This window comes from Poecile atricapillus, chromosome 1, assembly GCF_030490865.1.
Source record: "Poecile atricapillus isolate bPoeAtr1 chromosome 1, bPoeAtr1.hap1, whole genome shotgun sequence".
Classification (NCBI taxonomy): domain Eukaryota; kingdom Metazoa; phylum Chordata; class Aves; order Passeriformes; family Paridae; genus Poecile; species Poecile atricapillus.
This window is the reverse complement of record NC_081249.1, coordinates 66104613-66176701: the sequence shown is the minus strand read 5'-3', so window position 1 is coordinate 66176701 and position 72089 is coordinate 66104613. Positions and strand designations below refer to the sequence as shown.

Sequence of the window (72089 nt, the reverse complement as noted above, 5' to 3'; positions counted from 1 at the left end):
AAGTACGTATGAGGAGCACAGAAAGGTGTGAGCTGGGTGCTAGGAGATCAGCCCTTGACTTAATCCAAAGCTGTAGGAGACCCAAGAAGAATGGTCATAAGGAGCTGAAATTTAAAGAAGTTGTTTGCGCTTTAGGCATCTGAGCCCTTTCACATGGGCCTGTGTTTCCCATAAAGTACACATGGGGAATGAGGAATATCAAAACAGGCTGCAAAGCTGGGTGAAATGAATGTTGTCCCAAGTTTCTAGATCTCAGTAGGTTTTAGGGGTGAGTGCTGCTGAGTGTTTCACCTGTGCAGACTGATGCTCCTGGACATGCAATGACACAGGGTACTATGAATATGCACAGAAAGCACTGCGTGCCAAAAAGAAAGGATATCAGTCAACTTCAGGTGCCTCAGTCTTTAGTAGACAGCTGTATAGGGAGTTGCTGGCATAAGACTTTCTTGCTGTCCTCCGTCTAATCAATGAGAGGAGAAAATTGACTAAAAAAATCATTGCTGTCTGTGAGAAAACGAGCAGCAGATTGCAGTAGAATACAGCAGATTTCAATCTACCAGGCACACTACAAAATAAAATGTATTAAGATGCCTTTAACTGCATAACACAGGAGCAGGAACACTGTATTCTTTAATACTCTATTTCACCATTATGTAAAAAAATTAAATTAAACAAGTCTTCAGGCTCAGGAGAATTTAAATATTAATATTTCCTGTAGAACTGTGATCTTATTAAAAGTACATCTTTTACAAATTAGGTTTTGTGAATGAAGAGCAAATTCAATTCATATATTTCAAAGTTACTTTAAATTTATTTCCTAATGGAAGCTCTTATTATAAAATTGACATTTTTAGCAGAACAAGACCTCATCAGAGAGTAAAAGTCATTTGTTTTATAAAGGCAAGTTCTACTATAGTTACTCCAGAAATCACCAAAAACTAGTAGAGCACTATATAAAATCATTGTACTTAGAAACTAAAATGTTTTGTCTTAGAAAACTAGATGATACTAAAGGTTTCAAGAGGTAATTGATTTTTTTCAGTAGAGCTCTAAAATAAGTTCCTTTAACTCAAGCAATATTTACAGAAGACAACATCAACAGAAATTAGTTTCACATCAAAAATCATTACATATTACACAGCGCCTTGGGAACCTCCATCCTGTTGAGCACTGTTTGAAAATCGTGTTTTCCATCAATTAAATCTCAGATAAATGAAGCTGTTCTTGAACAACTTAGAAAATAATTTAAAGAGTTGGCAGTTCATGTCAGATCACCATAGAAACCTTTACTGGGTTATGCAAAATATCTGGGGGCTTTTGCAGTCCCAAAATCAAGAATGGGGCAGGAGCAAAACGGGGTAATAAGGAGTTACATGGTACATGATTGTGTTCAACCTCCAACCTTGTGGCCAGGTGTGACATCAGCAAAATACCTGTATTCCAGATTAATTCAGAATTGCAAAGGCAGAGTAAACTAGATGGCTCAAGTCCCTGCTTCTCAGGTGACTGATGAGAGGCTTGGATAACAGATAAGACTGTACTTTAGATTAGCAGAACCCCTACACTTCTCATGTTCCTTCACTGCAGTGCTCCTTAGCAAGAGATCAGCTTTGTTCTCAGTATCTCTGAGCTGTGATGATGTGAGCCTCATAGAGGAAAGAGCAATATCAACTTTGTGAAAGAAGATCTGTAAACAACGAGTAGCATTGCATTGTTGCATGATTTATTTTAAGCATCGCACAGTAAAAGCTTACTGAATCATACACAACAATCTGGCTGAGCTTCACCAGTCTGAATTTGGCCCATTGCTTTCATCTAATACCCTGTACATGTTGGGCTCTGCACATTCATGTTCATGGTGTAACAGGCACAGAAAAATATCTGGGTAACTAATTAATATTTGGTAAGCATTTGTGCATTCCAAATTCTTTGGTTGTATAAAACAATTTAATTTTCATGTTTAGTGCAACAGCTTAATTGTCTGAACTGGCCATAAATTACAAAAATCTTAATAATTATGTCACCACAAGAGTGATCGTATGTCTCATTTTCTTCAGAAAAATCTTTTAAAAAGTATGAGAAGTGCCTTATTTATATAATGAAAAGAAAAAAAAAAAAGTGTCCATTCAACTGGATTAATGAATTTAATTAAACTCATTTTAAAACACAGATAATGCTCAGATTAGCCTTCCATCCTGTGTTCCAGACAGAATCTAGATGCTCTTCTGATGTACATGCTGATTCCCACAGGATTCCATAGTGACAACACTGTGTGTATTTGTAGACTATCTTCAGTTTCCATTTTGGTGGCTTCTAGAAGAATCTGTCTCTAGCTGTGCATGAATCTGCCAATTCCTCACATCAGCTCTGACAGTCCACAGGCAATCTAGTGAGCTGAATTAATTAGGAAATGTTGGGGTTTTTTTTTAAATTCTACATTTGTATACTAAGTCATTCTGGATGCTCTTAGGCATCATGCCCGATTGCTCTTAGGCATGTCACAATATTCTCAGACAAAACAGACAAGGTTTCCAGCACTGTGAGATGAAATCTGACCTTGCATTTATCAGTCAGTTAAAACTTCTATGTGATTATTTGCTTCACTCAATACACTTTTATAAATTAATTTTGCTAGTGTCTTTATTGCATTCACTTCCCATTTTGACAATGCCCAAGAAATACATGAAATTGTTTCAAATTAATATTGGGCTTGGCGCATCAAACTGATTAGTAGCTGTTACTACAATTTTATATTCCAGCACTGTGAGCTCAATTGTTTTCCAGTACATTGCATGTATTATTTTACAGCAAAGCTTAAAAGACTTTTTTGCTGCTGAAAGCCTCTTGCAAATTCATTCTGTTTTGACTGGACGACAGGATATCAGCAGGGGATGACTAAAAACCATCAATAAGAGAAAAAAGTTTTCCCCTAGGAGACTCAGACTCAGCTGGAATGCAGACTTCCCTTTGGATGGGGAAGAATTTTTAATTATGTAGAAAGAATAACTGAAAAAAAAAGAAGAAAATGCAGATAATTAACGAGTGGCTTCACTTAACAAGAGCAAGCATTCATCTGACTATTTTCAAACAGAAGGTAACTATAACAATATTCAGAGTATGAGCAATAAACTACTTCTTCAGGTACTCTTTTCTGTCTTCTAGAATAAAACACCCCAAAGTGACTGTGCCACTTAAACTTTTGTAAAGGGAAGAAAATCCTCTGAGTCTTCTTATGCATATTCTGATAAGCTCATGGAAATGTCAGAATCTTCACACAAGTAACTGGTGTGTGAAAGTCTTCAGCATTCAAAGGAAAAGGGAAGAAAAAAGCCTGGATAGTCTGCCTTCACTGTAATCACGTGGGTTTGTAATCAAATGGTATTATCCCAATTTAAACAAGTTGAAGAGCAAGCCCAGAACAGAAGTTAAGCAAAGAAATGGGACAGCAGCTATTAGAACTTGCATTCTTTGACACAGGGGTGTACTGTTGGCTTTTGTTCATCTTGTCCCACTAAAGCCACCATGTCCTTCTCTGGAAAGCTGTTTTTCAGTTGTTGGTCCCCAGCCTGTGTTGGTGGCTGGAGGTTTTCTATTCCAGAATTTCAAATTTGAATGTTTTATTTGGTTTTGTTTGTTTGTTTTGGGGTTTTGGTTTGGTTTGGTTTGTTGTTTTTTGGTTGGTTGATTGGTTTTTTGGTTGTTTTTTTTTCATTTTTGAGTTTTCTGAGGTTCTTAAAAATCCATAAGTCAACCTATATTCAACCCTAAACTAACTGATTTTTTATTAGATTAAATAATAAGTTAAAAATTAGAAGATATTTTTCTTCAGATTGAAAAATTTCTTCCTGAAAGGCTTGTCAAGCATAGGGACAGGCTTCCCATGGAAGTGGTTGAGCCACCATCCCTGCAGGTATTAAAAAGGTGGGATAAGGTGGATATTAAGATATGTGGATGTGGCACTGAGGGATGTAGTTTAGTGGTGGTCTCGGCAGTGCTGTGTTAACAAAGATCTTATCCAGCCTAAAAAGTTGCATCATTCTCTGATTCTACAGTTCTAGAAAGCATTGCAAAGCTGCAAGGCTGCATTCTGCTAACCACTGAGTAATGTCTGAATGCAAGTGGTGATGCTAACAAATAACCCTTGGTTAGAGAACTGTTTTCAAGAAACAGGAGGGCAGTGACTCAGACACAACACTTGGTTCATCTTCAGAGGCACCATTTTGCTTTGACCGAGCAGCAGTGTAAGGATTTCATTTTAGGAGGAAGTGTAGGGCTGAGTGAACCTTCTCAATTTTTTTTTTTATTTTTTTTTTCAAGCTTCAGGCTACTTAGGTCAAACATTTTCATACTGAAAGCAGACATTCTTACTCATGAGCCTGATATCTCTCCTTTGTGAGACCTAGCTTTATTCACAGCCTGTAGATATGGGCAGCTACAGCCATTTCAGGGAAAGGAGTTACTGGTATCTTTATCATGATTATGCAGGTATTGCTGCTAAAATATTTTGCTTTTAGGTTCTCCATGGACCTAAATGGACATGGAAAAATGATGGATAAATGATGGTAGTCTAAACAGCCTTTAATCTTCTTATTGGCAAGAATTATACTTCTCTGGGAACTGATGGGATTTTTTTATTCTGCCTGGAATAAAAAAAAAAAGTAAATTATCTAATTATTGCTATTATCACTTGCAGCACAGTTTCTCCTGCTGATGGCAAGGGTAATCAAGGTGATGGAAACCCACACACTTGCTTCTCACTCAGTGATATTAAAAGATGTGAAGAGGCAAGTCCTGGGCTCCTTAAATTAGATAAACTTCTACTGAAAAAAAAGGCACCTGAAGAGTAATTTACACTTAAGATTAAATTAGGCACATAATAGCCATTTTTTAGTCTGGCTCTCAGCTTATATTTGTGTCAGTTATAATTATGTATGCTATATATAAACTAACTTTTAAAAAAAAATCACATTTTACCCTGCCCAGATTACCAGACATTTAACATAACATATTTATATGACATGTTAGGAATTTATTGTCACAAATTTCAAAATTTGCTTTACCCTGATAAACTCTCTCTACATACAGATGCATATTCAAACTATTCTGCAGTGCTTCCAAACGCTAACTGGGAAAAAAAAAGACTTTAAAGATAGTGATAGATAAATTCCCTGAGATGAACAAAGGGATGAGGAAGGTACTTAAAAGACACTGCTGATGCATTTTCAAATGACAAGAACTGTTGGCAGCACCAGAACAAGCAGAAATAAGTGATCTTGTAAGCTTTTATTGATGCTTACATTTTTGTACCTATATCAAACCTCAGGACAGAGACTGCATCCTTTGGTTAGGTTTCGTTTGTCATTTCACTTTTACTGATTTCCTATTTTTAGTAATCTAGAGCAAACTATATACACTATGCTAGAAATAATGTCTCTGGTCCCTCCTGTGGACACCACAGCAAGGAAGGAACTCTGGTGGAGATGGGCTAACCCACAGAGAACACCATCCCACCTTCTCCTAAGAACCCCTGCATTGTATGAGTCCATTCCTTTGGCTGTCCTGATGTGGACATCTGGGCTGTGATTGATAGATGGAAGCTGAATATAATGGGCAATTGTCTTTCCATTCCAGTTAGCTACATGGCCTTGACTTTCCCTGAGTCATTTACCTTCCATATAGTTTTTCATTACACACATCCTTACACACATTCATGACTGTTAATTTCAGGCACTCAGCTGAGTTTTCTCAAAGGTGAGAGGGAAATGTCAGTGAAAATGCACTTGCCTCAAAAATGGAATCATTCTCTAGAAGCAATTCTCTCACTTTCTTGGTCTTGAGAGGGAACCTTAAGAACATTTTTCCAGCTTAAGGAGGGGTCATAACTCCTCTAGGCTTATAGTTGGATAAGTTCCTGAACATGAGGAAAAAAGAAACTCACATCAAATCCCCCTGACAACAGATTGTCCAAGTCTTTCTAAGATTGCTGGAGCTCACTGAAGTAATACTAAAAACATTAATTCAAGTAACAGCATTAACAAAAAAGACAAAAAATAGAGTCCTGACCAGTCAGATTTTGTCATCCCTGACAACTGTATCTCCTGCATTCATAAAGTGCTTTCACTCATGAAAACCTCTCTTAGCAAACCTCAACTTGCAAATATGGAGAAATGACAAGGTTCTGCTTGGTATTTCTGCATGCTTTAAGAACTGGCTTGAAGACAGTGGTGAAGGCTGAAGTTAAAACAGTCATTAAGGAAAGTGGGATGCTGGCATGAAAAACTAGAGCAACCTACACTCACCCACCATCAGAGAAAGGAGTAACTTACGGTCTTTTTAACTGCAACTGCTTTACTCCTTTTTCTGTATCTCCATGGAGCTCAGCTGCAGACTGGCTGGCTGACCTGACAGGAAAGGGAAGATGGGTACTTGTGTAAAAAAAAAAAATTACAGTCACACACTGCCTGTAAACCAGCCTAGCCAAGGTCTTCAGCAAGATCCTCAGGACAGCTGAAAGCCAAACCCATGCTCAAAGCATCTTTATTCCTTTTTGATTGTGAATGGAAACCTAAAGTCAAACCTGGTCTAAAGTCACTTAAGTCAAATCTGGTTTGAGACCCATGAAGTAGCAGTGCAAGCTACATTTCTTTGACAAGGGTATTGCTAGTGGCTTGCTGCAGTCTTGCCTTGTGTCTCTTGTTGGCACAAAGCCCCTTTGGCAGCTGCGAGGAGTGAAAATTCTCCCTCTAGGCTGCTGTGTGGTCATTTCTATGGAGTTTCTGAGCCCTGTATTCTGGTGTGTTTTCCATCTCATTAGAGAAAGTGATACATAATCCCGGGACAGAAGTCTGGCCCTGGATTCTGGAGACCAAAGCACTGCACAACATAAATATAAAACTGTCAGAGCTGCTTGTGGGATTGCTTCCAGGTAACTCACAGCAGGACGCCAAGGGACTTGGTCTCGGGCAGCAGCTATGACAGATCTACATAAACTTGGTGCCATTGAGATGACACCTACAGCCACACAAACAGCACTCAGAAAAACAATGATCCAGGCTATTTTAACATTAAGAAAAACTACTCCTGATGAGGGACACGTTATACACTTGCCAAGATCATGGAATCATAGAATCTTAGAATGGCTTGGGTTGGAAGGGACCTTAAAGACCATCTTGTTCCAATGCCCCTGCCATGGGCAGGGACAGCTTCTCTAGACCAGGCTGATCAAAGCCCCATCCAGCCTGGGCTTGAAGACATCCAAGGATGGGGCACACACAGCTTCTATATGCAACCAGTGCCAGTGTCTCACCTCCCTCACAGGAAATTTCCTCCTAATATCTAAATCTACCCTCTGACAGTTTAAACCATCACCTCTTCTATCACTACATCCACTTGTGAAAAGTCTCTCTCCTGCTCTCTTGCTGGTGTCCTTTATATTCTGGAAGGTGCTACAAGCTCTCCCCAGAGCCTTCTCTTCCCCAGGCTGAATAATCCCAACTCTCTTTCTTAAACTGTCTTGTGCATGATGAGTAGACCTGGTGTATTGACACTCAGCAGTGAAGAAGCATAATTGAGATACAGATCCTGAAGGACCCACATCTGTCAGAAATACCTCTGTGACATGACACAGGCTGGTGGTGATGGAAGCCTAGGCATCAGATGCCTCTTATGAGTCCTTTCATTGCTTTGAAGTGTTTTTGTGCTGTAATGAGACCAGTTAAGCACAGGGAAATATTTTTAGGCAGAGTGTACAATACTTTAAAATATCTAGAATGAGTTCTGAGTGCCTGAAAAATCTTATTTTGGATATACTTTGCATAGCCAGATAGGACTTTAAGAATTACTAAAACATCCTTTTCACCACCTTTATTTGCTTTAGGAGATCAAAGTAATAACTTCATAGTAATACCTTCATTTGATCATAGTTGAATACTAATAACTTCACTTATTTTCTAGTTAAAATAATCAGAAGAGTTTATATTCTCCTTGAAAGCAAGCTGTGTTGTAGTAGCTGCTTAATGAATTAGCAACACTCACCATCTTGGCTTCTCCTGGTAGGGAGAAAGCAGCTCAAGTTCTTTCCAAGGAAAATAATCCCATTTCACTACATGTGTCCTTATTTTGTACCACAGTGGAGGAGCTCAGAGGAAAATTGTTGCATTCCTTGAAAATCAATGTTCATAGAAGTTGTGCATTATGACATCTCAGCATGATCCAGTTAAATTTTTCCAGTTAAGTCAACTTAAATATATTGCTTAGTCTTCTGTGTCCTTTACAGACACTCACATGTAGTATTTGCTCTTTTTTCGTTATTAAATTATGATATTGTAAAACCAGCATTCAGAATTTTCTTTCAAAAATTCAGAAACTTGGTAAAAAGAGAAGCCAAATAAATTATGATTTTGAAAATTCTTTAACCTCCACTTTAAGTGCTCCATATTGTAGTGACAAATCATAATCTGATAGTAGGAGACCTTTCACTGGGTTGTTTTGGGTATTTTTTTCCTAGAAATCTTGCATATTGGAAGTGATTTAAGTGTGTTGCATCTTTTTCCTGCCAACACGTGGTAGCTTCAAACCAGCCAGGCTGATGTGTATGGCAGTTCTGCAGGGAACTCTGCAGTGGCAGTCATGGTGTTTTGTTTCCAACAATAAATTCCTGCTAACTCATTAACTGGAAGTTTGAAAATGCCTTGAAAGAAGACAGGCCTGTGCTTTCATCCTTCTAAAAGCTGGGGGAGAAAGAGTGTGTGCTATCATTGCAGTCATGCGGTATTTATTTCCCATCTAGCTAAATGTCAGCCTTTTAAAAATCCAGCTTAAAGACTCATTTCAACAGGACACATCAAAGTCAGATTCTCAGGTGAGCTGGATGGTGTGGAAAAGTAGAAAACAAATAGTGATTTGCAGGCATGGAGAGTATCCAGCTGTGAAACCACATTTCTGTGTTAATCTTAAAGGGAGTTCAAGAAAAGTTGAGAGTTTAATCTGTTCTTTATTCTTCTGGTCTATTTTTGCTTTGGAATGGGCAGAAAGTTGGTTTCACCTTTCAGTTCTTATGCAACAGAACAAATTTATAAAAATGTTTACATTTTTTTCCTGAAGGTTTTTGCTCTGACTGTGCCTATTATAAAAGTGTTGTAACAACAAGAGCTTAAAAAAAAATGTTTCTTGCCCTTAGGTTGTGCAAATAGCAGCACTGTGTGCCCTCTGCCAACACGACTCAGTGACTTTTAAAATGAATAAGAGGGCCTTTACAATTCAGTTGGTTCTCCTTCCTTAATAGCTACATTTTCCTAAACCTACCAATTTTTTTTTCTGATGAAAAAAATTCAAAGGGAAAGAAAAAAAAAGAGAAGCAAAGAATTGGAGGAAAGCATGGACCACAGGCAAGGCTAGTTCAGTTTCCAGCTCTTTGAAGAAGGAATCAGAAGGCAGAAAGCAGAACTTTGTAATATAATTTTTTGTTATTTCCTCTGCTTTTCACACCACCTTGGCTATTTGATCTCTAGCAAAGAGGCACTGTAGCCATTTTTATACCAGAGGCTTGTCTTCATATACCCCTTTTTTTTATATCCCCCTTTTTTTTTCACACTGAATGGCAAGAGAAACTACTGAGTGATCTTCAAAACCTCTTGCAAGCAAAATGGCAAGCTATCACACCATTGTTCTCGTAATTTTTCTTTCTGAGGCTCACTTTAATTTTTTTCTTTTTTTTTTGAATTATGCTCTCCCTATGAATGCAGTGCTACTTGACCTTTAAATATCAAAATCCCTTTGAATGGCATTACTGTGAACTCTGGAGCCATACACCACATGTGAATGGCTAATATACATAGGAGTCAATAGATATATTTCATCATGCACAGTCAGGCTTATGAATTCATTTTATTATTCCTATCACCTCCCTGCCCCCATGAAAACAAATTTTCAACTAGCTACTGCTATTTTAAGAAGAGAGTAGGGAGAGAATATACTGGCAAGCTGATTGACATAAGTCAGCCAGTTCTTCCAGCTACAGGTCTGAGTCTGCAAGCTGTTTCTTGTGGGTGGATCTCTGTGCTTAGATTGAGAAGCCTGAAGAATTCAAACTGAAATCAGCTACCGCTAAGTTACAAGCCATAAACTCACACTTTAAAAGTTATTCAAGTAAAGAAACACTTACAGAGTGCACTCACTTTACTTATTATTATTATTATTATTATTATTATTATTATTATTACTACTACTACTACTATTACTATTACTATTTTCCATTTGCTCCCAATCAGTTTTAGCATACGAGTGTTTGTATTTTTTGTGTGCGTTTCTCTCACTTTGGGCAGTAAGAGGAGGAGTATATCTACCTGGACAAAATCCAAAATCTGAGCCAAATATCCTAGCTCTTTCCTTGGAAAGGTATGGAGAAAGTCAGAGCAGGGAAGCCAGAGATGAGAAGGGAACTGAAAATATTCCCAGTACAGTTGACAGTTTCATTCAGGCTCATGTCCTTAACCTAAGGGTGTTTGGCAAGGATTCAGTCATAAGAGATGTTCTGTACCAATCTCAGCTAGGACAAAATAGCAAATGTGGTCCAGTTCTCATGCCAGTAAAGAAAGGAAGAAAAAAGGGCCCTTTCCTCTATCAGTTTTTGAAGCAGAACATGATAGATTTTGAAACCATTAATTCAAAGTAATGGCCATGGCACTCTGCAGAAGAGACTATGAATTTCTACTTGTGGCTGTCCTTTTGCCTGCAAAAGTGTACTGCTCTGTTTTAACCTTTGGAGGATCCTTGTCCCTGCAGAGAAGGCATTTAGCCTTCAGGAAGGGAGGATGAAAAACATTACTAACTTGCTATGATTTCTCACACTCACTTGGTCTAGACTGGTGGAAGTGGCTGTCACAAAGAATCAGGATCAGGGCTCTGCTGTGCTGCAGAAGCAGTCCATGGCCTGAGCAGCCTGCAGGAAACTAGGCACTGCAGATATCTGGGTATTACATCTTTCTGGGTGGCCAGCCAATCATCCCAAATAATCCCATCTTTTAATGTATGAAATATATTACCATGAACAGTTTCCACCATTCATTCAATTTTCTTGTTTCATTTTTCTGAGTTAGAGGACTCTTGCAGGATTTAACTGGTAATGCCTGTCACGTTGAGTTGGAAACACCTCTAGAACATGACAGAATTATAGTGCTTACAACGCCCACAGGAAACAGTTGTTATCCCACAGACAAGTGAGAAATTGAGTCACTGTATCATCATCATCTCCTACAGCCCAGCCGTGTCCTAATTATAACATCATTCCACATTCAGAACTGCCTAAATAAAATGAAGCCTTAAAGGTAAGTGCCTCCATACACTGCATTGTCCTGCTGTCTCACATTTGAATTATAGACCCCTAGGCTGGGTCACCACCTCAAGGGTGACCTTGGGAGGTGGTGTAGACGAAAGTAAGGGCTTCAATATTCACCTTCAAAGGCTTCAAAAATGCTTTATCCTGAAGATCCAGGTCATGGCCATCCCTGGAACTTTCTACCCAGCTATGCAGAGCTCCCTCCTGCATGCTCACTAGTACACACGCTGACCCAGCACTGTGTTGGTTTACTGAGTTTCCTCCCAATCAAAGGAGCTCATTGCATTACTTAATGGCCCTTAGAAAGCAAATTTAGAAGTAATCATCTATTCTTAGCGCAACCACTTCCCCTTTTAAAAATGTTTTCCAAAGAGCCCAGCCCAGATGAATGGGATGTCATCCACAGAGCTTTACAGCTTGCCTGCAATTCCTACCCAGCAGCCTGAAGAAGATACCCAATAGTTAAAGGTACAATACAGCAACAAGAATCAAACCCCTCTTTTTATGAACCCAAGAAAATCCTCTTCCTCTTAGATAATTGTCACCTGAGAACAAAACTACAGGTATTGCAGATTTGTCTGCAATAATAGTTTGTGAACTGTGATTTGTCATACACCAGCTTCAAGTTTTCTCATGGAATGCACATCTCCTCCAAGTGAGCAGACAGGCTGTACATTCACACCCTACCGAGCACGATTCCACTGGTAATAATGATGGCAATAGATAATCCCAGAAAGCGATACCTGGATCCCTCCATGCCAAAACCACTGCTTCCAGCAGCTGAAATGGTGCCTTCTACCTGAAAATTCAAAGACAAAACCAAGACTCATAAATATGAGTCATTAAAAGTCATTAAAAACCTTTGGTATGAAGTACTTCTCACATATGTCCATTTTTAAAATTGAAAATACAATACGTATTTTAGAAAAATAAGCATCAACATCTGGTAGTGTATTTTTTTTCTTTTTTTATTTTTTTTTCTGATATCAAATACTGTCTTAATTCCAGAAAAGCTACATGCACATGTTGTCTAGACTAACTTCAATTTCCTACCTTCTCTGCCAGAAAAAATCAAACCGTTTTTCTTGAAAAATATTTGCATTTCTCTGGTTTGTGTTTCCACTATCCAGTAAAGAGTCAGATGCCTCAGAATAACTTTAGATGCTGTCATCTTTAATGCTTTCAGCACAGCTTTGGTTTAAAACAAGATGTATACAAATAGGAAATGCTTATTTGATAACACTGTCATACCTGGAGAGAAAATGTTCCAGTATTTCTACACACACTGAAGAAGCCTGAACTTGTCAAGAGTCACCAGCCTGACTAATCAGCTCATAGACAAAAGACTTTTCATATCACTGCCTTGTAAAAATTTTCAAAATCACAGCTTCAGGCTCTTAAATATCAGTTGTGTATAAGGTCAGTGAAAAAATAGAAGAGGAAGACTGACCCGTTATAAAATAATGATTCTTAGGCAACAACAAAGTGAAATAACTAAACTGGAAAGAGCATCGCTCACGGAGATGTGCATAATTGAAACGTTGATTTGCCTCTTGATTTGAGTGGGTGAAAAGGTTACACAAAACCTCTTCAGCATTCGTTAATAAGGAAACCTTTTTCTTTTCCTTGATTAAGATTACTCTCAGTGTTTTTATACACATACATTTCAAAATGTGAAATGGCATTTTTTAGAAAAAAAGGCAATTAATAACCTATTTTATTTAACCATTTCAGCAGAGTGTTTTCTGTTTGTCAAACACCAGAGAATTCTGAATGACTGAAAAGCATGTGTGTTGCAATGTACATGCAGTGACATCAGGGATGCATTTATTTATGCTCTGTAGAAAACTCCAGTAACAAGAAACCCTCTACAGGCTAAACTGTTCCAAGGACGTTTGAGAGTTCTGAAATGGAGCACAGTACAAAATTTTCTGGTTAAGTCTCATTCCATCATGAAGTGGCCAATAACTGAAATGGAAGCTCTCCCCACTTGGGTTGGATAAGATAAAGCAGAGTTGACAGGAGCTCTTCACCATTCCTGATCATCACCCTGGACTACTGCTGGCTGGCTTAGGCTTTCCCCCATTCAGCCTCTTAGTACTGAAAATCTCATCCTACAATTTTTAACTTTTCCCATGCAACATACAGAGTGTCAGCAGCACATTCCCCTTCTGGAAGGTAACTTGTCAGTCCTATATAATTAATATACTCTCAAAAGTCCTTTGAAAATCTGGCTCTTAGCATAAAACACATTCTATATTATCTGGACCATTTTTTTAGGGGTTCAGAAGTCTACTAGATGCTCTTAGGCCATCTTCACACCATTATATGGGTCAAGAACCTCAGCTATGCTTGCACTCCACAGCTCAAAAGAATGCCAAAAGCATGCAGGTTTACTTTAGAATATCTATTTTTTCTTTATATAAGAATATTACTAGTCCATTAAACTTGTTAAACTTTATCTTTACAAGTAAAGAAATTACGGCCTCAGCAAACCTCTTCTGTTTTGTAGCAGAAGTATCTTCCTTGCCTCTGAGCACTATTTTAGATTTAAAATAGTACCTCAAATGTATTTCTTAAGTAAACCTTTCAAAGGCTTTTATAGGGTAACCTTCCTCCTCTCCCTGCTTTGTGCCTATGTTTATTTAAATTTGAAGTTTATATGAATTTTGATTCCACAGTGTTTTTATAGTCATGCTGAACTTTTCCTCAAAACAACTCAAAACTTATATGTTCTGGCTTTCACTGCATATATACCTGTTATTTAGATTTTAGGGGGGGTCATTTTGGGTTGGAGATTTTTTGGTGGTGGTGGGGTTCTTTCGTTGTTGCACCTCATCAGAGCACTGTCTGAGAAAGCTGCAGGGTGCTTTTTTCTCTGTAGTGTTAGCATGTTCTTTTTCCCATTTTCTGTATCTTTAGGCACAGACTGTTCTGTCTTTCCTATTTGGAAATGCCATGGGCACTGTTCCTAAGTGAGAGTTGTCCATAGAGCCATCCTAAGCAGTACAATTCAAGTAATTTACAGTGAAAGTTTTGATAGTGAGAGGACAGAGGACAGTTCAGAGAGGACATAGCAGGCACCGCTGTGGCACTGGCACTAGGAAGCAGATGGTTACCAGGCCAGAAAATAATAATTGAACCCTTCTTCTATGGCTCAGGCTGCAGGTGACCAACTTTAATAAAACAAGTTGAAGCCCTAAGCCTGCAGCCCTGTGAAATGCTGCAGTAAGAAAGGATGTGCTGCAGACATCAGAAAACAGAAGAACCAGCAATTTAAACAATGAAGTAGGCAGGGGAGATTACCAGGAGTGAGACAGCTATTTTTGCCAAGATTTTTGGAATATGTGCCCTAGAAACAATTATAACTTCCCCCACTGAAATGCCAGCCCAGGGGAACAGTATGAAATGCCAGATGTCTGCAGAGCCTTTCGCACAAGCTCCATCTTTTTATCCTTCTTATTCTTCTTAGGAAAGGCTAATTGCAATGATATCCACATTGTGACAAAATGAGCCAATGGTGGAGAATGTGCTCCTGTCCTGAACCATGAGATACTGTCAGGTGCTGATATCTACCATTAAAAGCCTTCATGTTGATTGAATTGTTGATTTTTTTTTCTGATTGTCACACGTCTAAAACGTGTGGCTTCCAGTTACATGTGAGATCATGAAGCAGGGTCGTGGAGAGGACAGGGCAAGTGCATGAACCCACCACCCCTGTAAGGTAACCCTTGCACGCGTGCCATGTGCTAACACTGTAAACCCCGGGCTGCCAGGAACAATCTGGGGCATGATAATCCCATAATGAGCAACAGCAGGTGCTAAAGTGCTTAAAGTAAATCACTCCTGCAGTCAGCAAATTGTTATTTATGTCAGCACCACCAAAGAGTGAAAATCTGACGGGATGGGTGGCAGCCAGTGACCCCTGAAACTGGGGACTCGGAGCTGCAAGGGATCCCTGGGCAGGCAGGGCAGGGACCACCTATCTCACTGCCCCCACCAGGAGCAGTACAAACTGGGGATGGAGCACCAGGGGAATCTCCCTGGGGACAGGGACAGCCAAGGCTGGGGCAGGACAGCTGCCTGCCAGGGGAGATGGGGATCAGGCCCTGTGAGGGGAACCAGGGTCTGGCCCAGCCCATGATGACTGAAGCATCAATGCAGAGCCAAGGAACTGACTGTGGTTTTATAATATCAAGTTTGTTGTTTTCTAATTTTGATTAGGCTGGAAAGACAGATTTCCTCTATCTTCTTCAAGCCTTTTGTTGATTTGTATCGTGAGGAATTCCTAGTCCTTTTGCAGCTCAGCGTGTCTGTGGGTACACCCAGAAACACCAGCCACTGGGTGTATTGATACAATATCAGCCAAGGCAGCAATGAGCACAGCATAACACAGAATGTTTCCAGGATTGGTGCTTTCTTCCAGATGTCTGGAGTAGAAAATTCAGCACAGACATACGGTTCTCCATTCCTCTCCTCTCCAGGCAGTGAAGGACACAGGGCTCACACACCTCTCTGAGCCGTGGCACAGGAGCAGCATTCATCCTCACTGCACAGGTGTCCATGAGACTGAAGGTCTGGCCTGATAAGTGCTTTCTGATGGCAGCCTAAGGCAACGTAGATGATTTCATCCAAACACTTTAAGTGTATTTGGCAAATTATTCTTGCCCTAGGAGTATATTATACTAATGAAATTATGCTGTCAGCCATTGCAGGCCTGGCAGGAATTGCAAACTATTTTAATCCTCCAAGAACACATTTGCCCAGGCAATAATTTGACTTGCCATCAGTAAATCCTTAACTCAGCTTTTTAAGAGACAGGAAGACACAAAAAGGGGATCAATCTCTGGGTTATTGATTCCTATCACAATTGCATCAAATTGTCTTCTAAAGTCTGTAACAAATTGATCTATGGGTTGTATTTTCCCACTTGTATATTAGAGGTCTACAGGCTTTAGGGAGGGATTTTAGCATAATGCAGCAGCTTGTTTGTTTGATTTCAAAAGAATATGGAGCTTGCCAAATGTACTCAAAGGGAAGAAAAAAAGGAAGGTAATTTGTCCTTGTAAGTACTGATGCAACATGAGAATAGATCTGTGGGCCTCGTAAATTCAATGCCTAAAGAGCAGGTCCTCTGTTGAGTGCTGGGCTGCTGCAAGAGAAAAAGATCAGCCGAAAGGAGTCAAATTGCAACTCAGTATTACTTCTTGGCTGAGACCCTCTACTGATCTTGGGTGTCACTGTCCCTAGCCAGAGCAAGAAAAATAAAGAAATTTACAACAACAGGGTTCAGCTTGCCTTTCTACATGCTGAGCAGGTTATTCTGAACTTGTCATCCTATATTCTCTTTCTAGTCAGGGGAAAGAAATCCAGTTGATGTGTCATCTGATCCATTTTAAGCATCTCTGTTAGAATGAAAGGAGCTGCACTCTGAAGGTGTCTGGTTTTTTTTTCCCATTGACTACTCATTGAGTATACAGTGATTAGCTCAGACTTATACATATGACTTTTAAGCTGCAAACTGGGACAAATGATTCCCAGGCTAATTTTCCTTCTTTTCATCTATTTTAAAGATTTCTCAGTATCCTATTCCTAATCAGCACAGGATGAGTCAAGAGTGCACAGCCTTGTAGCTTCATCCTTCCCCCAAAATAACCCTTCAGCTGTGCCTAATTTTTCTGGTCCCCAGTCTGCATTGCTCTGTTACACCACATCATTCCTGAGCAGATTCCCCACGGGACACTTGCTAGTTGTGTGGAGGGATCACACAGATGCAGGGGGAAGCGCCTGTTGTAGGGTGTGGTTGTGAGGTCTGTCCTGGATCTCCCATAGAGTCCTTCTCTTTTCAGAGCTGACATTTTTCCCTGTGACAAGGCATGCACAGCAACTGGTGCCACAGTGCTGTGTCACACTGGGTTGTGCTCATCAGGAAATACCCTGACGTCAGTCTTTACCGGTAAATCTCTTCAGTCAGATGCAGCAGCCACAGCTGTTTCTGCACCAACAGAGCACCAATATTATCCATCTTCATTGTAAGACAAAAAGAAACCCATTTGATTTAGGTAAGACTTACTTAGATTCATTGTGGTTTTACCAGCTGGCTTCCCTCCAGCACCGGTGAATATATCTTTGTGTCACTTATCAGCACCAGAAACATACTGAAACTCCCTAAATTACAGATGGGTTCCTGAAGCAGAATTCATCTCCCAGGCAACAAAGGGAGGAGTGAGAAATTACATAGGAACCAGAGCACAGGAACTTTACCAGCCAAGAAATGGAGCCTGTGAGAGCCCTTTCTGTGGGGTGGTGCATTGAGTTGCCCCCAGAACATGTTGCCCCTGGTCCCACCTGCATGCTACTCCTGTAACACAAGAGTCATTTGAACTCTACGTGGTTCTTAGTTGGTAGTTTATGGCACAGATTAGAGAAGTGCCAAAAAACTGGATTCTAAGATGGAACTTAAGGAACTAAATCCAATGTTTGTACTTTTGGAAGAGAGGGTTAAACTGATCTGCCAAGTAAATAAGGCACTGCCACCTTTGAAAAGCCTCATTATCCAGACTAGAGCTGTCTGCCATTAGTGTGACACCTGTGTATAAAGAGACAAAACTGTGGCAATTAGCTCTAATTTTAGTCCATGCACATTGTATCTGCTTCCAACTAGAGTTAGTTCAAAGTACAGTTTATGTTTGACACCAGTCTGGCAAAAACAGTAGAAGCTTAATAACACAGAGGTTCGCTTGCTTATTTATTAATTTATTTATTTGCTTGCTACTGTGTCAATCACATTTGTAAAAAGGCCTGCACAGCGTCCTCCTCTACTGGAAATGTATTAAGGCTCAATTATGCACTTCATCTTTACCAGTGGAGATGGAATATCATAGGAATCAGGGAAACTGTCAGCTGTACCACCTAGTCAGTTGAAATACAGAGAACCCATTAAACAAAGTATTTAAGAAACAAAATATCTTGTTTATTATTAATGACATCCTGAACATGAGGAAACTCATCACTCCAGTTCCCTGCAGCCTGTGGTTATGCTGCATAATTACATAATAATCAGCCACACAGTCAATGCCTGTCCAATAAACATTTTAATTTTATTCCATCAAAGAACAGTACACTGGTGCTACACTGATTAATTAAAAACAAATATCATGACTCAATATCATCTATAATCCTGAGACTTTAAAAAAAAAAAAGAAAAGTTTATTTTTTGAAATAAGAAATGTGTGCTTACCAGCATTTGAGATTTTAAGTTTATATTTTCCAGAAACACTGTGGTTAAATACTTAGAATGCCTTAGTTACCTCAAAATCATGACTCATCTAAAATTAGTGGAATTACATGAATAACCATGTAAAGGAAGCATAGTCTCAAGTACCAAGTTAGGATATCAAATTTCCCAGTCTGTGAATTAAAGCCACTTACACACTACTATAATCAGTATATCTGGATTCCCAAGTACATTCTACACTGAAGGAAGAAGTTTGGCCAGACTCAAACCTTCACCTCTGATCCTGTCTTCTTCTGATGTTTAGCTCCATTCAATCACTGACCACAACTGTCAGCAATTCAGTTTCCCATTTTTGCTTTCAGATTCCTTCAGTGTCATGTATGATGCACAAAGACTTAAGAGGAGGCAGACTTTATCTTGAAATGGTTGTCAGAATTACAAAAGATCACTCTGTTGTGAAATCAGGGGAAAACCAGACATCACTACACTCCCATATCACTTTAAATAAACCTAGCTCATGATTCTGTCTTCTAGGCCTAAAATAATACTGCATACTATGCTTTGAAGGATTAATTAATCCTAAATGTGGTGAAATATTCATATAGAAGTTATTATATAAAGCCTAATAATATTAATTAATATTTAACTGTTCATTGCTGAAAATGTCAAAAAACTGCATTTCACAGGACAACAAAACAGTAAGAAAAGCCCAAACAAGATAAGTCCAGGAATTTCAAAACACTCATTCACCCAAACCCAGCAAATCAAACAAAAAAAATCCTACTTGTTTTGGGAAAGCTAGAAGTGTAAAAGTTTTATTTAGATCCAAAGAGACACTACACTTTTAAAACCAAAAACTCTTTTTGTTGTTGCAAAGGAATTGGAGTAGTCAAATTCATTATCAGGTTTGTCCTTATTTTCAGAAAACCAGGAAGAAAATGAAATGCTAAGCAATTCAAAGAGTATGAGTACAGAACTATAACCACTTTTCTCAAAAAAGATTACATCTGGACTTACAATTAGAATGGTCAAAGGCCACATGTTTTAGCAATTAATTATCTTAGTACTGCATTTCAAATCCTGAATCAAATCAAATTGTTCCTGGCAAGGTGAAACAGGGACTAAATAAGACATAGTCTGCTCTTCTCCCAGGTCATTTCTGTACCAATAAATGTCTCTTTAAAGGCTTCAAAAAGTCTCTTTTTAAGTCCTCAGTGAGGACTACCCTTGAGGAAAGCATCCAAGTCTCCTGTTGCAAAAAAATATTCTGTCATATTTGCACCGTGTTTCCAGTTACTCTGAGGTGCTACACAGACCAGACTTGAGTGCACTAACATTTGATTAAGAGACAGCAGTAGGAAATGTTTGCTGCATTAATCCAAGAACTGGATCTTCTTTATGCTGCAGATGTCCCTTGTATTTTATGCCAGTACAACCATTATGGAGATTTTTCCCCTCTCCTTCACCACGATGACAAATGGCAGCACAAGGAACATTTGGAAATTTTTCATGTGAAAAACACAAACAGAAGAGTGCTAACCTAACCAGCTGTGCTACGCTGTGAGGAAAAAAACAGCCAGGCAAACCACCCTGCTTATGAAAGAATGATAGCACGTACATCATGGTAACATGACAAATATCTGTAATGAATTTCACACTATGTGGGAGAAAAAAATGGGACTTCCATACTGAATATGCTGTACCATGCTTCAGGTCTTTCTTCTCTGCATTTTAGAATTACACTATTGGTTTCTCTTTTACTGTGATTTTAATGACAGTGTCACTTTAATGCTGCCAGTAATAAGGAACTACTAGAACTGCTCTTAAAAGAGGCAAAAAAACTTTATTGCAAAGAGTTAGGAATGTTCTTAAAATAATAAAGAGCAGTCAAGCAACCACATTTGCTCTGCCAAGAGCTTTTAAGATGTAACCCAGAGGACTGAGGCTTCATTACCAAAACATTTTTCCCATTGCCACTTGAAAAAATTTTTCATATTTAATGATTAAAATGTAGGTAATAAAACCACATCAATAATTGCATGCTTAAGAACAAAAAGACAAAGGAGTTCTACTTTCACTGAAGAGATGACTTTTAGAACTGGCACTATTGTGGACCCTAAAAGTACAAGAATCAATGCCACTGAAGAGGACGGAGATTTTTATGACCCTGAGACTGTGGATACAAGGGTTCACCTGAGAGTTCAAATTTCAAAGAGCAACATACTAATATCAGGATATGTGTTTTTTCATATATAGTGTTTAAAAGAAACAACCATTCCACAAGATAGGCTTTGAAGATTCCTTAATTAAAAGTGTTCAATTTTTTGTCATTTCTATCCATTACTAGTGATTAAAGCAGCTGGAAATGGTGCTTTGCTTCCAAACCATGCAGACAGAAAGTGGTAGTCAACACAGGATCTGTGGCAATCAAGCTTTTTAAAAAAGTTATATTTAGACAATACTTCAGGTTACATCAGCCTGCCTTGGTTGAGAGGTCAAACATGCTAGAGGCTTGTTTGTTTTCCGTGGCTGCATAGTTCAAGGATCTACACAGTGTATAAAGACATTAAATATTCTCTAAGACTTCCAACATCCTCACACTCAGAATCACTGATATGAAGCGGAATGGAAAGGGTCAGAGATCACCAGTACAAAGATGGCAACTAGAAGAGAAATTCCATTAGGCAGAGGAACACTTTACACTAAGGCAGCCAAGAAGACATTCCAATCTGTGTCTGGCATTGCAATAAGACACAAATACTTTCATTTTCAATTTAGAAACTTTCGGTCAAATTAAATTTTTTAAAAAATGACTGGAAGTTCTTGACATTAATATTAATTCAATGCTTTAGTTGTGGAAGCTGGTTCACTCCTACAGTCATTTTAATTGATCATTTTTGAGGATAAACCATCTTCGGGTTTCCTGGAACACTGTGTCTTCCTCTGAAATAAAATGAGTGAAGTTAGTCAGCAAATGTCAAATTGCCTTTAAGTTTTACTGCTAAAAATGTGCATGCTTTCTATATTTGCATATCTGATTACTACTGTGAATTAATAAACCTGAGAAATGAAAAAAACAAGTATATTTCTAGGTTCGCAGGTTAGCAGAGCATCTAATTATTCTGCAAACTCAATCTTCATCTCATGATTCCTGTTACCTAAGTGATGTCATTTGAAGAACATGAACAGAATACTAAATATTGGCACTAGGAGAGTGATAACTGGCAACAGAGACATTTTCATCAGTTAAAAAATTCCCACCAGAAAAGGGGAAAACACTTCATGTAGATGTAGTTACAGCTCTCTGCAGGTATTCCACTCTGGAGAGACAGGCTCTTGAGCCCACGATCACCATAAATGCCTGCAGGAGATGCTGCCAGCAGACTTTTGAAGTGGTACTTATCATGGATACATACACCATCTACATGAAACCAGCTAGAGCTCCATCTTGATCTTCTAAGAAATCAGTGGGAATGTAGAAAAATCTCCAGGGAAAGAATGGTGATTCCCCAAACTGGAAGGGTCATTCTCCTGACCAAGAAGTCTGCCTATCTGTTCCTCTGCAACATCCCTTTGTTTCTCTTCCTGTTCATTACTGCAGAGGAAAGACAGCACTTTACATACTCTAACAACAATATACAGAATTTCAGTGTCTTTCTCAAGCAAAGGCATTTTGAAGGAAAATATATCACCACATCACACCATTACATTTGTCGTGATACCCAGGTATGTGATAGAAGCTACAATGATGGTATCTGTGTAAGTTTCAAATTTGTGGGGAAAGAGCCAATGAAGTCAAACCTAGGGCTCACTAGTCTTCTTGGGATTGACACATCAATCTGACTGAAATCAATCACACTGATTTCAGTTCTTACAAGCAGTCTTGGTCTTGGAAAGGAGAACTGTCCCCATACAGATATGGAGCTACTTCTACTCAGAGCTGGAAGATCACAATCCAAGACCCCAGTGTACTCGACAATCAATTATTCAAATTCAAATCAGCTGATTACTCAAAACCAATTGATTAAACTGTAGATCACTGTACAGCTGGACAAAGCAGACAGAAAATGCCTGTGTGGAATACTGCAGGCAGAAAACCTCTTCCATCCAAAACCAGCTGTACTTACAGACTTAGAAGCCAGGTAACTGCAGCAATGCAGAGTTGAAACTGAGCTAATAAGCCCCACCAAAAGTCTCAGTGCAACAGCAAGTGTCAGAATGACAATAAATTGGCTGCTCAAATTGCATCAGAGATATGAGCCATCAAGACATCCATGTCCTTCCAACTGTCAGCTAGCCTATCTTCTTGTTCTGTAATAACCACAAAAAGGAGCTGCTGAACTTGCTTCTGTTTGGGATGGCCAGGAAACTGAATGCATCAACAATTAGTGTTCACAACTATTACCCAAAAATGTTTTCAGTGTTGGTTTAATACACAGGTTGGGCTTTCTGTACCTGTTGCTATAGTTAAAACAAGCACTAACCAGTTTTTTAGAGTGGTTTGAATTCCAATGCAGATATTTTGTAAAAGGGCAGCAGAGGTGAGACAAGAACTCTAGACAGAAAATTCTCAAATCATTCTCAAGAACATGCACTTCTTCTCTTATTTTACTGAAATTATTTCTCATTATTGTCAGCTTGAACAAACAACCCCCAGGCTATAAATCAAAGCATAATTAAAAGGAATAATACAAAAATAGCTGTAGTGACCTTGTGATGTTTATGGGATGCATACTTATATTCTAATATTTTCTTAAAATACTAACTATGCCAAATCTCCATTCTTACATTCATGTTGCCAGCAAATATCAAAGTTTGTCCTGAAGGTTCTAAGTCACTGGTTATAAAAGCCAATCATTTGAAAACTAGGTGCTTTTTATACTAAGGACATTTTAAAGGATGTGTTTAAAGAACATTGAAAAGTAAAATAAATCCTCTTAGGGACACTGGATTGAAAGGGGATATATATTTTGTTATTCCACACATCTTCTGATACCAGTAGTTACAGGATACTTCATTTTCTTTTACACTTAATTTTCTTTTGTTTGATATAAAGAAAAATACAGAAAGACATTGTCATATAATTTCAGTGTAAGTAATGGTATACTACAATAGACTGTTAAAAAAACCCACCATAATCACAGATCAGTGCTAACCCTCAGCAAACCTCTGTAGCTGGCTGATGATATTTAATCTCACTGCAGAGGCAGTGAATGCTCCTGGTTCTAGCTTTCTGACCTTCTCCATATGAACTGTGTTAAATATCACCGGGATCAGAAGTGATACAGCGGCATATGGGGCACTTCAAACTCACACAGTGCTTCTTATGTATTGAGAAACTTCAGTTATAGAAATGAATTCATATTGTACTGCATTAATTCATATTCTACTCATACCCTCTCCTGGAACATTAAGATTCACTGTTCCAGCTTATGAAATCCTATGATCCTGTGCTTACACAGAATGAAAGGAAAGGCCAGTAAGCAAATATGTCTACACAATATCATGTTTATAATTTACTCATTACATTCTTAGATGATCCCAATATGCACATTTTAATAATATAGGTAAGTGGACTGTGAGATGCTAAATACATAGAAACCATACTAGCTTAGGAAGTCTCCAAATATAAAGTATTTGGGAGAGTTTCAAAATTAAGTATTATATCTGCTTACTTCCACACTTTTTTAGGCACCTCTCACTGGAGGCACATGACTGGGTCCAAAAAACTTTTGATATATACTCCCTATAGTCCTCACACTTTATATTCTTAACTTATTCAGTTCTGTTAAAAAATAAATCTCCAATTTCAAGCTTATCCATGAGTATTACAATCAGAAATTAATTTTATTTCTATATATCTCAGAGCAGGTGGACAGTTTTCAAATTTATATGTCTAACCCATATAACTAAACAGAAGTCTGTTGAACAATGATTTAAACATATGTATTTTCAACATTTGCATTAAATAAAACTGATTGAAAAGCAATATAAAAATTATGTTAAGTAATGTCAGTGGGATTATGCTGCAATATTTATCATGAACAGAAAGCTGCAATGTTCAAAACATAGTACTTAGCAAAAAATAATAAACCAGAAAACAGGGAATATGAAGGAAATTTACCTGAGTATCCATTTTTCTCCTTTGCCAGTCACAGCATCTTTTTGTTGCCTTTCAATAATTTTAAGTTTAGCTGAGGTTGCAATAGCCAAATTTTTATAAAACAAGTTAAATCCTAACCACAATCACAGTTACAGAAGTAAATAAGATTTGCACAGATCTGCTTTGTCAAAGGCAAGAAATTTTTGTACTCGAGGAACTCCAGTATTAAAGATGATGGCTTGTATAATTTATCACCTTATCATATCTGAGTAGATGTGATTCTGTGACATATGAGGCAAGAGCAATGCCAAGGTTGCCTTCATTGTTTTTGTAATTTATATAAATATAGAGTACTGGTATGTACGATTATTATCCATACCATTCTTTTTGCTGGTACAGTTTACTCCAGGCCTATCCCAACTAAAATTAGCCATTGTTGTACAAGCAGCTTTCCAGCTGTAGCGTTCTACAACCCTGGGCCTTTTCTGCAAAGAAATCCCAGTCACAAGTCAGATTCCACTATGCTAGCAACGATTTGTGGAAAAAAGGTGGCCTGAAAGAATGTCCTTTTAAAGAACCACTATAGTTCTTCTTTGCTTGGCTCTCACATTGATTTCTGAACACCATCAGAGTGTCTTTAAGATCTGTGAACACCAATCCCAACCCAATGCTTTGACAATTAAAAACAAAACAAAAAAAGCAAACAAGAATACACCAGAAGCCATTGGTGCCTCTAGCATGAGTTCTCAAGACTGTGAAATTTTTTATTTATTTAATATTTAATTTTATTTAATATTTATTTAATTTTTAATTTATTTTAAAACTATCATTTAAAACTGACTACATCCTTATGGACCAGACAAGACAAACATCAAAAGCACTCAGAATATAAAAGTAAAGCATATAAGCACTCAGTAATAAAAAAGTAAATAAAAAAAATGGCTGCTCAGAAGCATCTTTGTCCTCTGTTTCTGCCACAGGCTCCAGGAGGGATCCAAAACAAAGCAGGAAAAACCTAAAACACCTGGTATTTTTTAATACCTACCAGAAAAACACTTTTATTCTATGATTTTTTTTCTCACTGTCAGCTATTAAAAAATTACAAACATAATGAGAAAAAACAAAGGCTTAAAAGAACACTACATCCATCCTCTGTAAGTGAGAGGGTGTCACTTCGATACATTGTAGTCACAGGATAGCAATACCCTGTGGTATATTTACTGTTCAAAGTATGGAAATTTTTAACCTATGGGTAAATCCTTCTAGCTTAACAGCAGCCAATATTAGTGTGCAGACTCTAGAACATTGATATTTTAATACAGTTGAAAGTCTTTACTTAATGTACGTCTACTTCTGCCTCTATTGCTAAAGTGAACTGTTAAAAGAGATATGCAGATTTTAAAATAATATAAAAGTCAAATCAAAGTCATGGCAGAAGAAGACCTGAAGGGAACAGATAAACCACTGATCCTTCTGAAATCAACAGTAAACCACAAAATTACAGAATATCTCAAGTTGGAAGGAACTCTTACAGATCATCAATTCCAACCTCCTGATCCTTGCAGGACTATCTAAAATTAGTGTCATCCAGCTGCTCTTTGAAGTCTGACAGGTTTGGTGCTATGACCAATTCTCTGAAGATTATGATCCAGTGATTGACCACCCTTTCATCGAAGACCCTTTTCCTAATGTTCAATCTGCACTTCCCCTGATGCAGCTTCATTCCCTTTCCCTATGTCCTATCACTGGTCACCACGGAGAGGAGATCAGCAGCTTCCCCTTCTCTGCCCTGCAGGAGGAAGGTGTAGTGTGGGGTGTGGTCACTGCTCAGCAATGTGGTTACCCCTCAGCCTTCTCTCATCCCAGCTGAACCAACCAAGTGACCTCAGCTGCTCGTCATAAAACTTGCCCTTGAGGCCACACCACACTGTTCACCCTCCCTGGAACACACTCAAGTAGTTTGATGCCCTTCTTGGACTGAGGTGCTCAAAACTGCACACAGTAGCTGACACATGGGGGTGACTGCCCTGCTCAGATCAGCAATGTACAAGGTAGATGTTTAATGTAAGCTACTCACTTAGGCTCTGCTTAGAGATCAGGAGGAGGGACAGCAAAGTCCCTGGGGAAATTAATTTCATCTTGACCTAAAACAGATGTGATACTTTGCACCTTACACATGATTCTTTCTTCAGAGATTACAGATGATTCCTCTACACCTACTTTAGAATGGCTTATTGACTTTTAGAGAACTAAAGATACGAATATTAATCTGAATATTATTTTCCTCTCATATGATACTGAAATCATGAGAGTAAATAAGTAATTGCTGAAAGTATAATGCACTAACCTTGAGTGTTGATGGCAAAATCCTAGACCCCAATGCCTCACTATGCAACATGCCAGTGCATATACCTCACTTCAAATGGTGTTTTACAAATATTTAAGTGTTTTTACAGGGAGCTGAACATAGGCACTTCTCTCGCTAGCATGTTCAGTAATAAAATCTGCTTTTATTTTCTTTCTTCCTCCAGAAGTTCTCAGTTTCACTGCTAATGTAAAGATATTAACAGTTATCATGAGCATTTCCCAGGCTTTTTCTTGGTTTCATGCTGGAAAGTTCATTTAAGCAATTCTTTTAGATTTCCCAAAGTAGCAATGAACCATGTAAGAGAATCAGTTGCCCACTGTGCAAACACATGGCAACATTGCTAATTACAGGCTTTTACCCCAGTTAGCTATTAAAGGGACTCAGTGGCAGCAATTCTTGAATATCACACTAAGCTATTACTTTTACATTATTTAGGAATTTAGAGCTTTTCTAGAATAAGAAGTACTGTAAATCTTTACGGATTCCTTTACAGGTTTCTCCAGTTTGTAGGATAAAATTCCATGTATTACATCATTTGCAGCAATAAATTTTAACCTGTGATTTCACCAAAACAAGGTGTCTTATCCCTCTTTTATGAAGTTAACGGAAATATGTGTTGTATTTCATTCTGAACTGGTCAGATAGCTTGTCTTTAAAAGAAAAAAAGGAGAAATATGAAAAGAAGCAATTACTACTTAATGTGGGTTTCACTACTGCTGATAATTTGCTTCTGTTCTGTTCAACTGCATAGCACTCTTGTGACTAATGGATGGCCAAGCATCAGAAAATTGCTTCAGTTTTCCCAGTTATGGGCACTTTACTATGCTAGGGAACACAAACTCCAATGGAGACAAAAGCAAAAAGAAAGTATTTAAAATAAATTGTACAATCTTTCAATTTATGGGTTTTAAATTTTTAAAAAGCAGCTTTTGTAAGATATTCGGTATACAATAGAAATGATAGAACACCCTGATCTAATGGCATTAACATGTGTTGTTGTTATATTAAGAAAGCGTTAAAAGTTACTGAGTCACACGGGTTTCTTACCTGTAAGATCTCTGAGAGGTACATGCGCCGCTCATCATTAACTTTGTGGTAAGCCTACAGTTAAAACGATATATGGGCTATCATTAAGCACAAATTTTAAAAGCTGAATCATACAGAAAATTCATATATACAGCAGAGACTTTCTTGAGTGACACACATTTTGTGAAACTATTCTACTGCGTGTTCCACACAGTGTCTGTCACACAACATAACAGCTTTTACAGTCTAGAGGGATAGAGTGATTACAAACCTTTGCTTCTTGTTCCAGCCTAAGTTCATAGTCTTTTAGTTGATTCTGGAGACTTTCCTTCTCTTCTTCCAGCTGTTTAAGAACCCTCTTCAAGGAACCCTGTGGTTATGGTAAATAAAACAGTGTTTTTAAACTATTTCCATTCTCTATAAAGATGTCATCACCATAGTCCCTCTTCTTCAAGCCTTATGATGTTTGTCATTCTCTTTGTTTCCTGTGCATCTTTTGTTTTCATGCTTCTGGCTGGCACACTGCAGAGACAAAAGCAATTAAGCATATGCTACAATTATCAGCTATGCATTACACATTTCCACTGTGTTAAAATGATACAAGTACAGTTTTCCACACTGCTGCTCCCTGGCATTTTAACAAAGTCATCTTGTGGTGACCAGTCAGAATTGCTCCTTTGCTCTGACCAAAATTCCCCCTTGTGGCTCTTTTTTGGTAGGAAGATTGCACATCTTATGAGCACATCCATTTTCAAAACACTTGCTGAGAGAGCTGCTGAACTGGTTGAAGAGCCACATGGGACATCAAAGGTAACTCACACCAGTTTGGAAGCAGTACTTTGTGGAGAGACTGTCTTAGGTGTGCAGCCATCTACTATGTCTGCAATTGGAATGAGTAACAGCAGTAGGGTCCATTTGTGGTTGCTGGCACTGGCCAAATCTTTGCTTGCTGTGCAACGGAAGTAAAACACATACCCAAGCAGGTGCTCCTCTACTTCTAACAAAGGAAACTGATTTTCATAATCCCATTCATAATTTGATCTATTCCATCCAGTAGATACATTATTATACAAGTCTCTAACATAGTTTCACCCTCCAAGTTCAGGAACACTTCATTACAACAAAGAGGAATTTGGGCAGACATGTCAGGAGGCCTGTGTGGATGAACAAGTAGCTCCTGAACAAATTAAAACATAAGAAAGAAGCCTAGAGTGGGTAAGAGAGGGTAGAAACATAGATTGGTATTCTGGGAGGAATACTAGGCTTGTTTGAACAGTCAGGGATCAGTTTAGGAAAGCTACAGCCCTGACAGAATCAAACACGGCCAGGGATGTCAAGGGCAACAAGAAAAGCTTCTATAGGTATGTTAGTGATAACAGGAAGTCTAGAGAGAATGTGTATCCTTTCCACAGAATAGATTGAGAGTGGTCTTTAGAAGGAGGACTCAGGGATGTTGGCAGATGAAAATCTTGGCATGATCTGGCAATGTGGCTTGTAATCCAGAAAGCCAACTGTGTCCTGGGCTGCATCAGAAGTGTGGTCAGCAGGCTGAGGGAAGTGTTTGCCCACCTCTGCTCTGCTCTTTTGACACCCCACCTGGATTACTACATCCAGCTCTGGGGCTCCCAAGATAAGGATCTGGACCTGTTGCAGCAGAGAAGGACCAGAGAAGGACCACAAAAATCACAGGGCTGGAGCACCTCTCCTCTGAAGACCGGCTGAGACAGTTCGGGTTGTTCAGCCTGGAAAAGAGAAGGCTCTGGGGAGACCTTATGGCACCTTCCAGTACCTGAAGAGGGCCTACAAGAGAGCCAGAGAGGGATTTCTTACAAAGGTATGTAGTGACAGGACAAGGGGTAATGGCTTTTAACTGAAAGAGAATAAGTTTAGATTAGATATTAGGAATAAATTTTTTACTGTAAGAATGGTGAGGCACAGATACAGGTTGCCCAGAGAAGTTGTGTATGCCACATCCCTGGAGGTCTTCAGGGCTGGATGGGACTCTGAGCAAGACAATCTAGTGTAAGGTGTCCCTGCCCATGGCAGGGGGACTGGAACTAAATGGTCTTTAAGGTCTCTTCCAACCCAAAACATTCTATAATTCTATTATTATTCAAGGTCAGTTTACAGCTGTTTGTTCTTGTGCTTGAATGTGTTGTAAATAACTGTTCTTCCTCCCTGGTGTTTGTCCCCTGCATGTATAGACTGAAGACATGAGCATCTCTTTTCCACATTCATTTTACTAGGATGATTATGCTGAACTTGCAAAAATTACCTTTCACACAGAAGCTGTCCTTTCATTGAATCACCTCAGTAACCTCTTTGTACACCAGGCTGGAGCTCAATCTTCTTATGGCTGGAGAACAGAACTGGCCTACAGTATGCAGTACTCCAAAAGCCATCTCACTGCCTTGAACAATATCATTGATTCTATTTCTTTACTTACATAAATTTTAGGATTGTATTTTCCTTTTGCACAGCTGCACAATGATGGCTCACAGTCAACAAGGCACCAGCTAGAATAACCAGATACTCGTCTGCAGTTGTATTGGTTTTCAATTCGAAACATAATTTCTTTACTATTTTCTAAATCCTTTGGTATACACTATTAAATTTTACTCACCTCTTTAATAATCTAGCCTTCACTGTCTTTCTTTTTCTAAACCACATCCAGATCCCAATTATATTATATAATTGGTTTCAGGAGAGAGATATCACAATCTAATTCTACTTTGTGTATCAAGGTCATGCATTAAATATTAAGATTCATCATAAACCTGGTCCTGGAAGACCTCTGCTTGTACTCTCCCAGCAGACTCCTTCACTAATCACTGCTATCATGTTCCATTTGCCAGCTCTTTACTCCTTTAACAAATCTACTCATTTTCATTTTCTCCAAATTAATCAGTCACTTCCCATGCGACATGATATCTTTATCAGAGGTCACAGTGAACGAGATTACTGTATTTATAGTGACAACAAATGTATTGTTTTATCACAGAATGTCAACAGGTTTGCCCACCGTGAGCCCCTTTTAATATATCCATATTTCAATTTCATTTTGCAACAACTATTCCTCTCTTCATCTTAAAACTTTAAAAAGGTGCTTTTCTCCAGTGCACATAATGTGCACATGTTTATTAGAACTACTTGCTATCAGATCAGTGATGTGACAAGCCAGTTCTTTCAGAATCCTGACATATGGATTACCCATTTCCCTCATTTTAAATGTACCCATCTCTTTGAGTTTTCCTTAGGATTTCATTATTGTCATTTCTTCTTCCAAGCACTTACTGACATTAGCTATTTTTTCCTTTCTCCTGCATTTTATTGTTTCTGCCTTTATTTAAAACTTAGGAAATATATACATGTTTAGTTTAAAGTGAATGAATTTGTGATCACTAGATCTGACAGATTTTTTGACTGTCTTTTCTGCAATGTTCTTGTAGATTTTAAAAATCAAAATAGCACTGTGACCCTTTTATCTGCTATTTTCTGATAAAATATGTTAATTATTCATTGAGTTTTCTGCCTTATCATTATTAGCACTTGGTTTTTAGTCTTTACTAGTCTAACATATGATACAATTTCCGTCAGTAGTCTAATAATATTATATCCAAATTCATCCTTCCAAATATTATATTTATATGTATATTTGACTGGAAGGATGAGATTCAGTCTGAGGTGTGTGTATCTGCATTTGAGTGTCCAAATGTGAACTGAATTCCTGCTAAGAGTCACAGTGAAGACAATCAATGATGTGCAGTTATACATTCAGCTAAGCAGCTAAGGAGCTCAACTCAGTTCCACCTGAGCTGTTCTAGAGTCCAAGATGTTCACATGTGGCAAATATCATACATGGATTACATAAGACACGTCCTTCTGGAGCAGTAATGGGCTACTGTGCACTGAAACATCTTCAAGACTCTTTGCTTACGCAATTATTCCACTGAAGATGCCAACCAAATAAATCTAGATACAAATCTCTTTATTCAACTGACTGTAGTAATAAGACCTGTAACTGCCTATAGTCGAAATTAAAAGACCTAGCAAATAGGTAGACATCTACACGTAGAAAAGTAAATATTTAAGATATTGTTTCAATGAACATTTCAATATTATTTCCCAATACCATTGTGACTACACTTTGTTTTCCAATCCATCCTCAAGATGAATTCATCCAAACAGCTGATGAAGAAAGAATCAACAACATTATTGTCAAAGTCTCTCATATCTGCTACATACCACGTCTATCTCTGTTTTGTTCTTTCCTGCTTTTCTGGCAAGTGTGTACCTTTAATACTTGTTATGCCTTCATGTCTTTGCTATCAATGTTATTACATTCCTAGTCAGTCAGGTTCTTCCATTTGTTTGCTCAGGTCCCCTGTGTAAAATAAATATCTGTTTCAGAATTCTTTTTTTTTTTTAAATATTTCTAACACAAGCACCTCCTTAGTCAAAACAGATGAATCCTTTCCTTTCTGTACTGATTACTTGACCATTCCCTTAATAATCTTTTTTTTCTTCTCATGACCTTAATGCTTTGCTAGGCCTTTGTTTACCAGATTTTCCTGGTAAGCACTGAAACAAGATAACAATTCTCAAAATATTTTCCCCTTCTTTTTCCATGGGAATTTCTATATTTTTCCCTATTTATCATGCTAGTCTCAAATCCTGAAGGCCAGCATCCATATCTGGTTTATATCTCAAAGAGTTTATGAATGCTTGCTGTTGGTAAAAAAATTACATCTGCCTGTTTTAAGTCTCCAGTCTTTTCTAGCATCTGCAGATTATTGCAACTTTTATTCTTTTGCATAATTTTCTGCATAACATGTTACTTATTTGGCTCCAAATTTTATTTTTAATTTTAAAAATTCTGTGTTTCATGAAGATTTCCCTAGGAATAATTTCTGTTAAAATCAAGATTTTGCAGGAGCATAGCAAAAGGCACAGTACTTTTAAAACATGTTGGGAGAGAATAACCCCTCCCACTGTTCAAAAGAAAAAAAGAGATACAGAAGAGCCGCATTTTTGAAGAGTATTTTTCCCCTGATTTAACTGTTGTTAACTTTAATCTGTTACAACAGACATACTGGAGACATGAAAAAACTTGAGGGGTAGTTGCAGGGTTTTTTCCTAATTAAAGCAGAGGTACCTTGGATGCAGATGAAATCTTTGTCCAAATACAGAAGGATCCTACAGTCAATTCAGGCAATGTTAGCCAATTTAAGGAGAAAAAGTAAGCTGCAGATTAAAGAGATTTGGCTTAATTCCACTAAGGTCATGTGCTATTTCATTTCAACATCGGTGTCTCTACAGAATTAAACAAGACAGAGAAAACCTCAGCACTGTTGAACTAGGAAACTAAATTTTTTTGCCTTCTTGACCTCACTGCACATTAAAGATTATAACCATGTGACAGCATATTTTGTACAAAATCTTTTGTACAAAGACTACCTACTACATATTTTGTATCACCACAGTAAGCTGAAATACAGTAAACACAAAAGTTCATGCTGCTCTCCTGACTTGTTCTATGTAAATCCACAACACACTGTTTATTTCTTTACTAGATTGTCCATCATTATGTAAGACAGCAAGAGTTGGTGCTGCAGCTGTTACTTACAACAGAGCAATTCGGTATCTCCTCAGTGATGGTACTCATCTAATTTCTTTGAGTTCTTTCACTTACAAAGTAAACTACTTTTAGATCTTTTTTTGTTAGTCCTTTCAGAAGCACTGTCTATTTTTTGCTGCCAATGCAGCTGGTCCACTGCAGATGCCTGGGCATTCATTCAGCTCTGGAGCAAGGATGTTATCCAAATGCAAGCAAACAAACCATGCATTACACTGCTTTTGATGAGCAAGCAGACGGAAATAGGTTGGTAACATGACTAAAAGTATACAGTTACCTCACAAATTGTAATAAACCTGCCTCATAAATTGTAATAATCCCATGGTTACAAATCTCTTGTGAAATAAGAAAGCTATAAAATACCCAAAATTTACAGATTGGGAAGCCCAAAATCAAAATAAGACTGGAGTTGCAGTTGCACTTCAGACAGAATTTAGCATGTTAGTGCTAATAAAGCAGTCTATGCAATGTCATACATTCTTCACATCTGCTTTTGTCAAATAACAGGGAGGCATCTGAGCTGTTGCTGTTGTGACTGCCCATGAGACCAAGCCGAATTGAGCTGCCTGGCTTGCTGCTGAAAGCCTTCAGGGAGTCTCAACACAAAGTTGCCCAGTGGTCATCCCTCTAACAGGGCATAACCTGGCAAGGATGCTCTACACATACTACCTGGGGAAGAAAGCCTCCTCTATCTAATAGCCTAAAATTTTACCCAGAAATAAACTAGCTGAGTTACATTTTAGTCCTCTGCTTCCCCAAGAAGCTTGCATTCTCATATCTCATAGCCTGAGAATGCCCTTGCCACCATCATACTTAACCAGTGCTGAGACAATTTTTGAAGCCAGGCAGTCAGTGAGTCAGAAACACAAATATTTGCACGGAGGGAGATGGAAAAAGTGAGAAAGACTGAAAGGTCATGTCTATTTCTGCAGTGAAGGCAGGATTTCAGACACACTTATTGGGTTTTTCTTACCAACCTGCTGTAGGTTTTCCATCTCTAATATGCAATCTGTTTGAATCCCTACCTAGCTGCCCTTCTCACAGCTAATACCTAGGAAACTTACTGAGCTAACCCAGCCTGAGAACTTCTATTTCTGCATCCATGAACCTAATTGATGACATAGAGCTCAGTATGGCAGTATGGAAGTTCTTGTGGAAATCTTGTAACACAGATGGTCCTACCCAACTAAAAGACTTCCCCAAGTCCCTGAACACTATAGAATGCAATTTTAAAACCAAACATGAAGAAACTTTAAAAGACAAAACTTCAGAGAGGTTCTAGAGGTCTACACTAGCCAGGACTGGTTGTAAGTTATCTCCCACTCCCACCTTCAAGGCAGTTATAGGGGAACTAGCAGAGTCCTTGTATGTCTGAAGGTTTTAGCTGCTGTACATCAATACAAATCAAGAAGTCAGAAACAACAGCATATCAACCTAGCCAAAACATTAAGAGCTGAATTTGCCTTTCCTGAATTCTGTGGGAAGCATGCAGAAAGAAATCTCACCAAAACAGTTTCAATTCTCTATGCTCATGGTTGTATAATCAGCTTAGTGCTTCATACTGTAAAACAACACAAAAGAACTTAAAGCATACAGCAACACTGACTTATAGCAGAATTCTTACATCACGAAAAAGCCTGAAAACAAAGCAAGGACCAGTGAGAGCTCAAGAGAACCAGAAGGAGATTCCCAGCTATACAGATTTCCCCCCGAACAAAAAATTGTCAACAAAACTCCAGGATGAACCAGTATGTTAAGTTCTGGAGAAGCTTTATAGAAATAGTTTAACTGAATCCTGAATTTTTTTTTTTAAGATAGATTCATTACAAGTTCTTCTACTAAGCCTTGAATAGAGGGACATTGTATGGCTGAAAGAAGGCATAAGCTGACTAAGGCATTTAACCTGAATTTAAGATCCTTTATCATCCTTACATCATCCATGCCAAACCACTCTGAGCAAGCTGGTAAAAAGCAAAAAGACCCTGAGATTTTAAATGAATACTTCCTTTATATAACAGAATTTTATGGTGCTTAGCGTGATTCACTCTCAGAGCAAAGACAGATTAATCTTGTGTCTAGCAATGATGAAGCCCAGACTTTCACAAAGGGTACACCAATTCTCCAGTTCTCTTTTTTCCACCATTTCATTTTCACTTGCCTGAAGTTACACATTTGGCTTAATATTGCAAGAAAATGAAATTATATGGAAAGATATTGCCAGTGAACTTTAAAGCCACCCACACAAGTTGCTCTCATTCTGGATTTTTCCTTGTCCTGCTCAGTGGCAACAGAGGTGACAATTTCTAACAATCATTTCACAACAGACAAGGTGACAAATCCATGACATCATCAAGCAGCTCAAAGCTGTTTTCATCAGAGCCCTGCTCAGGCAGACTAAGGATCCTTATGGCAATTTGTTTCCTCTTTAATTTTTCTCTGTGATTTAGAACAGAAGCAATATATCTGTCAGTTGTGCAGGGAAAAAAAAGCAACACAAGAAGGCTTTTGCAACCCATGCTATTTGTTTTTAATTAAGGTTTTTTAGAAAATAAGCCACTTCCCTCCAAGACGAGGAGCTGACATTCATCAGGTGACTTAACTGAATCTTTAGCATAACATTTTAAACTTGTTAGTAGCAAAACCAAATAATACTTAGTTTTACTGATCTGAAAATTGACTTGAGATTGGTATCAATAAAGGAAATTTATTTTAGATTGGTATCACGAGTCATACATTGCGTAAAAAACTATACCTGAAAATTATTTAGAATAACATCCTTCTCCATGCAACATGCACCTGGATCCTGTAAAAGCGTCAGGGCAGGCGAAGAAAGGCTTCCTGCACTTGCCTAAATGCCAAGTGCCCCCTTGTGGTCAGCATCAGACTTAGATTCCAAAGCAGACCAGGAATGGAACCGCTTTAGTGCGCTGCAATAGGGGTGGGATGCTCACTCCCTAAATCCTTATTTCAGTGGTCTCTACACAGTGCTCACAGCACTTATGCGCTGACTTGGGCAGGGGAAGTTAACAACGGAGACCTTCAGCGCTGTGGTTCAGATTGACAGAAAAAGGCACTACTGATCCAGAAATGTCTCACTTGGCATCTTCTCCTAGTAGGCCTGAAAAAGGCTGGATTCCTTAGATATTTTCTCTGGAAGATATCCCAGAATCCCCATCAATTGCTAAGGAATTCTTGAGAACAGACAGATAGGAATGTCACTTGACTCCAAGATTTTTCTCTGATTGTTTTCTTTGAAACACAGTGTATTCTGCGTCTGGGCACACCACAAAGGGATTTGAGTAAAAGTCTCCTGGTTTGAGCGAGGCCACCAGGAGAAACAACTAACTTTGAAAAGGATAAGAAAAAAGGTCTCTTGGAGGTATTCAATTTATTTGAGGTCAAATGAAAGGAGTAGGAAGGGGAAGTCTGTGAAGAGGCAGGGTAACAGCTTAGGGCAGTCACACCAGAGACAGAACTTTCTCCAAAATATTTCCAAGTTTCAGGAAAAGGATAACAGATTTCTTCTTTCCATAGAGCCACCGATGACTTCACCCAGGAAGAGCAACAAGGTTCATGTAAGAGTCACTTGCCAGGAGAATTGCCAATATTTCCTATGCCATTATAAGTGCTGATGTTCCCTATAGGCAGTTATCAACGCCTAGTGAAATACAAAGTCTTCACTGCATGTTTTCACAAACCCAAGATTCCCTTCCTGTCATATTGCAATCATGTATGCCTCCAGTGTGACAGTGCCACACATTCTGCTCATAGTTTAAGACTGATAGCAAAAACCCTGAGGTGGTTGTGTGAGGCTATCAGTTCTGTGGTCGCTGTCCTTACAGAAAGGCAGCTTTGCAAAGCAAGTATCTGACCCTTAGTGTCCGAATTTTCTCCTCTGTGGTGCTGGACATTATGAAAAAATGGTGATTTATCACAGAAGCCCTGGTTCCTCGGCTTATCTTAACTAGAGCGTTGCTAAGGCAATGCTATCAGGAGTGTGCTCTTCTGAACTGATTTTGCAGTATGCTTTTCAGTATTTGCATACTAAAGCTGCTATCTAGGGATTTGCTCTTGCAGAAATGGTGAGAGAGAAAGGAACAGTTTTCTTTCTGCTTATATGGGAAATTATGCTTAGCAGAGAACATGTATTTTACCAAAACTCATTTTATGAAAAAATGCAAACAAATGAAAGCAACATGTTTAAAAGAAGCAAGTAAAATTCACATCTTGATATACTTGAGAGAGAGTGCATTTCTTCTGTAATTATTTCTGAAGTACTGTATGACATTTCTATTACTCATTGGGACATAAAGGAAATTACTGACTAAACAATTTTCACTTTTGGAACTCCCTTGTGCTTGTCACTGTTATTTTTAATCTGCCCTCAGTGCACAAAAATTATTTTCTAAACCCTGGCAGTAAGAATTTCTGTGTTCAAGGTATTGGTTCTGCATTTACTGCTATATGACATCTACATGATTTTTCTGAATAAAAAAAAAAGGATTATCTCATATCAGTATAAGGACTTCAGAATGATAACTGTATATAGAAATGGTGTAGGGGTGTTTTTAACGGAAAGAAATTATTCATCAGTACAATTCTAATTCTATAGCAAAAATAGTGCAAGCCATCTGCAACAATTACTGCAATTTTTCAGCACAGAAAATCCTCTGTGCTTCCTTGTTCATCACTCCAGAATTTGCATTTGCATTCTTCTCTTTCATTCACGTTTTTATAGCTTGCTGACTGCCAAGGTCCCTGATGTCTAATTTCTTTTTTTTTAATTTTCCTTGTAGTGCTTGATATCAATAAAATATTTTATGCTACCTATGTCTAAATAGGTTGAATTACTCTACAGACATGTTTTTCTCCCTCTTTTCACTATAGTAGGACTTTAAATGACTAGCTCGAGTGAGCAAAATCTCTCTAGCATCTTTTAACTCCTCTCTTAAATACAGCTGATTTTGTTTAGCAAATTAGGAATAACCATAATTATAATTTTAAGTTTCTTGGGAAAATAGGTTATAAATGCTTGAAAATAATATTTAATTTTCTAAATGCATTGCTCAAAACAAAAACTACTGTCTACTGCTGCCACATTCAAGAAATTGTATCATCTTGCTGAAAGAACCACTTTTCAACCTTTCCACAGTTTCACACAATAACAGAATCAACCTTTCTGGGATCATCAAGTCCAACCATCAACCCAGCAGTGCCAAGTCCACCACTAATCCATGTTGCCAAATGCCACAATATGTGTCTTTTAAATATCTGCAGGGATGGTGACTCAACCACTTCCCTGGGCAGCCTGCTCCACTGCTTATCTACCCCCTCAGTGAAGAAATCTTTCCTATGCAATACACTTAGGATGTATATTTTCATATAGGAACATATTTCCTATTCATATGCAACTGCAAGTTGAAAGCTGAATATCACAGTGTTATTTTGATTTTACAGACACACACACAATGCTTTATATACTCACTCTCAGCATTTTTACTTTGAGCAAATGTATATTGATGACTGACTGAAAACACTTTTTTTTTCTACCACTCACATCTGCTCTTTATTCTCATCTGTGAAGAAGCTAAATATTCTCCCCTAATAGCCTGAACAACTCTCAAAAACCACAAAAGAATTTTAACAAATCTACATGCTTGAACACCACAAAAAAATTATCTATGTATTTTTACCAATGTTTTATCTTCTAAAATTATATACATAAAAAGCAAAGTAGCTCTTCATTGTCCATGAGTAAAACATTGTCCAGTGTAAATAAACACTGACTTTTCTGATGGCTTCAGTTAAAACCAAAACCAAAAAACAGCAAAGCCCACATAATACCTCAGTATTTTTCTACTTTTTCCATCTCCCAAAAATCAAAACAAGGAAAAAATTAAATATTTCATTAAATCCTTAGAGCACTTTCCTTTCTGGTTAGCATAAACTGAAAGAATGAGAGAAGGACTTGAAACTGCATGGCATAGCACATGGGCTCCAGACATTCCCAGACTTCACTAAGTGAGCTTAGGACACTTCAAGCTCTCTTCTGGACTCCTCCTGGCATTATGAACCTTCCAGTTGGGCTGGCATTCTTCCCTTTATGGGAACAGTAATCAAACCTCTCAGAACCATGGCTCATTAGTGAGGAGGCAATGCAGTATTTAGCAGGGATTAGAAATGTACTGGATTGTTGGGAAAGGAGATTATCTCTCTGGTAATGCCTCCTGGAGCGCCTGGCAAGGTGTAACTAGATTGGTTAGGAGAGTACTGGCAACTGGACGGAAATAAATACTTGTGATACTGTAACTATGCACGCCAGTCTGTGCTTTACCAGGCTGACAGGAATAACATGGCCCAAAGCAGATTCTGCTGTAAATTTTCTATATCAGTGTTCCGTCTTCAAGACTTTTCTTTGAACATAATCCCAGTTGTATTTTCAGACGAACTCAGTGAAACAGGAAAGTGGGATGGGGAAGATTCTGTTCTTTTTTTAATTGACTGTTAAAGAAAAAAATCTTGCCTACCTACAAAACACCACAGTCTCTAGGACAACACTAAAACTGGCAGAAATGTCAACTGTTTGAAAGCCATGGGTCAGATCAGAAAAAGCAATTAATTATTCACACCACGCTTACAGTAGATAATTATCCTTCCCACTAACAGAGCATGCAGCCTCCACTAGGGTCACTAAACTCCCATTAATCTTCAGAATCTGAAGCACCAAAAAAAGTCAGAGGGTAACACTTCTGTAAGTATAAGCAACAGGAATAAAAATCATAACAGCCTTGCTTCATAATGTTCATTATCCTTGCTTGTGTTACAAGGCATTATTGCATCCTTACCTAACTTCCCTATTTCTAAAAGTGGTAAGAAGCAGAAAAGGTGAAAATATTTCAGCAGATGACAGGCTAAGGAAAAAGCAATTCTGAATCTAAAATCATTTTTACTTCATTTACTACCTTGGAAGACAAAATAGAGATAATATTTGCTGGGGATTTTTTCTTGCCATTTTCTCCTCAAGACTGCAGAAAAAAAAATATTTTATGCTGTGTTGAAATAAAGGACATGAAGTATGAGTGCATTAAGGAATAAAATTTAAAAAATGGAAACAGCTACTTCCTTCAGTAATGCAAAAATTTACTGTAAATTGACAAGTTTTCCTGTGTCTATATTATGCAAAACGTTACTGCAACTATTTATCTAGGTTATCACAGCTGATACAAAACTGGGAGTATTGGCTGATACAACAGAGGATTGTGTTGCCATGAAGAGGGGCCTCAAGAAGCTGTAGAAATAGACAGAGAGGAAACACGTGGAGTGGAAATGCAGTCCTGTCCTTGGGGGAGAAATAATCCTAGGCACCAGTATATGATGGGGCTGACTGGCTGGGAAGCAGCAAGGGAGACGATGACTTTGGGGTCCTGGTAAGCAAGGTGACCCCAAGAAATCAATGCACTCTTTCTGCAAGGGTGGCCTATGGCAGCCTGGGCTGCATTAGGAAGATGCTGCCAGCAGGTTAAGGGAGGTAATCTGACCCTTATCTTTAGCACTTGTGAGATGTATCTGCAGTGCCAGATCCAGTTCTCGACTCTTCAGTACAAGAATGATATGGACTTCCTGGAGCAAGTCCCAGTACGGAGCTATGATTAAGGGACCAGAGCACCTGACAGATGAGGAAAGGTGGAGAGGTCTGCAGCTGTTCAGCCTGTGGAAAAGAAGGCCCAGAGGTTCTTATCAATGTGTATAAATATGTGATGGGAAGGAATGAAGAAGAGGAAGCCAGGCTCTTCTAAGCAGTGCCCAGTGACAGTTGGAATTCCATTTGATCACAACTGAAGACATTTTTTACAGTGAGAGTGGCCAAAGACTAAACAATTCCAAGAGGTTTAATGTTTCTATTTATTCACAGATCTAGTCCAGCTATTCTATCTCACATGCCTTACTGTAGATTCAATTATAAAACCTTCACTCAGGAAAAAATTTCACTACATAACTCTTCCCAAAACATTAAGGTTTTATTACTTCCTACTTAAGGATTTTACTCAACATTTTATAAGCAATTGCATATATGAAACAATAAAAACATAAACAGAACTGATTGCTTTGGCTTCTAGACCAGGCTGCTACTATTTTTTTGTCATGAAAGAAACAAACACTACACGAGTTTTCCAACTAGACTGCGATTTGTTGTTAAGCCAACTAAATGTCACAATACTTACCACAGGCATTTTATCAAAGGGGTGAACAATGGACAGTTTATCTACAAATAAGCAGAAAATTGTGACCTGCTGACATAATTTCAACATATCTAATCATCACTAATTATATTGAAAAAGTTATGAATAGCCATTTCTACCTGCTGTATTTCCACGAATAAACTCCACCTTATCTCAAAGAATATTAATTTGCCTTTCCAGCTGTTTTTTCAATTCTACTTGTGTCTCATATCTGGTTTTCCATTCATTGTCTTAAAAAACAAATACAGAAGTATTGTATTTCCCAGACTAGTTCATGTCATTTTAAACAAAAGCATTTTTTAAAACTGTTCCTTTTAACTAACTGGAGACTGAGAAAGCCTTCACTTAGTAATCCTCATAACAAGCATCTTTGCATATAAAAGAGCTTGAAAATATAAATCAAGGGAAATTTTCACTAGGCTTACTGTGGTCAGAATAATAACCAACTCCGTGAATTCATATTATTCATAGTTTCATTAATAATTAACAAAAAAAAGCTATCATGACCACATGTAGCATTTCTTAATTTCACATGTGAAGCACCACAGTTCTAATAGTCATGTTTGAAGAGTGAAAATTGAAATTTCCAAATAAAAAATTTAACCCCTGTAGGTCCTTCCCAAAATAATTATTTTTCTGGATTTCCTAATCAATTAGCAAGACTGTTGTAATTCACTTACCTTCATTTTCAATACTGTTAAGACTTTTTTCCAGTTCTCTTACAGTGTTTCTCAGTTCAAATATTGAGCTTTCAAGCATCTGCCTGTGGTATTAAAAGAAGTCAATAAATTGCTACAATAGCCAATAAATGGCTCTTGTACTAGTCCTATCATTGAAATCAAAAAAATCACATCAAATATATTTTTAGAAGAAGTATCTATTGATCATTCCTATGTAGTTACATTATCTTGTCCATTCTTAAATGTATTTTTCTCTATGGTTACAACACCTTTAAAACAATGAAGCATTTCTACTTTGTGAATAAAATTACTTCCACAAAAGCCCAAGATAGACATTTCCTAAAATACAGTAATTTTCTAGCCAACCATCAGAATTAAAAAAAATGTAGAGAGAACATTGACTCTAATTTTTCATCTAAAAGAAGATGCCCAATGAGTATGTTCTTTAAAAGAAGAATTTGCCTGAGAGATGTGCTATTTGAAATTCTCAATTAATTCTTCCTTTTGACTTACTGCTCAATGATTAATAATCATTTCCTAAATTGCACATATATCAAAACCAATCAAAACAAATGATGTTTTATGACCATTAGAAAAGAAAGTGAGTAATTAGAGTCAGATGAGTGTTAAAAAATAATGCAGGACCTGAAGCCACCATTTTTTAGGAAAATATATTCTTGCCCATTGATTAATTCTGTATACTGTATATTCAGCCAGAAAGCTGAAAGGTACCATGAAAACCGGGCTCTTTCTGCCTTGAAAGGTATGACCAGAAGCAGAAGGTAGCAGGGGACTTTGACAAGAGCACAACCTACCTGGCATGCTTCAGACAAGGTGCTGGGTGATTCTCACTTCCAAGTGGCCAGATGGTAGTTTAGTGTCTTACAATGAACCCTGTGATCTTGATCACATCAAAAGGACATTACTGGTAAATTATTGACCATATTCATGCTTTGAGGAGATGTCTATGGAGAAATGCTCCTGTCTGTGAGGTCTCAGAAGTCAGAAAACACCAGGATATGTGCAAGCAAAAAACACAATGCATGAAAATGCAGAGGCAGCTTGTGGTTTTGTCCTTTAAAGTTAAGTTTGGAAGGCAAACATTTCAAAAAAACAGTCAGTGGTTCTTGGGTACCTCAATTTTTCAGTGCACAAATTGAGATATTCCAACAGAACTGAAAACACAAACTCTACAAAGAAGGTCCTTTGGGAAATGCTTTACAATACCAATAGGCTGTAATATTTTGTGGGGAGTTTAAAGGAGAGTTTCCATTGTCAACACAGATACTCATTTTCTAAACATGCCCATAAGAAATGCTCTTCAAGAAGTAATTAACCTCTGAGAAACCAAAGCTCTGATGACAGATATTGAATACTGAGAAATTGCATCACCTCCTGAACTCCTTGTGCTCAAATTCAGTGACACTTCTTCATAACTTGAAACAACAGATTTCAACTGCAAGCTACAGAAGCAAACCAACTGCTCCTATGGAGTTGAACAGGTAAGCTTGGAATCAGGAGGGATGAAGAGCTGAAATAGTGAAGAAATATAAAGAGTAATTTAAGGTAAGCCAAGTTTGTTTTCAGTGAAAGAGACTGACTGGAGAACAGTAGGACAGACATCTTGAATGGCAAGGCTTCCAAGCCCTCCTTGTTCCATTGTTCTTTTTGTCTTTACCAACATTAAATTAGAGAGAGGGCATATTGGCAAAAAATAATGACAAGACTGGAACCTTGCTAGAGACAAAAAGGTCAAACACAGCCAAAGATAGCATTGAAACATGACTCAAAAACCTTTAGATGCAGGAAAACAAAAGGAAATCTGATTGCTGCTGCCTGCTTTCTCCGACTCGAAATAAAAGGGGCAGATGGCTAGGAAGAAGAAAGACAAAATTTTACTACATTGCTGCTATCATTTCAACACAAATAGATAAGGTTTCTGCAAAGCAGATTTCTATCAACTTCTCAGAGCTTGGAAAAGAGGAAAATATGATGGCAGTGAGTGCTAAAATGGGATTTTTTGAAAGGAAATAACACTGAAAATTAGAAACAGTCAAAGCTGTAACCAGAGCTGAGCTGTATCAAAATGAAATTGTTTTCATTTTCAAAGAAATGGTAAGTAAGTGCTTAGACGTAGAGGGAAAACACAGGAAGAATGAGTTCTTTAAATCCAGTGGTTCCGGTTTTCGATTTCTGTTACCATTCCATGACTATATACAAAGTTTCTTTTATTAGATTTTATTATTCTTTCTGCACCATTAACAAAATTGGAAGCCAAATTCCAATTATATTTTGTTCCGATGACATATGTACAGAAATGGTAAATTGTCAGGTGTTACACTGTAATTGCTACACTGACAGAAAGCCTTTTTTCCATGTGGCAACAGAAACTGTTTTTTAAAAATATTTAGAATTGTTATTTAACATTTAATATTCCCATAGCATCCAGAATGTATGCAGGGTGAAACCACTCTATTTTAGGCAGTGTATAAAATGCAATCTCTGCCCTGACAGAAAAGGGACGTAGAACTAAATCACTTTGAGTGGCTTGTTAAGTATTTCTGGGATTTAATGTATTGGCATATTTTGCATTTCTGGAGTTATTTCTAATTGTGATAGGAAGTGAAGGTCATGCCACATATCTGTTACAGTGAATTTAATGAAGCTGTGTATAGCTGCCTACCTGCCCAGAGACTTGGTCTGTGCTTAGAGGGACTGCACTTTTTACCTGCAACTTCATCTGTTAAACATGATTAGACTATTCAAGGCCTATAAATCTTCTCCATGTCAATGGACAATTTACAGTCATCACAGAAGGAAGCCTGTAAATCCTGAAACCTCAGATTTAAGTCATCAGGAGAACCTAACCACATACTTGCATATTAAGCATAAAAAAAAAACCTCCTGTGAAGAAAATGAGAAAAAAAAAATGTGCAGTTCAGATAAGAATGTTCTGATTGAAACTACAAGAGAAAAAAATGCTAGATTTCTTTTTAAGGCTATCTACAGGTGCTATTTTACTTGACAATGGCAGCCACTTAGGATGAAAACCATTTTCCTGCAGGTTTTGCTACCCAGGTCTGGATATCTGGAACATGTATCAGGCAAAAGGCTGCCTAAAGCGATTTTCTATTGTCAAGAGAGAAACTCAGGAGAAAAGTCAGAAGAGGCTCAGGGCAAGTCATCAACTCTAGGGCATCATATCTATAATATGGCAGATCTTTACTGAGTCCTGTAGAAGATAAGAGGCACAGATGCCTTCAGAATTTAGGAAGAAAGCAGAAACAATATTGCACAGTGCAAGGGCACCACATGGAAGAGCACACACAGCAATGAAAGCTACAGACTCCTGACACTTGCAGTCAGCAGTGCCCTGGGAAAATGCTGCAGTTTTCCTGGCAAGGAAAGCCGTAGGAAATGAAATCTCACAAGCTGAAGTAGTATACAATTCCATCAACATTACTAAGTAGCTGAAATGCTTATGTCTTTAAGACCTCTTTGTCTAATAAGAAGTACACTGCAGTATTATATGCCTTCTCTCTCTCTCCCAGAAACATTTGCCATGACATTTCCCAATCAAAATGTGTACTGAATCTTGATCACAACAATACAGAGCCAGATTTGAGCTGACTTTCACTACAGTCAGAAAAAAATCTGAAAGATTTCACAGTACTACAGCCACAATCATTGAGAATCAGTAGGTACATTAGGAACAGACCCCTTATGGACAGGGATGATTCAATTTACTCTGTGAAGTAAAAATCTCTTCTTCATGACTGCTAAATGACAGTGGTAGGTGGGCTGTTAGCAAACTGCCTAATTGGCACAATAATCAGATATGCCAGTAAAAAGATGACAAGGGTGAGAGGGCAGTGAGGGAATGCAGACATCTATCTGCAAGCCACTCATCCTCAGCTTGTTTTCTACCCAAGGGAAAGAAACTGGCACCTCCTAGGGTGTGAGTCATCTCATGCTAGAACAGCCAGGCAAAGTAGGTCAGATGAATCACACCTCAAAAAAGCTTTTCTGTATTCATTGACTATACATGCCACTGGTTTAGATAGAGATGTCTAACGAGCCTGGTCATTGGCAATTAAGATCAATACATAACTCCTGGGAAATAGACAATAATAATATTGTTTATTTGCACACAAAGAAAATAGTTGTAGAACCCACCTGGAGCTGAAAGTCTTTTACTGTCATGCCATGACCATAAAGGTTTTAATTAAATATATATTTTGCTTTTATCCATAAGTAAGTCACCACAACTCAACTTTTTACCTGAATACCATTAATATCAGGATCATGTGCCAGATAAAAGAAGTGGTGCATGTAGAGGACAACTGATCTCTTTACCCTGAGACACTGCTTAGTCAGATTTATTAAAGGTCATTTGCTTACACGTCAGTGCAAGTATGTCCAAGCTACTTTTTGTGCCATTTTGAATATATAAGGTGCCATTTTGACTCTGTTAGTACTGGGTTTTCCCCTCCCATCAATGAATGAACATTTCATACAACTGCAGGACTAGTTTGAAGAGGTTTGCAGCTCAGACACTGAAAGAAACTGTGCAGGCAAAAAAACCCACTGTGAATAGACTGCTTGAAAATGGTATGCAAATGTAAATATTAAGGGTCTGAATTATGGCAGCACAGGAGCTTCTAACATTTCCTGTTTTCATTTATTAACACTCGAAAGGCAATCATCTTGTTTAACACAGAAAAAAATGTGCAGCTTCCTAAGCAAACTGGGAAAAAAAAAACAAAAAACCATCAGGCATGAGCATCAACAATTATCACAGCACTGAAACAGCTGCTGCTTTAGCAAGGGAACTGACTGCTATCAGGAACAAGTCCTCATCCCTGCAAACTGCATGCAGAGATTGCATACCTTACCTAGAGGTCTCAGAGGTATTTACTGACACTAGAGGTAGGTAAAATCCAGCTTTCCACTTTTACTCAACATTGTGGAAAGAAGTGTGCATAAAGAGAGTCTCGTTGTCCATTTTACTCGTCTTCCCCCAGCAAGGCATGCACCTGTGTAAATGTCTTCCCTGTTTTTTCTCCATAGTGGCTTCCCAGCCCAATGTACTGTGCTTGCCTTGGATACATTTAATTCCCTCCGTAGGAGGTGGTATGGGACTATGTTTCAGATTTGTGATGAACACTGTGCTAATAGCACAGAGATGGTACAGTGTCGAGCATCGTTTACACTGGGTCAAGGCCTTTTCTGCTCCTCAGCCCAGGAGTGAGAGGGCTGGGGGTGCGCAGGGAATTGGGAGAGGACACGGCCAGGACAGCTGATCCCACTGGCCATACTATATCATGTCATATTCAGAAATAAAAACTAGGGTGGTGGGGCTTTCTGGGGCTGCTTTGCCGCGGGAAAGGCATTGTCCTGCTGGTGGTTTTTGCCACCAAGAGCACCTGGAGGTTTTTGCATCAGTTGCTTTTCTTGGGTTTGTTTCCTTTTTGTTGTTGCTGTTCCTTTTTAGTTATTAAACTCTCTTTGTCTTGACCCGCAAATTTTCTCTCCCCATTCCTTCCTTCTCTCGCCCATCCCACTGGGAGGAGAGGGAGCGAGCGGCGAGCTGCCTGCTGCGGTTAACCACGGCAGCCGCCCTATCTCCCCTTTCGGCTGACATTATTTATCCCGCTTCTTCGTGCCTCTCCCATCCCTTGGGCCAGCCCTTCCCGGTGCCCAGCAGAACCAGCGGCGCTCCCAGCCCGGCCGGGCCTCGCTGAGGGGCGCCGGGCAGGCGTGGGCCCAGCCCGCGGTGGCAGCGGCCATTTTGCCGCAGGGAGGCGGCGGGAGCCCCCCACGGGCGGTGCTGCGGAGCCGCGCCCGGAGCCGCCGCTGTGCCCGCCGCGTCCCCCGCCGGGCTCACTGCTTCCGCTTCTCCCGCCCCAGCTCCGGCGCCAAGCGCTCCGGCTCTGCCGCCCGCCGGCCGCCTTCCCCCATTGCCGCCGGCGCCCGTCCCGCCCGCATCCCCCGCGTCGCCGGCGTTGCGCGGGGTGACGGCTGCGAGCGGCCGGCGGAGCCCGAGCGAGCGGCGCGCTGAGGCCACTCCACCCCCGGCTCGGGCACCCTTTTCCCCGCAGTCGCCGCGGCTCTCCCGTTGCCCCGGGAAAGCCGAGGGGGCAGACGGGTTGCCGGGCGCCACCGGCAGCTGGCACCTGCCCCGGCCCCGGCCCCGACGGGCGCCGCCCTGTCCCGGCCGCTCTCGTTTGCAGCAGCGCTCGCCCGCCGGTGCTGTGACGGCCCGCGTTTGACGGGCTGTTCTGCCCTCTGTGCAGCGAAATGCCCAGCGTGGACTCGGGCAAAACCAGAAACGGATGGGGGAAATAGGATACAGCTTAGGCCCGGTTAAGAGTTTTGACCCTGTAGGTTGAACTGTGTGATGAACTTCTCATGACCTAGGGAAACACAAATGTGTGGAGATTTTTTCAAATATTTCTTTTGGATGGGAAGTAGCACGATTTTAAGTAGCACAGTTTTAAGTAGACGTTGTGACCCACTGAAGGCGGGCACAGTGCTGTGGAACCTGGCCTATGGCGTGCCCAGCCCATCTTTAAGCACACTCCATAATTGTCATGTGTGCTATTCACAAAGCAGTGTGTAAGACCCTAACTTGATACAGAAGAGCTCAAAATAATCATCATCAGTGAGAAGTCAATGGTGTTAGTTAGTCAATATATATTGGAAAATGCTTCAATTACCTTACATTGGTCTTGACTGATGCTTAAAAGTGTTTGATGTTGCATTTTCCAAACAAGGAATTTCAGATCAGTTCATGGGTTTGTCAAGGTAAATCTTTACGGGGTGAGTTAATCAGATTATTGCCTGTCAGCTTCTCCCTGTCACCTCTGGGTGCTTCAGTGCCAGCTCTTGACATTTGTGTGACTCTTCAGTGAGCCAGTACATCTCCTGAAACATTGAAAACTTACATAAGGGAAAATGTTTAATGTTTGCAGTAATGTTTCTGCTGGTTGGTGATCTGAAGTGGCTTACCAGCTGCACAGGAAAGCACCAGACTTGATGCAAGGGACAGGGTGAAACTGGGAGTAATTAGTGCACTTGTATATCAACTCATCATTTCTCACTAGAGGAACTATCTGTTCACTTTCCCAGGAAGGGGGTGGACTTTAATTTTTCTTTACTGATGTATTATGAAAAAGGGTATGGTTTTCTTAGTTCAAGTAATTCTGTTGCATGAGTAGTAAGCCAAATGCTATGGCCCTACCACTTGCTAAGTAGGTAACAGAGGCACTGCTCTAAAACATGGGTTTTGCATTACCATTACTTTAACAGCATAAACCAGTATTGCCATCCACAAGTCAGTCCTGAAATGTTGTGAATCATAATCCTAAAATGGTAGTGTTACACTGGAATTGCCCAATCTAATGCCTCAGCAATCTAATGCAACTGCAGGGCACTAATCCAGAGGGATCTAATGACTGGGAGTAGAACAGTAGGATGGAGAGTGGGAAGCTTGATTCTAAGAAAAAGTAATTTTAATTTCACTTGTCTGATATATATTAGAGCAGGAGATTATTTTTGAGTCTCAAGTTATCAAGCTGATGCTATCAGCTAATCAATGAATGATCATCTTTGGTGTAGGTTGAATTCAGAATTTTCTGATATAATTTAATCAAGTAACAAATTTAGAAGAGTGCTGCACTGTAACTGCATTTAAATTTAGCTGCTCATTTTGCCTTCATGTTTTACTGAATGCTACCTTTTTAAGATTCATATTGAAAACACTTTTCATAATAAACCAGTAATTTAAGTAATGACTTGGACATAGGTTAGCATTCATAACTCACTGAGTGTGCTATTAACAGCAAATCACTAACCATTTAATCAGTAACCATTTTTCTTGTTACCAGGTTTTGTGAACAACTGCTTCAAGATTAACATAACCAGCCTGAAGAATTGTTCTCAATGGGTGGGCACATTCAGAAAGAGCCCTGGAATCAGAAGAAGTCTGAGAACAGAGGGCACAGGGGAACTGAGGGCTGTATCCCTGCCCACAGCGTACCCTTTCTGCCCCAGGAGACTTTAATTTGATCTCCTCTCCAGGATACTTTCAGGTCCCACCCTCACCCAGGGATTACTAGGTGTCTTAACCAGGTAAACTCTCAGGAAGCAGGTCACTGTGCACATAAGGATGAACCCTGACCACTGGCTGGGTTGGCACAGCATAGCAGGTCTCGGTGCTTTGCCTGATGGTTTGGGAACCAGAGTGAGAGAAAAGCAGAAGTGTCTTGTGGACTGAGGTCTTGTGTGAGTGTGTAAAACTTCAAACCATAAACCATAAACATAGTGAAACTTACAACACGTAAGAATTTTCCTCCATTTCTTTATTCCAAATAAATTGGTTAAAATTAGGTATATGGATACCGCTAAAGGCATTATCATTTTTGTAAGGCTTTAAATGGGTTGAGATCAAAAATTTTAGTAAGAACAGTTAGGAAACTTGGCCACAACACAATGTGTTTTGAAAACAGAATTTTATACTTAAATATGTATTTATGATATGTGAAAGCATTAAACACCTAGTTACTTGAAAGCAAGGTAGACCAGTTGCTGAAGGCATAAATTAATTTTTACAAAGTTATTTCTGTAGCACCAGTAACTAAGGAATGATGAATGGCTGTGTGGGCAAGGGGAAACTTGTGGATGTTGTATATTTTGACTTTACCAAGGACTTTGATGTAGTCTCCCACTGTACTTTTATAGCTGAATTGGTGAGTTCTAGATTGGATATCTGGGTCATAAGGCTGCTGGAAAATTGGCTAGGCCATCAGGCTTGAAGTGTGGTGATCTGCAGTATGACTGCTTGACTCTGGGATCAATACCTGAGCCAATATCCTTAATTCCTGATTGACAACCTGAAGACTGAGCACAGGCTCAGCAAATTTGATGACAATGATGAGTTGGGAGGAGCTGTTAGTATGCAGGAGGAAAAGGGTGACCGTTCACGGGTGGGTGTACAGCTTGGAGAAACATAATGGAATTCAACAAAAATCAAGTACAAAGGCCAGTATCTGGCCTGGGTAAAGCCCATGGATCAGTGTCTCAAATGCAATGTTGTAGAAGACACAGGCTCCCTGGTGAAGAAGCTGCCATGAGCCAGCAACAGTTTACAGCAAACAAGACTGAAGGGCACCCAGGCTGCCACAGCAGGGGTGGCCAGAAGCCTGAGGGAGACAATTCTTCCACTCTGCTCAGCACATGCTGAAGTGCTTAGCTTTTGACTCCCAAAAAGGTCCCAAGGGCTGCATTAGGTCAGGAACTTGGCTTTGTTCAGGCTGAGGAAGAGAAAGCATAAGGAGAGCTTAGTGCTGTAATCAGCCATGAAATGTGAAAGTCTAAATAAGATTGGGAAGCCAAAGTTTTATCCAGTGTGCATAATGGAAAGATATGCAATAGAATGCACCTGCATATATAAGTGTTTGGCTTAGTATAAGGAGAAATGTTGAGCAGAGTCAAGTTGGGCAAAGGTTGCCCAGAAGGGCTGTGAAGTCTCTATCCTTAGTGAGTGGAACTGGGGCAGAGTACTGTGCTCCAGGCTGGACCTGTCTTGAGCAGGAGGTTAATTACAGACCAGGGGGTCTTTTCCAATCTTCACCATTCTATCGTAAGCTGGTCAGCATGGTTTTTGTAGTGGAAGGTAGTTTTACCAATTGTTTTCAAAGGATTATGGATTTATTTAGGGAACATTAAAAATAGGCTATTCCAGGTTGGTTTTAAACCAACATTAAACAAACCAATCAAATGACCCTTGGAATCTAGAGGAATCCATTCAAATACAGAGGTTTAGATTTGAGATAAGAGCCGTGGTTTACATATGCACAATGATGAAAATGCTAGAGATGGCAGTAGCTTGGAATGACTTGGAGATCATTGAAAGTGATCCTCTCAAGACAAGATTTGAGACAAATATTGTAGCAGAAAAGACTTTGACTAGATTTGGAAATAAGAATGCCTTAGGAAATCATGCACTACACAGCTTAGTAAAAATTCTAGGACTGCCATGTATCAAAAGATGTTCATTGTTCAAAGAAACAAAACCAAGCTGTGAATAGAAAGCCAACCTAAGACAGGAGGTTTGGGGAGCTTAATATATAAAAAAGGGAGCTGAGATAAGGCAGTAAATGTGAGAAGGCTGTTGTATATGGTAGAAGGGAAGAGAAGCCTATGGAGTTGCTACCCTGGGCCCAAGAAAAGTGGCAGGTGAAGCAAGGTAAGTTCAAGAGCACCATACTATCAGCTGGAAAAATTAACTAAACTTTGGAAGAACGTAAAAGGGAAGATCATGGATATATCACATTACAAACTGTAAAATGGGATAGGCATCATTCAAAAAATAGTTTTAATACATTTTGAAAGACTGGATACACATGCAGAGATCTACAGCAGGTTGGGCACAACACCACTACTTGCCTGATACTGATGGCATTTACATGTTGTTTTTCCTCAGTGTGCTCCAATGTAGTCTCTTGAAGACTGTAACACCTTGATCTTAACTGTTGTTTTAATACAATTTTTTGTTTTGATGGTTTATAGACAAAACTGAAGGTAAATGCAAACTAAAGCTATATGCAAAACCTCTAAATGGGAGGGAGAAAGAAGATACAAATACCTATATCCCTGTTGTAAATACAACTTATAGCAGTAAAAAATGCTTTTGCTAGAGTGAAGTCTTTAGTAGTCTTTAACTGGTTAACTTAAGCTGGCAAGTGGCAGATTATAGTAACAGAAATTGTTGCAGTGTACTTTGGATGGAACTTTTTAGTTTGAAATATTTAAGCCCTAGTTGGTGAGCTTGTTTATACCACAGATAGACCCCAATACTGCTATTTTATTACTTCTGAAGAAGTCCTAGTTTTTCCACGTATTGATCGATCCATAGAGTAGTTTCATATCATAAGAAGGTCAGGCACAGATTTTATCTTTATTTCCATACATCAAAGTTACACTTCAAGTGGTTAGAGCCTTTTTTTCATGTTTCTCAACCAAAGCACACACCTGCAGTAGCTACCACAAAATATGCACCTATTACCATTCTAACAGAGTGTAGTTGTTACTCTATTTTTTCAATCTTCTGCAAATATCACTTGCCAACAATAATTTATAGTTATTTTCTCCATCTACATGAAACAGAGGTAAGTTTAAATTGTTCACATTCTGTCTGTTGCACGTTCAGACAATATTTGAATGTGCAGCATCTTTAAAACTCAGTAGTAAAGTGTTAAATAAGTAGCAGTATCAAAGCATCTCAAGGATTTAACATCTTGAGTTATTTTACACTTTGCTACAAACAGAATGACAAATCTACACAGCAGTGTCTATCCTACACACTCTTCAATAAAAGGGTTTGTCTTCATAGTCTTTTTAAACACTTCACACCCTTGTGCAACTATGAATTTAATGGAATAAAGATGAAGACCATTAGAACTATTTGTTCAAACATTAGAAGTCTTCCATTAGAAGGTTGTGATATATAATCTGAATCTTTCCGGATCAGCTGAAAATTACAGAATGCATAGAATTTCCTAGTGCTCTCTAATATTTTCACAGAAAAATACTTTGATTTATGCAAAACCATACTTATCCTCTCTACATAAAAACCTGAATTTCGAAGAATCTTTGTATATTCCTTATGGAGTCAACTGGAAAATATGTTTTTCTAGACATGTAAATACACTCTTTTAGAAATGGTTGGTATCTTTGGTTTACTTATATGTTGTATGAGAAAAAAAAAAGTCTAAAATGGAATGACTACCTAATTACCTGAAGTTCATCCTTCATTTCTCCTAACATGAACTTTGGATAAGATCACCTATTTTGTAGGTGAAAAGAGAAATTCTCTACAAAACAATGAAACACAATGCTTATTTTGGTAGTGCATATTAAGTAAGACAAGGCTTGATTAGTAAAATGAATTCTTAAGGATAGTTATAAAGCCAAAACTGGTAATTTTACTTGTTCCAGAATTAGTAATCCTACTCTTTCTGTATCACCACCTCCTTTATAAATATAAAGTGTTACAAAAATATTCACAATATTATTTCTGTATTAATCTATTATTCCATATATTATTTTGAAAAAGTGCTTAAAGAGGCAAGTATATGAACTGCAAACTCATATCCTTCCAGTTGCCTGAAACCCTGATCCAGTTGTTTAAAACCCTTGTTCAGTATAGAACGAAGGGTTGACAACTTTCATTTTTCCTCCTACAAATGCTCTTCCTACTTTTACATTTTCCTGTCAAATTAAGTAACAGTTGCTTGAAAAGTACAGTGTGACTTATGTTCAGTGTCAGATGAGCAATGTAGTTACTTCTAAATAGGAAGTTTCATCTCTAATGTAAGGCTTTGAGAAGTATTTACTTGCTTTCATTTTTTACCCTTCTTCTCATTATCTAATACTTTATATTCATCTAGCACAGCATGGCCAGTTTCTTTTGCAGTTCTCTTTACAACAGATTTGATACCAATATTTTCAATGTTAAATGCTGTAACACCAACATTGATTGCAGAATTCATAGCGTTGTCTGTAGCATGACCAGCGTCCTCTCCATACCTAAAGAAAGAGAGCAGTTTCATAGATTTGTATACTTAGTATTTTAAGCTTCACTGGAATTCTTTTGAGAGCAAAAATTCAAGCATTACCAAGAAAAAATAGTAAGCACATTGTCTGAAGAATAAAATTAGAATTTATAAAGCCATTTGAATAAAGGCTGCTCCTCTATCAGATCAATTGCTCTTTGAAAATACCAGTATGCTTCTACTCTTTTTCTTCAAGAACACTTCCAGTCTTTCTCCCTTTTTCCCCTCTAATTTTGGAAAGTAAAAAGCCTATCTATAGAATGATAACAAGGGAAGGCATAAAAGCTTTGTGCAATAACTAAAGGTTCTTTTTCACCTTAGTTCTTGGGTAAAATCCCTACACCCTCTGCACAGAAAGCCAATCGTATCCTGGGCTGCATCCAAAGCAGCATGGCCAGCAGGGCGAGGAGGGTATTCTGCCCTTCTACTCTTCTCTTGCGAGACCCCGCCCTGGAGTGCTGCATCATACAAATCCCCAAAGGGCCCAACAAAACTATCTTGAGGAAACAATGAAAATTATCAAGAGATAAAAACCTTTGCTCTCTGCCATCTGCTGTGAGTCCAGCTTCTTTAAGCTTTAGTGGGCAAGCTGGCAGTCTCAGACTAATGACTCAATTGTGCACAGAGAGCACAATGAAGGAGGACAAGGGTTCAGTGAGAGCAGTAACTCCAACTGTTCTGGGTAGCCAGACATTTCTCCAGAGAGCACTGCAGTCAGACAAACCAGGGCAAAGGGAAGTATTCCTGGCAGCATCAGCATCCCAGCAGTCAGCAGAGTTACTTTTTCCCTGGGCTTGTTATGACCAGAGATTCTTTGAGGACCTCAAGATAAGGCTAGAGAGAAGCAAAGAATATTAAAGAATCAAAAAACCATTATATCATTATAGCAGCCAGAGCATGTGGCTGGAACTATCAATGAGACCAAATAAAAATAATTGTGGGTTTTTTGTTTTGTCTTTAATCCTCTTGATAGAGCAACAGCCTTGAATCACATCAGATTTGCAGGTCAGAGAATTATCTCACAGCAGAAGCATTTGACAGTTTGATTAGTTTGTCAGTTTGATTATCTTCATCTCAGGAGCATCATAAGCCTCATTTAAAGTAGGACTGTAGCTTACCCAGTACAGTAAGACTAAGAACTTCTTAATGTCTGATGACTAATTTTTTAGTTTGCCTGCCTAGATTGCATAATTTTTAACTTTTTTTTTTTTTTTTAATTGTGCAAGTATATACACTGCATCTATTTAAACAGTTTTTTAAAAAGGCAGTCGCATGCGACTTTGATAGACATTATTTCTGAAGCTACGTTTTCCCCCCATTCCAATCAACATGCATATGATAAGTATCTTTTCCATCCAGGAGGGTACTGCAGCTAAGTTTTAGCCATTTTTTTATTTAGAGACACTGATGGTGCTCCTTTGGCTTTGCTTCTATTAAGTGAAATTGAGCTCATTCACTAGTATTTTGAGTGGCAGACATCTTTGTCACTGAAATAAAAAAACAGCTCACAAAAGGGAGATTATGTAAAATTTTAATATAATTGTAAGGATAGATTTTAGAGATTACATATAAAATATTTTCCATCACTTTAGAGTTAGCTGCAACAGGTAGTTACTTATTGTTTTTCACTCTTAGTGTCTGTTGTCTGCTGATCTCCATATTTCCTATATTTGTATCTAAAACGAAAACATTAATGTGAATTTTTGTGAAATGACTACCATTACAACTCCTCCTGACGTTCCTACTGCAAACAAACATTACCAATAAACCAAAACTGACTAGAACTTTGGTATTTGGCCTCTTATTTGAAATGCATCACAACACAACCCTGAATGCCAATCTGTTTAATAGAGTATGCTGATGTTTATCTTGTTACCATGGGCTTGTAGCCTGTATGCACTTTCAGCAATCCTTTTAATATCTCTTTTACTACACTTATCACCAATTCAATTTTAACTGCTTGCTTCTGCTTACTCTTCACTTTCTATTAAATCTACTGCCCTCTTTGTGAGGGGTGCATTTCATGTCTCATAGTTATTTCAGTATATTCCTTTGTACTCCACAGAATATTCCAGTACATGCATACAGCTTTCATCTTTCCATCAACTTAGTAACATCATCTTGATCCCAAATGTTATTGTCCTCTTCCCCCACTATCTTTTCCTAAGAACATTGGTATTCTGCAAGTCAAGGCTGTTCTACTATTACTATATATGCCTTAGATTTCCTTACAAAAATTTCTTTTTTTGTACTGCTTTGCTTTAGCCAAACCTGCTGATAGATGAGGTTCTTTAATTTTTCATAAATTTAGCCAAGTTAGCATAAATTCAGGATTAGAGCTGGGAGGTTTAAACCAGTAATTTTTTTCATGATGATATTATACCACACAGCAAAGATACAAATCTGAACATTATTTGTAATACAGCCTGAAGCTGCAATACTTCTACAAAATAAGAATATAAAAATACAATAAAATTATTTATGTATTATAAATTATTATAAATTATATATAATTAATATTATTATCATGTACAATATCAATATATATAAAGTATATTATATAATATAAATCTATAATTTAACAATATATAATATTTAATATAATCTTTAATATAATTATATATTATACATTTTATTGTATATTAATTATCTATTATTATATCTATTATATTTATATAAAATTTATTAAAACAAAAATTAAATTTTAAAAATACTTCCTACAATCATTTACTTGTTTCAGATTTTTGCATACAGGAGATGCTCATTACTGTGCACTTACCACCTTATCATGTGCTACATAATTACAGCAAAGGAGGCATTTCAGTTAGCTTCCCTGCACTTTCATAAGCTTTTTTTTGCCAGTATTCAGAGATAGTAACAGTGTGCTGTAGAAGGTGAAAACAATAAAAACATTACTTACTTGTATTTGACCGTTTTTACAGTCTCAGTTGAAACACTTTTAGCAATGCACTTTGCTGCACTTTCTAAGCCTTGCCACACTGTTGAAAACCCTGTAGAAACAATCAGCTTATTTGAGTTCATATCATTAAAAATATGCCATTAGAAAAAGTCCAAGGAATTTTTATTACCTTGAACTCCACTTGCTGCTACTACCAGAGCACCATCAAAAGTAGATTTGCCATCTTTATCCTTCTTTAGGGATTCTGGAACTAATTTGCTGCCATGCTTCTTCACGTGTGGAGCCAGCTCCTTTCCAACACAGCTCGCTATAGAACACACCCCTTCAACTACCACAAAACAATAGTATGCAGATTATTTATTAAGAACACAGAACATCCTTCTTTAAAAATCTTTACTCATAATTAACCGGAAGCTTCACTGAAGTCTGAATTGATGCTTCTATTTAAATATGCTTATATGAAAGACATTTTAATTCATGTGTAAGTGCCCAACTGATACAGAGCAAACTTATTTTTCAGGTTCTACGCAGCTCCAAATCCTAAGAAAAAAGTAAGGTTGGCCTTGTGACTAAAAAGTGTCTTAAAAGACATACATACATCTCATAAATTTCAAATTTCATGAAACTGTTCCCACTGCTTTGTTATCTCCAACTTGTAGATAGAGAACAAGCTGCTGCTTTCCTGACTTGTCTTCTGTAGAAGTCTTTCTTACAAGCATTCCAGCTCTTCAAAGTAGTTTCATAAGATGTCACAATTTACTTTTAAACTTGGATGAGTCACTATATTTACTATAGTAAATAAATATAAACATTATATGCAAATAAATAACAAATAAATAACAAAAGTAAGTTACTGAGAGATGTTAGGGTTGCCAGGCACCTCTGAATAGGCATTTCTATTTTGATATTTATACATAGACTTGTTTCAGGTGTGCGTGTTTAAAAACATGCACACACACATTCTCTTGTGGTACTGTGTGTTAGTAACCAGTGAGAGTAGAGTTTTCAAAAAACACGGTTATCAACTTTAAAAAAAAAGACACCATTTTTAATTAACTGTCTAAAACTTTCAAAAGTGTGTCAAACTTGAGACTATACAGACTATTATTTTAGGAGAGAAAAGGATGTCTCAAGGCCAAGCAATATGTACTAGTCTTAAAGCACGTCTCTCGCAGAAGATAACTAGGCAAAAAACACTGATCTCTGAATTTTACCAGGTCAGTACCTCCTCTAGTTTACAGGCTAGAGAAACCAGCATGCATTTTATGAAGTTTTTATTATTTAAGGCAAAAATATTAAATTCTATGAGATGGAAAATTTTACCTAAGAATTGGCTGACTTTCACAGCTCCTCCAGTAGCCTGTTTTGCTACATGAAGTCCCTTTGCTACAGTTGGGTTGACTTCCACAGGCTTTTCTTCTGGTTGAATGTGCTCTCTCAGTTTAGAAGCTCCTTTGTGAATAGCTTTACCCGTGTATTCTGCTCCTTTCATTAGGCCCCAGCTTACCCAAGATGCACCTTCAAGGCAAAAATTGTTTTTCTTAGTATGTACAGTTTTATAGACTGGGATTCCTTCAGCTATCCCTCCTCTGTCTCTGCAACACAGGAATGTTTAGAAACATTCCTGATTACAGTTTGCAATTATATTTTCCCTTGAATGGGCCAGAACAGAAGTCCTGCAGTAATTTCTGCACCTATACCACCACTTTTTACATTCATTTTATTAACATTTAATACAGCCAGCCCACATGCAAATGTCAGCCTAATACAGATACTCAGTTTTTCAATGGATATGCAAGCACCAGCTGAGTCACATCTCCATGGTATTAACAATCAGGGAAACATACAAACCTGACCCTTTAGTCCTCCTTGCAGATATGTTTATTACAATCAGCTAGTGGCCATTACAATATTCCAAAGGTGCATGGTTTTTATAAAGCTCATCAAGGCATCCTTTAGAGGATCAACACTGGAACTAGTGAACAACTACTTCTGATCACTCAGCTTCTATCAGCACCCATGCATTTAGGTGAAAATACTATTTAAATGTTACTCACATTGGTTTCTATTCAACACATGCCCCTTATTACAGCTGTACCTGACAAGATTCCATGGGCAACTTTCTCACTCCATTCTGGTAACTCTTTCTGTTCTTCTGCTTCTTCAGGTTGTGGCTGGATATGTACAGTCTGAGGCAAGTGAACTGCATCACTAGAGGAATCAGAAGGCTGACAAGTGAAAGCAAACATCTGAGCATCTACTTTGTAACATATCACTATTTCTGGTTTTGATTATACACATCCATTATCAAATAATACTAAAGTTGTGCATGCCTTGGGTAAGTGTACAGAAACTCAAACTAAGTTTAACACTCAATTAGTTTTTCCACAGAAATCCTAGATGTCCAAAAAAGCTTATCGAACAGGTCAGCTTTTTTGTATGCTTTTTTTATCCAGCTACAATGAAAGTATTTGCTTGCCAATGCAGCCATATGGCCAAATAAGCAGGGAAAATTTACACTAGTTCACCAGCAAAAGAGATAAGAGACTGTCCATCTCTCATTTTTATCTTTTGAGGCAGAAGTCAACTGTTGTTATTCAGCATGGAAACTGCAGTCTTTGGTTAGAGAATCCAGCTGCATTAAAGGAATGCAGCTGTTGAGGTTGTTTTGTTCCTCATCCTTTCCTCCCAAATTCAGAAATAAAGGAGATTATTCATTCTGTGTGCTGTTGCTGCTTTGTCAGACTGGCACAGCCAAGGAAAACATCAAACTGTGCACAATACTGACCCCTACTTAAGGCTGGGTGGACAGGTTCTGGGTTACTTCATGTCAAGCTCTACAGTTTCTGGAGTAGATGTTAATCATTCAAACACAGCAACCACTACTATAGTTTGCTAAGTGCTTCCAAAACATGTAACACCACTTTACACAGTTCACAGACAATGTATAATTAAACTTTAATTACAGAAACCTAAAAAACTGTAATAGGTTTAAGTTTTTGTTAAGAGAACTTTTCTAATGTAAAAGTAAATAAGCCCTCAAACATTTCAAAGATTGAAAACATTGCTAGTTAGTGACAGAAAGAAAAATCATTTTTGTTTAGTCTATAAGAGTCTAAAGTGCTCTAGAGAGCATTTATAGATTAAATCCAGGGGCAGATCAGAACACACAATACAGAACAGTATTTGCTATTACAGGGAATTCTTAAATTCCCCTGAAATATTTACTAGATATAAAAGCAGGGTGTTGCACATAGCTGAATGTTGTAATAAAACCAACATTAACAGGAAAGAGTAAATTAAACCTCAGGAGGTTGGTACACAGAAAAGTTAACAATGATCACTGATAGGTGCTACATTGTCATTTACTGTGTGACAGCAATGTGAAATCTGGTATTCAAGAAATGTCTTCAGCATGTGACCAAAACACTCAGAGGGCTGGGCAGGAGAAATAACTTCAATAAACAGCTATAAGTAAAAACCAAACAACAACAAAAAAAACCTATTAAAAAACCTAAACTATGTTCCAGATGTAATTTAGTTATGCCACAGGTTGGATCACTATATAAAAAAACAGTAAACAAGACTTCTAAGATCTACACTAAGGAGCAAAAATGGATTCTCTAACGAGAGAGGAGACTCAGTATTGCAATTATATTCAATACAATTTATCAGTTAGATTCTCATGACTACTACATAAAACAGACACTTTAAATGGCCATCAGACTAGGCATTGGCATACTTGTGCTATATCACAGTTTTTAAAACTCCAGAAATATGCTGATTTGAAAAATGTGGCAGGCTGCAGTAACTGAATTGATGTTTGACAAGAAACCAAACAACAACAACAACACAAAAAAGCCACCCAACAAAAAGTAACAAGACACAGCATACACAGCTGCTGTCAATCAAATCAGCAGTTCTACATGCATTTCTGTGACAATTTTTTTTTTTTTTTTTTTTTTAAACTACAGGATTTTGGAATGTCCTGGGATTTACCTGGACTTTGTGGCCAGACCTCTGTTTAAATTTATCTTCAAAATGTGCTCTCTTAGCTGCTGGGAGCTCTGAAGGTAACCCTACTCTCTCATGGGATCCTGGCACCTGCGACATTGTATCAGGGAACATTAACAAAAACACAAAAGTTTTAGGGAAGTAAGGATCTAGTAAGATACCAAATTTGAACTACTTCTACGCAGGAAAAATGACAGAATTTTATCCAGTGAGTCAGTATCACATAATTCTGTAGTACTTTCTCCTTTTAAGTAAAAATTAGTGGCTTCCTGTACTAGTGAAATTCCCTGCTGAACTCATCAGGATTTACGCCATAACAGAACTCCGTCTTCGTGGGATGCTCCAAACTGGTCCTTCATCATCACTGCACTCACATTTTGTGATTCAACAAAATTCTTGCATGAAAAGATTTAATCATGCTAAAATCTTTTAAGTATTTATTGATTACCACTCTTCCTGAAATGATGCTCCAGGCCTCTTACAGTAGTATTTTCCACTTTGCTGCAAATCACTTTATCTTATTGCACATTTGTTAGACCATGGGGGTATTTTTTGTATCCTCTACCTGTCAACATCTTACTGCAAAAAGGCACCAGATTAATCTACTTTGAGATCCCATTGGAAGGCAGATTTTTGAGGTACTTATTATTTTCACAGATCTTCTCTATGGCAGCTTAACATTTTTCAACTGTAAACAAATTTAGGCATGATATTCCAAGAAAGGCATCACCAAAACTACACAGAGTCGTGTGCATGCACACATAAGCAAAAGCATGCTTTCTCCTGAACACATAATTTCATTTTGGGTCCTATGTTCATTTTAGGAAAAACAGAGAAAATATAAAAACTGGTCTCAATTCTACTCTGTGCTGAAAACTTAGTATTTTAAAATTTCTGTTGTCTTATCTCATAGGACTTACAGTTTCATTACAAAGTTGCCTTATCATGGCTACTTTTATCTGTTTCTCACAGATGACCTTACCAACCAAGACAAAAACCTGTCTTTTTATAGGAGTAAATGTAAATGTGAGAATGTATTTATAATGGACACCTTTCCTTATTGGCTTGTAACTGCCCAGAAATTTACCTGGATACGTAGGTCAGACATCTGTTTCAAGAGATCCTCAAACAGCTCTCTGTCAGCTGCTGGAAGTTCTGAAGACAGCACTACTCCCACGTAGGACCCTGGTATCTGGGACATTGTGTCAGGGAACATGTAGACCCCAGTATTGCAGCACAGCACAGGAGACTGGGTACACATCAGAGGATACAACCAGTCACAAACCTAGAAAAAACAAGTACATAGAATCAAAGGATGCTTTTAAAAAGAAAGATAGGTAGACCATATTGATACACACCATAAACTTGATTTTCCATAAAGTTTCTAGTGGAACCTTCCAGTGAAAGGTTCCCTGCTGATGGCAGCAGGGGTGGAACTAAATTATCTTTATGGTCCTTTCCAACTCAAACTGTTTTACGATTCTGTGATGAAAAATAAAAAGCCTTCTACCGTCTTTGCAAAAAGAAAAAACAATCCCCATGTGATTCTGGAACTATCACTCTTGGTTAGTTCTGACAGTCTAATATAGAGAAAATATTAATTTTCACAGGACTAGAATTCAGGCTGGTACCCTCTTAACTGAGATCTCGCTTTGAGGCCCAGATGAAAAGAACGGCCAAACAAGTCAGGATTCACAGTGCCTGTACCACTCTGGAGATCTCAGGACAGGTTTATACAAAAGGACAAATAGAAATGCATGGCTGTCACTGGCCTACTGTTGAAGACTGCTAGCATGAGTGGAGCTGAACCAGCAGACCTCAAATCAGCTAAGCTTAGCAGTAACAAGGACATCCAAAATCAGAATCCAGACCAGAAACACCATGTTCGTTATAGAACATGCCTACGTGAAACAAGGACTGAAAAAGTACAAATAATGCATCTTTATTTTTTTATTTTTAGTTCTGAGTCTGGATAAACACGGACCCTTAAATTTCAAATTATCAGTTGTCGTAACTGCAATACCTTATCGTTAATTAAGAATGATAGGGGTAGCACCCCAACCCCATTTTATCCTGATTTGTTACAATAGGTAAACCAAAATGTCTTCTCTAGGTGATCAAATACGTCAATTTTATGAAATGGAAAGACATGTTAAGTCCTTCACATACTGGAATTCACCAGAACAGTGAGCACCTGAAAATTTTGGGAAGACACAGAGAGGCTTTTCACAGAGAGAGTTATAAAAGTGTGTATTTGCAGAAAAACGTTTCTGCAACACCTGTAACATCCTTCATATTATTCCAGGGATATTTAAGCTCAGAAGAGCAAGAACCTAAGAAGATTGCCTGTTAGAGCTTTATGACAGTTCTTGAAATTTTAGTTAAAGGAGAAAATTATTTTCCTGTTACCTGAAGAAATGCCGGTGGACGATTCCGAGCAGCTTCACTATCCGTATCCAAGAACTTCACGATGCGCAGATATCCAGGATATGAAGGAGCACTAACCTGCCCATCAGGAGTCACAAAAAATATCTGTACTCCTTGGGGAATCAAGATCAGCTCATCTGCATCCACTCCCAGGTTTTCCAGGGGAGGTGGCTGAGTACATTTGTTGTTGTAGTAGTCCTCGCTGACAGAAGAAAACTCCCCAGAGTCTGTGCCGTAGGACACAGTGAAGTGGCCATTGGTAGCTTGAGGAGTGTAGGCAGGAGGTGCCTCATTTGGCACACAAAGAGGTTTTGCAGAGGACGGACTCATAGCTGGAAATTGCCCCTGACTCACAGCTGCAACACTTCCACCTGCTGCTGGCGGCTGACTTGGTACAAACAGAGAATTAGGGGGAGGGGGTCTTTCTGGCTTTTCTTTGGAAGGAATGGAGGGGTATAACTTGGGTACCCCAGGAGGGGTATCCATCAGAGCAGGAGATGCTTGGGTGTTTTGCTCTAGACTGCTGAGTCGAGCGCGAACGTTTTGCAGGGTCTCCCTCATCTTCTGTTGCATTTGCCTGGCAGAGTCCCACTGGGACCCTACACATGCAGGACCCTCTGACGGAATGCTAACTCCTCGGAGCAGGTGGTCAAGCCCTTGCTCATAGTATCTTCTTGCCTCTTCCTTCTGACCCAGTTCATCTGTATTCAGTCCTTTATTGATAAAAATAAAGGCCTTCCTGTACTCTTCATTAATGGCTTTAATATTTGCATCTTCTTGCACAACCGGATCCTGCAGTTGTTCCATTACTGCAAACTGGAACAAAAATCAATAAGAATAGACAGAGAGAAAGCCAAACAATGTTTACCTTAAAATAAAATGTCCTCTTAATGACGACTCTACTGCATGTATTAGCAGAAATCTGTCTCGTTGATTGGAACAGTGTCTGATATGTATGGTTATCTCCTAATAACATTCAGATTCAGCTGACATGATTCCAAGACAGCAAGGAATCTATAACCATCAAATCTAGTTACATCACAGATATTTATTTCTTAAAAGTTAAACCTCAGAAGAACATGGATGATACTAAATTTTTCATCTTCAAGATAAGTAGCAAACAAGAGGAATAAACACATAACTTTAAAAAATCTAACTTTTCAAAAAATATCTCTAAGGTATTAAAAAATTCAGTTACCATTTTGTCTATTTAAATAAAGGCTGAACTTACAAACAGTACATTTCCATTTGAATAATTTAAGAGAAAACGCTCATTTTTAAATCTTGATCAACTAACATCAACACACAGAACTGTGAAACACTTTGAACAGTTAAAGCTGTGCTTTACAAAATAAAAACACAGAATTACTTATTTACTTTACAGTGTTTATAGGGTGAGAAAAGGCAATTGGTATTTTACACTCCTTGCTCCCCTGGTGACAAAAATTGAAGTACCAGTATGTACAGAAATTTGCAGGTTCTAGGTCCCTTTTGGAATGTATTCCTCAAACTCCCTCATGTATTTCAACTGAAGAGCAGAAAAGAATCCAGTAGGTTTGTTTGAATTCTAAAATGTGTTAATTCATTGTTTTAACTGTACACAGACTGTCAGCCTTGACCAAACACAGGAAATAGAAATAATTAATTCCAATGAATTTGGGTTTGTTTTGGGTTTTTTTTTGCTGGCAACCTTGAGAGGCATTGTTAATTCACAAAAATCAGGCAATTATACTAGAAGAGAATAATGACTGTGGACAACAAAAATGGGTTACTATATTAAAGAGCAGATATTTTCAAGCAAAACCATGATTCTCTGCTTTAAGACAGATGAAAGAAAGGAGACATTTGTCAATCACAATGATATTAAGCCACAGAAAACATGGAGGTAAGTAAAATACTAAGTGCAAAAATAAAAATACTTCCATTACATGGGCAGAAGTGTTAACACAACCATACAGGGCATTGGTGAGAATTCACACACTGAGCCACACTCAAGGAAGCTGTGCCAAAAGAGGAAGAGGTGGACAGGTTACTGATTTGTTTCTTGATGAATCAATAATTCTTCCCTAGAAAGGTGTAGGTTTGGCTTACCAAGACAATACAACAAAGGCTAAGGGATTGGATTAGTCTCTACAAATATAATGGATGAAAAGAAGAAAGTAAATCAGTAAAGAAAAAAAAATATTGGGAAAGAAAAAAGAATTCAATCCAAACTTGTAATAAAATCCTGAAATAGTACCTACAGTACTTTAGGTTTACTTAATGTCTGTTCTTGTTTTGAACTACCAACAAACTAAAAAAATAATCTGGGAAATATCATTCTTCTACTCCAACAAAAACAGAGAAAAGACGAAAAGTTTTTAAAGAGGCAATGAATGCTGTGTTCTACTCCCACGCTCTTTATAATCAAAATGCAGACAGCATTTAGGTGACTACTGCATTTGCAGTCACACAACAGAAGTGCCATGTCATCTGGGAGGCATCTGTTTTTATGATGCTACAGAATCCAGTTCCACGTAAAAGTCAAGATGTGCAGTTCCAGTGTGGTAAGAGACATGTAGCTCAGAAGATAACAGGGGTGGCTTGAGAAGGCAGCCCAGTGGATTGGGTCAGCAGCAACTCAAGTCACCAGGTTCACTGCCCATCATGTAGCAAATTTTGGGCTGGAGAAGATTTTTCTGATTGACTGCAGTCACTTGCTGCCAGGAGGCTCAGCGTCTTTAAGCTAAAGAACAACACTGGCATAAGTGTGTATTTAGTAATCACCAAGGACATCACCTTTAGAAGTTAAAAGCATGCTCCTGACCAGCACAACAGCAAGCAATTAGAGTAAAAGCAATTGGAAAGAACTCCATACAAGGTTGTGAATATAGCTGTATCCTTACAGCAAAAATACCTGGTGACAGCCAAACCACATCACTATATGTCAACACTTGCATTTACGATTGAAAACTCCACTTTTCCTTTTAAGTAGGGTATGAAGATGAAAACCAATTTAACAGTAAAGACCTCTGATTTGAGAATTGTAGGTTCTTAAAACACAGAAAAAGTTTATAAGACTGGGAAGGACAAGTTTAATCTATCATCACTGTTTACTTCTCTATTGAGCAAAATGTACTGGTTTGAGATTTTTAGTGCCTGTATCCCCAAGCCCATATAAAGTCTCAAGTTCTTATAAAGTTCTCAAGGCTTGAAGTAAATGATTTATTTGTATGAACACTAGTGCAGTACAATAGTCCCCTTTGCCCCATGTTTATTGATTTTTTTTCTGGGTGAGCCTAATGCAAAGATATTGTACAGATTTCATATCATTATTTTGCTAGAGATTGTTAGCATATAGAAGAGACATCAAGTAAAATCCTAACTAATTTCAACTTAATATTTTATTGATTTACTCTTCACTGTATAGTTCTCACACTGACAGCAGCATTGTTCTTGCTAAAGCCCAGTCTTTACTGACACTAGAAAAGGTCTGTAAGGAAATGGAGATGTCAGCACCATCAGTGTCCACACAGCACTGGTGCACAGCAGGGCTATAAAAGCTGCCTCAGGAACTCTGATTGTCTGAAACGTCCCAAGTTTGCAGTGCAGTTACCTCCAAATAATGCATTTGGTTGGCAGAGCACTTGGAAATGGAGGAAGGACTTCACAGTAGATTTCAAGATAAACATGTAACTAAATAACTAAATGTCAGCCCAAAGAACTGAATTTCATTAATTCTTAGTAATTGATTAAAATTAATACAAAAGAATGGATGGTATTAAATAAGCTTATCTAATTGATCCCTCACAACACAAGAATAAATATTCTCTGAAAGAGAACATTTAAATAGAAATCTGATCATATCCAAGGACTATCCACATACAGTATTATTTTCAGTGTACGATCTTAAATAGCATTTAAGAGTCCTGCATGTTTTAATATTTATCTGTAATCCACTTCTGTACAATGCTGAATCTTATTCCCTCTGTAATTAATGTAAGCTGTAATTAATTAAGTTGTAATTAATGGAAAAATGCATATTACTGAATATTGAGAGTACTGCAAGCCAATCTTTGGTCCTATGGCCCGTTCAGATCAGCCCAGACCTGTACATTTAGTTTTAATTGAGATTTAGAGGAACTTGTCTCAGAGAAAACCAGTCCAAACCTGAGATAAGAGCTAAAGGGCACTGTAGATAATCACAGATCAATCCAGCACTTGAGCCCTTTTTCTTTCATCAGTCCAGATATACTCTGGTTTTAAGGGACTTAAATAAGGGAGGCTATAGTGCAACAATGAAACGTGTTGTAAGCTAACACCTCACCATCCTTCCTCTGAAGTAGCAAAGCTTACTTCATTAAAAAGCAATGTATATTAACAAAAAATACAGGTCAATGGTGGATCTCACCACTAGACTTTAAACATGAAGTCTAAGGCTTATTAAGCCTTAAGATGATTAAACAGCCTGACTAAGGTAGGATACACTTGCCAACTCACTATTTCTGAAGGAGAGTAAGGGAGGAAAATGCATAACAAATTTTAAAAAACCTCAAACTACAACACCCTTAATCCAAGACGTCTTCTTATCTGTCAACTGCTTTTCTCTCAGCCAATGCAAACAATTGTTTAAGCCTTATTTACGTATGAAAAGAGCATGTAAGAAAGTATTAGTAACTTTCAAGAATTTGGAGAATTAAATGGTATCTACAATATAAACTAATACAAGCCAGCAACTAGCTAATAAATTTACCTTTTTATGCTTTCAGTTTATTTAAATTAATTTGCTTAAAGAAGCCTTTGAATTTTTCATGAAGAGGAGGCCTACTCCTAGTTTTTTAGCAAAGAAAAAAAATTGTCAGGCTAGACAATATCACAGACTAGACAACAGAAAGAGTTAATTAGTTACTCTCAAAATTACCAAATACGTCAATAACTGCCATCTTCTGATGTTTCAACCTACACCTTCTTCTCAGGCCAGTATCCTAGCACCTACATTCACTCAGCCAGCACGTCTAGTTTTCCTAATCTACTGCTATTTTAAGACTATTTCTGTCCAAATAAAAGCGCTTCCTTCTTGACTCTTTGGTCTGCACCTCCTTCACATGCTGTCACCACAGAGCTTTCAGCCCCGGGTACCTACTTGTCACTTCTCTAAAAGAGAAAGCAGAGAACCAAATAATGCCCTTCATCTCGCAGCTGCGCTGCCCAGCACTGACATTTTTCGCGGCACCGAAGTACAAAGCCATTGTACCATTCCAAAATAATGCAAGATCATCATGGAAAATTCAGTGTTATGTAAGACTGCTATTTAATACTATTTCATTAGCTGTGTGTGCCTGCCGGTTTCTGATCACCACCAACAGATTCAAGAAACTCAGAACTACCTGACACGAATCCTTTAAAAACAAAACAACAAGACAAAATAAAAGGAGCATTTTTCCGAACTATTCAGACAAGGAACCTCTCAAGACATTCAATGCATTATTTACCATCAGGATTACTTCAACCTGCCCAGATCACGGCCCCCAACGCCTGCCCGCGGGGGCTCCCAGCCCTCCGGCGGTAGCTCGGCCGCACCGCGGGGCCCACGGCCGTCGCCCGGCCCCGATCCCGATCCCAATCCCGGCCCGCTCCGGTGCCTCCCGCGGCCTCCCCTACCCGCCCGGCTCCGCAGGGACCCCCGACAGCCCAGCCCGACCCGACCCCACCGCCGCCTCACCGAGCCGGGCGCCTCCGCCGCGCTGAGGCCGGCCCAGCCCCGCCTCCGCCCGGGTCAGGCGGCAGCGGGCGGGGCCCAAGGGCCGCGGCTCCGGCGTCACCCGGAGCTGGGTGGCCTGAGCTCTGGGAGGAGCTTTATCAATTAATAAATTAATAAACAACTGAGCTGTGCAATTTGTCCTGGTTTTGGTGGGGTTTTTTGTTTGTTTGTTTTTATGGGGTTCTTTTTTTGTTTTTTTAATTGCTCTTGGTGTGTGGAGGAACCGAAAGCTGTATGTTGATTTCACTTCACTATAAATTAATTTAGCTGGAAACATGGAAGATCGCTTCTCTTTTGTCTTCTGGTTTCTGTGGCTGACACCACCACCTAGGATGAACACGTCAAACTGAAAAATAATGTGTAGCCCCAGTGATACCATGGAGGATTTTTTTCCTATTGTTTTTCAGTAGCCAAGTGGCTTTGCCATTTGTAAGGAATTGAGTTAGTAATTTATATCTATATATTTCTTCATCTTTTAACAATAATCTGTAACTCTAATAAGCTGTATATGTGTGTACAAAAGCAGATATACCTAAATCCTAGTTATGTAGTTGGTATGAATATCCAAAAAATGGAAAAATAAGACCTAAGAGCTATCATTCTGAACTCTTCCCTTTCATGTCATACTTTCACATTTCGACTGTTACTTTAATTGTGCCAAGAGGCAGGCTGCGCTGATCAAGGTTGTATTTCCAAAGGTGGCTGTCTCTTGGTGAGACTTATTTACCAGCCTGGGCAAGCTGGAGCTGTTTGCTGCGCTAAATGCAGGCCTATGGGAGGGGGGAACTGCATTTGTGCACTGCTGCTGTGAAATAACAAAAGAAAAATGGTGGCATTAAACATCCAGCACTTGCCTTAGAACATGAACACTCATGTTCTCAGCCAAACTTCCAACTTCTCAGTGAAACAGCTGCTCAAACTACTGGATATCATCTGGCAGTATATCACTGATTTGCAGCTTTGATGATCAGTGCTAAAAATCTTCTGCAGCTTGACTTCCAAGTTGAAAATTTCTAGCCTCGTTAAATCTAGCAAAGTAGCTAATATTCCATGGTGCATAACTCTTTACCCGTGCTAGCTCTTCCAAAGCTTGCTGGGTTCCAGCCCTGTTAAGGCTCACTAATTTGATTTTTTGGGTACTGTGTGTGTATACTGACCATGAATCAACCACACTCAAGACCACAGACCATAAGAAATTCATAGTAAATATTGACTTCAGGTAGTGGTAGCCCTGTCCAGCACTGCCTTTGGCAGATGGGTTTACCTCTTGGCTTCATTTAGCTCCAAAGTATCTCTAGAAATTTGTCACACATTGTGGTTTCCAGCATAACACTTTTACTAGGAATTCTGTGTGCCAAACTTTTCACATGCCCACTCTTCAGTCCTTTTCCTACTGATAAGAAACAGAGAACAAGCTGAAAGAGAGAAAGTTGTCAATAAATCAGGAAGAGTTCCTCTTTCTGAACAGCAGCGATGATGAGAGACAAGCTGTCCACACATCAGGGACTGCTTTCCAAACAGCAGTGAGGATGATATTTGTGTGTGAAGCAGTGTATAAACAGATGAGAGTTTGGACTGGTGGAGAGGGCCCTAAACATTTGTTTAAACAGATGGTAGGCTGTGCTCATGTAACTCCTAGATGTCACTGGATTATGTCATGCATGTATACACAAAGCTTATAAGGAAATAAAAAACGTTTTTATAACAAAAAATGACACTTTTTCGAAGCAGGTCTGCAAGATAATAG

At 38.5% G+C, this 72089-nt stretch overlaps 2 protein-coding genes across 7 annotated transcripts; both read right to left on the bottom strand.

Moving 5' to 3' along the window:
- Positions 1-21412: 21412 nt before the first annotated feature.
- CCDC169 (coiled-coil domain containing 169) lies at positions 21413-52261 on the bottom strand. Its single transcript, XM_058835510.1, is given in 9 exon segments — positions 21413-21515; positions 24697-24774; positions 28092-28144; positions 28341-28439; positions 41927-41967; positions 42064-42174; positions 42625-42707; positions 48512-48912; positions 52235-52261. Coding segments are annotated over 9 exon segments (996 nt in total).
- On the bottom strand, positions 50999-70383 carry SPART (spartin). 6 transcript variants are annotated; one of them, XM_058844481.1, is made up of 10 exons: positions 70074-70262; positions 64585-65418; positions 63263-63460; positions 62161-62265; positions 60260-60389; positions 59485-59679; positions 58331-58489; positions 58162-58252; positions 56857-56917; positions 55077-55215 (listed from the first exon to the last, which is right to left on the bottom strand). In XM_058844481.1, exons 1-9 carry the CDS (start codon positions 70074-70076, stop codon positions 56857-56859), a joined length of 1776 nt encoding a protein of 591 aa, XP_058700464.1. In that variant the 5' UTR covers positions 70077-70262; the 3' UTR covers positions 55077-55215. The 6 variants fall into 6 exon arrangements, with proteins under 6 accessions (XP_058700438.1, XP_058700446.1, XP_058700428.1 ...); XM_058844489.1 differs by having other exon boundaries at positions 55090-55215; positions 56829-56917; XM_058844455.1 differs by lacking the exons at positions 56857-56917; positions 70074-70262 and adding an exon at positions 70304-70383 and having other exon boundaries at positions 50999-55215.
- Between the last annotated feature and the right edge of the window lie 1706 nt (positions 70384-72089).

Coding starts and splice junctions, on each gene's coding strand:
- SPART (XM_058844445.1), bottom strand. Junction 63,461..64,584: donor GTCCACCGGCATTTCTTCAG/GTAACAGGAAAA, acceptor TGTTTTTTCTAG/GTTTGTGACTGGTTGTATCC. Junction 62,266..63,262: donor TGTCTGACCTACGTATCCAG/GTAAATTTCTGG, acceptor ACAATGTCGCAG/GTGCCAGGATCCCATGAGAG.